Source organism: Humulus lupulus, chromosome 1, assembly GCF_963169125.1.
Source record: "Humulus lupulus chromosome 1, drHumLupu1.1, whole genome shotgun sequence".
Classification (NCBI taxonomy): domain Eukaryota; kingdom Viridiplantae; phylum Streptophyta; class Magnoliopsida; order Rosales; family Cannabaceae; genus Humulus; species Humulus lupulus.
In genome coordinates, this window is record NC_084793.1 from 97193681 (window position 1) to 97265769 (window position 72089).

Below are 72089 nucleotides of genomic sequence, written 5' to 3' on the forward strand. Positions count from 1 at the left end.
TAAACCCCTAACACTTAACCTGAAAACACATAGATAAACGAGTGTAAAACTCACTTAACATTTGCTCGCCCTCGTGCAGAGAAAACAAGACTGAAGACAAACTAAACAAATAAATACAAACACTAAACAAATGAATCAAGATAACCACAATTTTTAAACCTAACAAATTAATGAATGACAAGCATATAAAATCGTCGAAAAATAACTGACAAGTAATCCAGATTTTCAATACAACCACTCCTTCAATTTACCCTAACTCATTGATAATTTTTGTCTACTCAATCATGAACAGTAAATAACACACATTTAAAATAATTTAGACATGTTGAATTCTCACCATTAATCCATCAAATCTCATATTTCCATATGCTTGCTAACTTATTATTCTCCACTAATATAAATCAATGCATGTTCAAGAATCAAAAGGTCTTTTAAAGCTTGTATTGAAAGGCTTGGGTAACGGTGGATAAGATGGTCATTTAGCTCATATATATTGTAAGCATATAATCCCAACAAAACCACTCTTGATATTCACATCATAGTCCAATACAACCCAAAATTTCTCTTTATTTTCCAAGATTGAGAAAAATTGGCACTAGATATTTCTTTTTTATTTATTTAACTACACTTCCCTAAACTTATGTTTTTCAATGCGAGCAAACATAAGAAGTGTAGTTTATTTTTTATTTTATTTTTTTTTTTAATTTTTCTTTTATTTTTCTATTGTCACAACCAAATCACAAAATAACACCCATTACAAATCAATCCCCATTTATATATATATATATATGTATGCTTATGGTATAGATCAAGGGAATGGAAAATAATAAAGTGTTCAATTAGGCTCAAAATAAGTGTTTAACAATAAAAGATATTCTTTTAGGCTTGAAAAGGGTAACTAGGGATAAATTAATCAAGGTTGTCTTGAAAGGTTCAAACGTTCTGAATAGCAAGCATTGTCCTAAAAAAAATTGCCTAAATCATTTTCCTAAACAAACATTGTCTATGATTTCGCCTAAAATAGCAAGCAAGCAAGTTCTAGAATTTTTCATACATTCTTTACACATTCAAAATTCAGCAAGTGTACATACATTTAAATGCAAGAATTTACCAATCATGATCAAATATTCAGTTTTAGCGGTTTCATAAAGTAATTCGAAGAAGTGGTCAAACCAAGCACATAGATTTTTTTTTTTTATAAAATCAAATATAATTTTCTCGAATTATATTACAAGTCATTCACTTATTCTCATGGACTAAATCATTGTTATCTTGATTCGACATACTTTGGAGATACTCTAACACACAACACAATTAACAAACAAAACCAAACACTTTATAAGAAAACACCAAACTAAACAGAAACTTGACTCAACTAACATGAAACAAATAACTAAAATAAATCCCTCTTCCCCAAACTTACAAAAAACATTGTCCCCACTGTTTAAATAAAAGCTAAGGAAAAGAAACTTACCAGACTCAACTCACGGTGAAGGATATGCCTCGTCATCCCCCTCAGGTGGAAGATACCCAGAGTTGGGTTGTTGTGGATATGGTGGGAATCCACTAGTGTCAATCCCAAAATGAGCAGCAAAGGCTTGGTTGTAAGCATATAGGTTCTGCGCCACATTAACACTCCATAAGTGGTGCTGCTGGAACTGAGACACCAAAATGTCCATCCTTTGGCTTATGCTCTGAGTTCTTTGCAGTGGATGAGCAGACTGTCTGGAGGTACCTGCACTAGAAACAGCTGAAAAAGTTTTCACATTGTTAATCTTGACCAAATCATAAACTAGAGGGGGCAATTTCTCCTCTAGTTCATTAATGGGGACCCCTGCTTTCAAACATAAACTGGTGATAAGGCTAGGAAAATACAACCCCACATATCTAGTGACACAACACTCATTCAATTTAGAAGCAATAATATTGCCTACATTTATGGATTTCCCTTGTAGGACAACATAGAGCATTACCGCCTTACTAGGGGTGACAATGGTAAAAGCTTCAGTGGGTGTCAAATTTGAACAGATAAAATACAGCCACACTCTTTTCTCCCTCATCAACAAATTGAAGGGAAACCCAACTCTGTGAGTGCCATTAAAGGTCCATTCAGATCCAGGCAGGGTTAAAGCTTGCATGATAGTGTCCCAAGTGCTCTCCTCACATAGTTGGTCCTGTAATTCCCTATACTCATCAGTTTCTAGGGTAGGCAATTTGAAAATTTTGTTGATATCACTTCTGTGAAATTTCACAGTTTTTCCCCTAATAGTGGCTTCCCATGTATAGTCATGGTGAAAAGCATTAGCATAAAATTCTCGAACTACGGGGATGATAGTAGCAATTGGAGGAGCACAGAAAACCTCCCACTTATGGGCTCTAATCACAGACTTATACTCTTCAAGGACAATAAACTCATCTTTTCAATTGGTTGCAAACCCTCTCTCCCTAATAAGGCTACGTTCCTTATCTTGAATGTACCTAGAATTGGCCATTGGGTTGGCAAACCTAGGCACATCCTCAAAATTTAGGTCTTCTTCATTCTCTATGGGTGGGGTTGGTGGTTGTTGTTTTTTCATTTTTCCAGTTTTAGTTCTTTTTCTACTAGCAGACATTATTACACAATAACCAAAACTACACAAAATAATACACACATCATCACCAATTCACTAAAGAGCACCAATTTCAAAAATTATAATCAATGTTCAATTTATAATTTTCCACAATCAAAAGAAGCACAAGAACAATCATCAATACCTTCAAATTTAAAAATCCCCAAATTTGTGGCTTAGAAATGGAAAATGGAAAAATTCTCCAAATAAATTGATCACCCAATGAAATTGGACATAAAAATAAGCATCTAGACTTCCCAATTTCACCAATGTCACTTCAATTTCACAAAATCATCAAAAAAAAAATATTATCCAAAACTAGGTCAAAATTTCCCAATTTCAAAATCAAGCAAACTCAGCACAAATGCAAATCCACCAACGTTCAATACAATTGGTTCAATGATAGCATAAAAATCCAGAAATAACATATCTCAGTGAAACACCACACACAAATTTCTGATTCAGTAGCTTATCATGAAAAATTTCTCAACAACACAATGTAGAACTTAAGAAGAAAATGATAAAGGAGACTTACAGTGGTGGATGATGATGGAGAGAAAGTTGGCAAAGATTAAAAGAGAAATATACTTACAAAACCTTGGAGTAATAGGGCCTCTTGAAAAAAAAAATTGAAGAGAGAAGGAGAATGAGAGAATATGAAATTAGGTGATGAAGAGAAGAGGAATGTGAGAAAATGAGGGTGATAAGAAAGAGAGTATGATAAAATGAATTTTTTAATTAATTAAATAAATATATTTTTTTAGAGAAAATAACGCGATCCTACGACCGCAAGAACCTCGCCAATTTGTCTAGCCCACTGGAGCTGCGACCGCAGAAAGTGGTTCCTGCGATCGCAGTAATGTCCTGGAAATGCCCAACTCTTCTAGAGTTGTGACCGGAGAATCCTTTTCCTATGACCGTAGGAACCTGGCCAATTTGTCTATCCCACTAGAGCTGCGGCTGCAGAAAGTGGTTCCTGCGGCCGCAGAAATGTCCTAGAAATGCCCAACTGTTCAGGAGCTGCGGCCGCATAATCCTTCTCCTACGGTCGCAGAAAGTGGCCTGAAAAAATATTTTCCCCCAAATTTTGTCCTTTTGTCAGTCTTTCCATCATGTTTCCACACTTAAGCCCTTCGACACTAGAAAACACAGATAAACGAGTCTCAAAAATAAATCACTGGTTCACTTCAATTAAGATAGGAGATTCTCATTTTCTTTGTTTGGATAATAACCAAAATCTCATTATTACTAACTACATAAAGCAAGAGGCCTGTATGCAGATTAGTTATTTTAAGTGAGTATATCATGCAAAAATTATGTCATTTTTTACCTTAACTTTGTACATAATTGAAGACCCTTCCATTACGGCACATCTAGAGTTGGTTCAACTATACCAACTTAATAACTATGATTAATACTACAATGATAAATGCATTAAAATGTGATCTTTTGATCTACCAGTGCATTTAATTAATATATTTTATTACTCAATTGTACATTAGTTTAACGTGATAAGTATACAAACTTTGTGTTTTCATTTAAATGTCGTCGTATGTTTACAGAGCTTGGTATTACCTTAATTAATTTCTTCTATTTCATGGACAAATCTTGTAAGTCAGAATTTACACTTTAGGCACTTGGTAGGCCTTTCGTTTATGTTATTAAATTAGTTCTACCTTAAACAAACGTTATAGGTGCACCTGAACTATATACTTTTCACACTAGCTAATGACTTGTATATCAGGACTATTAGGTTAATATGTAAGTATGGTAAAAAAAATCTTTGAAAACCCATCCACAAAAAAAGGAGAATGCATCTACCAATAAGAATTGTTGCCTAGTGATACAAAGTCATGGTTTTATTTTAAAATTTTAATTATGATAACTTATTATGTTTTACTCACGTGCGTTCCAACTATTGTGTAGAGTCCCAAACTTTACTTAGCTAGTTAAATAGTAGTAGTGGTAGCTAGTAGTAGTTATAGTATGATAGTTACTATGGTTTTTGGTTCAAGTTGGGACTTAGTTCAACACTCGTAGCAACACTTATCAATTTTATAAGTTTAACCTATAGTTTAAGAATATTAATTATAACATAAGGTTTGATTAATATAATTGATTATAAAGATGTCATTTATTATACTATAAGGTATAGATAGAATTAATAAGATCGTGACACTTGTCGTGTACAGGTTTATTTAAGGATTTAATTATAGTTTAAATAAAAGAAAGTTCTAGAAACTCTATAATCTTCCAAGACCATTAAGAGCATAACACTTTTCACAAACTTCTTTATTTGAGGATTTAAGCATTTTAAGTGGATGATTCAAAAATAGAAGTTTCTAGAAGCTCTAGACCCTTCCAGAACTTGCTGGAATCACGTATTACTCAGTCAAACCTGATTAATCAATTCAAATTATGCTGAAAAAGTGCAATTACATGTTTAATATATTCATGTATGTTGATATATCGCATCATAGGGGTCGATATATCGCCTATGGAAGATACGAAAAACACGTCAACTTTGCACGAACGATCCAACCAGCCTCGGGAATACTAGGAGAGGCGATATATCGCCTATAGAGGGCGATATATCGGCCCCACCTATGTATTTTTTAAAGTTCGGTTTTTTCAATTTTAAAAGTAGCCTTAACCTCTTGACTTGCCTCTGAACGTTTTTGACCGAGTCTTAAGCACCTGTTGAACGTATATTCAAATATTTTTCAATTAATATTCATTATTTTATTCAAGCTAAAAGGAGATAGTTTCACTCCTTGAAGTATATAAATAGGTCCTAGTACCCAGCCATTTTTCTCATTCTTCAAGTTGTGTTCAGAGCCTTCAAGCTGCTAGGGTTACTATAGAGTGATAAACATTTGGGTTGGGATAAAAGTTTTATCATCCTAAGCTTCATAAACACTTGGGAAGTGAGATATAGAGTGTGTTTTCAATATCAAGGTGTAGATCGGTTCTAGTACATCCAAAGGTATTCCTATTCTTAAGTTCATTTATGTATGGTTCTTTAGTTTCCTTTAGTTTTCTTTACTCAAATCCTAACTCGTTTTTTTCGATTCTTGGTTAGGTATTTAAGTTCTTTGAACTTAAGGTTTCTTTTCGCTAAGTTTCTTCTTGGTGGTTTAGTTCTCTTCTTTATCATCTCTTATCTTTAGAAATACTCACCATCTTTATTGTTGGTTTTAGGAGTGTTCTAAATCTCATCCTTGTTCACAAATATCTCGGTGTTGGTAAGGAAAATAGGATAGATTTTGTATGCTTTTATGTGTTTATGTTATGATATATGTATGATATGTTTTTAGTTTTTAAGTATATGATTTGTTTAGATAACAAGCATATAATTTGTTTAGATAACAAACATATAACTTGTTTAGATAACAAGTCCCAATAATATATTCCTTGGGCATATGATTGTTTAGATAACGAGCCCCATAATTTTATATGACTTGTTTAGATAACTAAGCCCCGTAAATTTATGGGCATATGATTGCCTAGCTAGCAAGCCCCAAGAAGTATGATGGCCATTACAATACATGTTTTTATAGTCTTATGTTATGTTTTATGTTGTATGTGCTAGTAGATTTTCCTTGCTGGGCATTAGGCTCATTCCTTTATTTTGATGTATGCAGGAAAATATTTATGGCGGCGGAAGGATTCATGGTAGCTTGGCTTGTGCATTAACGATGAAGGGATTCGATGGACGTCGCTATTTTTATTTAGTCTCTTTAAATTATGTTTTTATGTATTTTCCGCATTTAGCTTTGTAAACAATTTCCTTTAGTTTAAAGTTATGTTTTATTTTAAAACAATGGGATCACATACCGCTCATTTATGTATTTCAATATTTAATTTGGAGTTTTTAATAAAGTTATGAATATTCCTTATGTAAATTTTCTCGAAAATAGTGGCTATGTCTAGTAGTTTTAATGGTCTAAGGTCTTAGAAATAGTTGGGTCATTACAGTTGGCATCCGTGCCACAGTTCATTCGCATGATTATGTTTATATGTATAGCTAACATTTTAGCCTTATGTTTTCAGTTAAGAATGAATGGAGCATTAACTTATGAGGATGTTCGAGCCATTAAGGCCTTGAAAATTATTAGAGAGCCATGAAATACCATAGGAATGCTAGAAAGAATCACTCGAAGATTACTCTTACTCCACAGGGAGATAAGCCACCTCCAAGCAACTAAGCAAATTATGATGAGAGCTATGGAGCAATATGTTTTAGAGATTAGACTTTTTAAAGATTATCCTACTATAATTGCAGCCTTAGAAGATATATGGGAGACTATAGATGATGAAGATGAATTACTGGTAGCTATGAGATATTATTTTCTCATACTTAGGTTCACTTCTAAAATGGAATTCCAATTCACAAACGAGCAAAAACATAGAATCTTTACGAATCTTCGTCAAGGGCATTTTGAGGCTCAAGAGAATGATGACTATGAGGAGATAGATGATGACATGTTAGATGAAGGATCAAATGTAGAAGATCTCGATTTTTAGAATAGATTACTTTCTTTATTTATTTTATTTATTATTTTTGCTTTTATGATTGTACTTAGTGAAAACTTTTTTTCCAAATAAATATCATTGTTATTTTGATGACATGTATGAGTTTGATTTTTTCTTTTGCAATCATAATAAATAATAAATCTAATAAATAATGACCATGTTCGGTGAGGGTGGATACAAATCAATGAATCGGGTTCTATATTGAGAGTTAGGGGGCCATAGTAGTGGGAACGATTTTACTGATCCCTGCCCTCCCTCAATATGGTTAACTTTGAAACAACGACGAGTTTCGAGCCTGAGAATTAAGTCATATAGGATGACTAGAAATAGACTTAGAAAATAATAAAGATTGCTTATTTTTCTAAGTATAGAAACACACCCTAATTAAAAGAAGGCTTATATTTTTTTTTTCATAAGAAATCATAATTAATAGGTCTGAGTTATGTTTGCTTAGATTAAGTTTTGCCTTAGAGCCTATTAGGGTAAGTTCTAACATGTTTTTCTTAACTATTAGAACTATGCTGAAGATGTCGCTCAGAAGGTCTGCTCACACCAATGCCAACGCCTCCAACGTCGCTCCTGAGAGCAATGAAGCCCTTCTAGTTCGCAGAAGTGGAGCGTGTGCTACTGCCAACCGAAATGCACCGCCACCACTGCCGTTTAACAACACTGCACAAATCGCCAGACTACGATAGAAAGTTGAGGAATTACTGCAGGAACAGCGACAATAGGCTCAGCCTCAGACTCAGCCTCTCCCTCTGCCTCCACCGCAACCACACCCTCAGAAAATAGCTCCACCACCCCCAACAAGTTGGTCCATATGGGGGATGGCCAATGGCGAACTATGCGCCATACCCAGCTCAGCACATGGAGCCAACCTACGAGTGGTTTCATAAGCAACATGCTCCGAACATTGAAGGGACAACAGACCCCTTCGAGGCGAAAGAATGGCTCAGAAATGTGGAGTCGATCCTAACGCACATGAATCTTGGCAACGCAAACCGCATATCCTGTGTTTCATCTCTGCTTAAGAAGGATGCTAGAATATGGTGGGACTTAGTTCAGCAGACTCACGATGTCGCCACCATGACATGGACCAGATTTGTGGAGGTGTTCCACAAAAAGTACTACAATTTGGCAGTCATCGCTTCAAGGGTCGAGGAGTTCGCTAGTCTGAAGCAAGGTATCAGTAGCAGAATATGCTCGGTAGTTCGACCGATTAACCAAGTTTGGACCAGAAATGGTTTCAACTGACTTTCTGAGGGTGACCAAGTTTGTTAGAGGACATCGACCAAAGATTGAGCTAGGGGTTAAGCTAGCGAACCTGGGAAATACTACCTATGTCGATGTTCTAGAAACAGCAATAGAAGTAGAAAGGCTTCAGGTGAATGTTAGTAAGGAGGAAGCTAGTAAGCCTGAATCTAAGCAGCAAAGTCAACCTTAGAATGGTCGGAACAACAACCACAACAACAACAACAATCAGTCCAGCAACAATAATGGTCAGAAAAGAAAGCATCCTAACAACAAGCAGTCCGACAACGATAAAAGGGCACGAACGAACAATGGAGGTAATAGGTCGGGTTATGTAGAATACCCGAAATGTGATAAGTTCCAAAAGAAACATCCTGGAGAGTGTCATGCAAACACCAAGGGATGCTTCAACTGTGGTCAGGAAGGTCACCAAAAGAGGCAGTGTCCCCAGCTCAAGCTAGAGGGAAAAAGGGAAGATGAGAAGGTTCCTGCCAGGGTATTTTCCTAAACCCAAGGAGAAGCTGACGCTAGCAATAAAGTGCTCACAGGTTAGATTCCTATCCTCAATAATGTATGTTCAGTGTTATTTGATTCGGGAGCCACTCACTCGTATATCTCATTTGGAATGATAGAGAAATTAGGCAATCCTTGTGAAAGATTTAGAACTAGGTTTGTAACTGAGTTGCATTTGGGCGAAGTAGTCCTATCATCACAGATAGTACGAGGCGTATCGATCAAGATTGAGGATGCAGAACTAGAAGGAGACATGATAGAACTGGAGATCAAAGACTTCGACGTGATACTAGGCATGGACTGGCTAACAAGGCATGGCGCAACCATCGACTGCAAACGCATGAAAGTGACGTTCGAGACTCCTAACGGCCAGAGAATGTGCTTTATGGGACAAGTTTCAGGACTACACACACTGCTTATATCATCTCTCAAAGCCCAGAGGATGATAGAAAAAGTATGTCACGCATTTTTAGCCAGTGTCACGTATGTGGAAAAGGAAACACCACTAAAAGTTGGAGACATTCACATTGTAAAGGAATTTCTAGAAGTATTTCCTGACGACTTACCAGGGTTGCTGCTGACTCGGGAAATTGACTTCACAATCGAATTAGTACCGAGCACCGAGCCTATCTCCAAGGCACCTTACCGGATGGCACCTATCGAACTCAAGGAGTTAAAGACACAGCTACAAGAACTCTTAGACTTGGGTGTCATTAAACCAAGCCATTCGCCATGTGGAGCACCGGTTCTATTTTTGAAGAAAAAGGATGAAATCAAGCGGATGTGCATAGATTACCGCGAACTAAATAAGGTGACGATTAAGAATAGGTACTCGCTACCCCGGATTGATGACTTGTTTGATCAACTTCGAGGTACGACCGTGTTTTCGAAGATTGATTTACGGTCCAGGTATCATCAGCTCAAGGTACGGGAAGAGGATATTCCTGAGACAACTTTTAGAACTCGATATGGGAATTACGAGTTTCTAGTTATGTCTTTCAGTCTTACCAACGCTCCAGCCGCATTTATGGATTTAATGAATAAGGTCTTTAAGGACTACTTAGATAAATTCATTGTAGTGTTCATCGACAATATCTTGGTGTACTCAAAGGACAAAGTTAAGCACGAGGAACATTTAAGGTTGATCTTGTTACGACTAAAGGAGCATCAACTTTACACCAAGTTCAAGAAGTGCAAACTTTGGCTTTCGCAAGTTGCGTTCCTCGGGCACATTGTATCCAAGGACGGAGTTGGAGTAGACCCATCTAAGGTAGAGGCTGTGAAGGATTAGCCAAGACCAAAGAACGCGTCAGAGGTAAGAAGCTTTATGGGATTAGTAGGTTATTATCGGAGGTTTGTTGAGGGCTTTTCTAAGATAGCCACTCCACTCACCAATCTGACCCGGAAATAGCAAAGGTTCAACTGGGCTTATAAGTGTGAAGAGAGTTTCCAGTTGCTAAAGGATAAGCTATGCTCAGCACCAGTACTTTGTGTATCGACACCCAATGACAAGTTTGTAGTCTACTGTGATGCGTCGAAGCAAGGGTTGGGTTGTGTGATGATGCAAAATGACAAGGTGATAGCCAACGCCTCAAGGCAGCTGAAGGAGTACAAGCAACGCTATCCAACACACGATATGGAGTTGGCAACGATGGTCTTTGCGTTGAAAATCTAATGCCATTATCTTTATGGAGAATGGTGTGAGATTTATACGGACCACAAAAGGTTAAAGTATTTCTTCATCCAGAAGGAGCTAAACATGAGGCAGCACATGTGGTTAGAATTAGTGAAGCATTAAGACTGCGAAATCCTATACCACCCTGGAAAGGCAAACGTAGTTGCTGATGCGCTAAGTAAGAAGAGTTATGGAAGTCTAGTAGCACTAGCCGGAATAGAAAAGCCGCTACAGTAGGAGTTGATCAGTGCCGGAATAGAAGTAGTCATCGGTAAGCTGGCTAACTTTTCTATCCAGTCAATTCTATTAGAAGAAATAGAAATTGGGCAAGGGCATGATGACACATTAGTAGTACATAAGGATGCAGTTAAAGAAGGCATGGCCACAGATTTCTCAATATCATGACAAGGGTTATTGAGATATAAGGATCGGGTATGCGTGCCAAATGATCAAAGGATTAAGATGAACATTTTAGAATAAGCGCACAATACCCCATACTCAGTTCACCCAAGGTCGACCAAGATGACTGACGACGTTAAGGCAATATATTGTTGGCCAGGAATGAAGAAAGATATAGCGGAATGTGTGTCTAAATGTTTAGTATGCCAGCAAGTGAAAGCAGAACACCAACGGCCTGCAGGCTTATTGCAACCACATAGCATTCCAGAATGGAAATGGGATGATATAGCCATGGATTTCGTGATGGGTTTGCCACGAACAAGTAAGCAGCATGATTTGGCTTGGGTAGTAATAGATAGACTAACCATGTCAGCTCATTTTCTGCCTGTTAAGACTTCATACACAACAGATCAATACGCAGACATTTATGTTCAAGAAATAGTACGCCCGCATGGAATCCCTAAGACAATAGTATCCGATAGAGGATCAGTGTTTACATCGAGATTTTGGGGAAGTTTCCAACAAGCCATGGGTACCAAGTTAAGTCTTAGTATGGAATTTCATCCTCAGACAGACGGTCAGTCTGAGCGTACCACACAGATTTGAGAAGATATGTTGCGTGCTTGTGTACTTGATTTCGGAGGATCATGGAGTAAGTATTTGCCACTAATAGAATTCTCCTACAACAATAGCTACCAGTCAATGATCAGGATGGCACCCTACGAGCTACTTTATGGAAGAAGGTGTCGATCGTGGTTACATTGGGACAAGGTAGGAGAAAGGAAACTTCTTGGTCCCGAAGCTGTTAGAAAAAGCTCAGGAAGCAGTAGCGCTGATTAGAAAACGTATGCTCACTGCTCAAAATTGTTAGAAAAGTTATGCAGATGCCAAGCGGCGTGATGTGGAATTCAAAGTCGGAGATTAAGTCTTCTTAAAGATATCTCCTATGAAAGGTGCGAAGCAGTTTGGGAAGAAACGCAAGCTCAGTCCCCAGCTTATAAGTCCTTATGAGATATTGGACAAAGTGGGAATAGTTGCATATAGATTAGCCTTACCTCCAACTCTAGCAGATAGCCACAATGTGTTCCACATCTTGATGCTACGAAAGTATGTGTCAGACCCATCTCACGTCCTCAAGTATGATACGATAGCACTCCATAAAGACTTGAGTTACGAGGAACGACCGGTTAGCATCCTAGATAAAGGGATGAAGGAATTACGGTCTAAGAGTTTTTCGATAGTCAAAGTCCTATGGAGTAATAGTTCTGAACGGGAGGCAACGTGGGAGTTGAGGGAAGACATGTTAGCACGGTATCCAGAATTTTTTGGTAAGTAAATATCAAGGACGAAATTATTTTTAGTTGGGGAGAATTGTAGAGTCCCAGAACTTTACTTAGCTAGTTAGATAGTAGTAGTAGTAGCTAGTAGTAGTTATAGTATGATAGTTACTATGGTTTTTGGTTCAAGCCGGGTCTTAGTTGAACACTCGTAGCAACACTTATAGATTTTTTAAGTTTAACCTATAGTTTAAGAATATTAATTATAACATAAGGTTTGATTAATATAGATGATTATAAAGATGTCATTTATTATACAATAAGGTTTAGATAGAATTAATAAGATCATGACACTTGTCGTGTGCTTGTTTATTTAAGGATTTAATTATAGTTTAAATAAAAGAAAGTTCTAGAAACTCTAGAATCTTCCAAGACCATTAAGAGCATGACACTTGTCACAAACTTGTTTATTTGAGGATTTAAGCATTTTAAGTGGATAATTAAAAAATAGAAGTTTCTAGAAGCTCTAGACCCTTCCAGAACTTTCTCGAATCACGTATTACTCAGTCAAACCTGATTAATCAATTCAAATTATGCTGAAAAAGTGCATTTGCGTGTTTAATATATTCATAGAGGCCGATATATCTCCTACGGAAGATACAAAAGATACGTCGACTTTGCACGAACGATCGAACCAGCCTCGGGAATACTGGGAGAGGCGATATATCGGCCCCACCTACGTATTTTTGAAAGTTCAGATTGTCAATTTTAAAAGTAGCCTTAACCTCTTGACTTGCCTCTGGACGTTTTTGACTGAGTCTTAAGCACCTGTTGAACGAATATTCTAATATTTTTCAATTAATATTCATTATTTTATTCAAGCTAAAAGAATGTAGTTTCACTCCTTGAACTCTATAAATAGGACCTAGTACCCAACCATTTTTCTCATTCTTCAAGCTGTGTTCAGAGCCTTCAAGCTACTAGGGTTACTATAGAGTGATAAACACTTGGGTTGGGATAAAAGCTTTATCATCCTATGCTTTATAAACACTTGGGAAGTGAGATATAGAGTGTGTTTTTAATATCAAGGTGTAGATCGGTTCTAGTACATCCAAAGATATTCCTATTCTTAAGTTCATTTATGTATGGTTCTTTAGTTTCCTTTAGTATTCTTTACTCAAATCCTAACTCATTGTTTTCGATTCTTGGTTAGGTAATTAAGTTCTTTGAACTTAAGGTTTCTTTTTGGTAACTTTCTTCTTGGTGGTTTAGTTCTCTTTTAAATCATCCCTTATCTTTAGAAATACTCACCATCTTTATTGTTGGTTTTAGGAGTGTTCCAAATCCCGTCCTTGTTCACAAATATCCCGGTGTTGGTAAGGAATATAGGATAGATTTTGTATGCTTTTATGTGTTTATGTTATGATATATGTATGATATGTTTTTAGTTTTTAAGTATATGATTTGTTTAGATAACAAGCATATAATTTGTTTAGATAACAAACATATAACTTGTTTAGATAACAAGTCCCAATAATATATTCCTTGGGCATACGACTGTTTAGATAACGAGCCCCATAAATTTATATGACTTGTTTAGATAAATAAGCCCCATAAATTTATGGGCATATGATTGCCTAGCTTGCATGCCCCAAGAAGTATGATGGCCATTATCATACATGTTTTTATAGTCATATGTTTTGTAGTCTTATGTTATGTTTTATGTTGTATGTGCTAGTAGATTTTCCCTACTGGGCATTAGGCTCATTCCTTTATTTTTATGTATGCAGGAAAATAGTTATGGCGGCGGAAGGATTCATGGTAGCTTGGCTTGTGTATTAAGGATGAAGGGATTCGATGGACTGCGTGATGATTCTAGGACGATGTTATTTTTATTTAGTCTCTTTAAATTATGTTTTTATGTATTTTCCGCATTTAGCTTTTTAAACAATTTCATTTAGTTTAAAGTTATGTTTTATTTTAAAATAATGGGATCCCATACCGCTCATTTATGTATTTCAATATTTAATTTAGAGGTTTTAATAATGTTATGAATATTCTTTATGTATGTTTTCTCAAAAATAGTGGCTATGTCAAGTAGTTTTAATGGTCCAAGGTCTTAGAAATAGTTAGGTCATTACATATTGCTTTTGCATCAATTACTAAAATTAGCTTATAACAACAAATAGGATCCCAATAATCATAGGAGACGATCATTATCAATACTAACTTTTCCATATTATTCTACATTCACTTAATCATTAGTGTTATCCCCATTTCCTGCATGGACTCAGGACCTTCGTCCAGGCCCATTGTCAGGGGCTGTTAAGCATGCGGGCCCGGCCCAAGGCCTCTTGGTACGGAAATGTCTGAGAGGAGGGGTATGGACCGGGGGTGCATGTCTGGGCCCATTAGGGGGGTCTGGCATGGTCCTCCGGGTTCCGTCCTCTGGGACGGTCATCCAGGAGACGTGCAGATCATTCGAACCCCCACGACATACGTGTCCTGGTCCCGGACCCTGGTACGGTCCGGGCCTGCGGTAAATGAAGAGGGACAAAGGTAAACAGACCCGGATCACATCGTCCCCCGTTGGAGGGGCCAAGCGTCTAGGAACCTGAAGCCGCCCCACTCCGCATGGGCATTGTCCCCACTTTTCACCTGCAGAAAAGGCCACCTCGGGATTGCACGCCGTTGTTTTAGGTCTGCGCTACCAAGTACTCTGACTGGTCTTGTCTCCTGAATCTGCCTCGTAACTCGAAGTGTCCAGACCAAAAGCGTCATTTTGTCGGGCGAGATATAGCTCTTGAGCCAATGTATTGGGCCTTAGCTGATCTGGAATTCATGTATGTTGTATCTTTTGTATTGGGCTTCCACTAGAAAGGCAAAGAATACCCGTGTCTCTGATGGGCCCGGGTCTACATCCAGCGCTTTACTAAAGAAGCCTCCAAGACGAAAGTGGACGACGGACAGCGCCAGGTGGCACTGCAGTCCGGTATCCGGGCCGGGTCCCCCCTTTGGGATGACATGCAGCATAGCAAGGCTGCTACCCTGGAAGAGTTCATCAGGAGGGCCCAAGGATTCATCAACTGGGAGGAAGCTCAGATCCAGGCTTTCGGGTGGCCTCCGGCCCCGCAACCCGTCCCTCAGTCATTCCCGGGATATGGGGGACAGTTCCCGGCGCAGTCCTACGCGCCCCCCATTGCCCCGAGATCGGCTGTCGCGCCTGGGGTTAGCCACACCCCTACGGTGTACAGCCCTGGCACTTCAGGGTACGCCCCGGCCCAATCCACCCACTTCTCTGGTTATGGCGTCGCGCCGACGGGACAAAGCATGGCCCCTTTCATGGCCCAGCAGTCACAAACAGGAGTAACTGAGGCGAGCGTGAACCCCTCCCGGGGGAAGCGATCGGGCAAAGGCCAGGACCGGCCCAAGCCGTTCACGAAGGGGAAAAGAGGCTACGATCCCCAATATTTAGAATACACCAACCTGGTGGACACCAGGGAGAACATCTATCTGGCAACAGAAAGGGCGGTTCACTACCGGAAGCCTAGCCCCATGTTCAAAGGGGGGAGGAATCCGAGAGACACCAGCAAAAGGTGCACCTATCACAAGGATGTGGGGCACACCACCGATGAATGCCGGCAGCTCAAGGATGAGATTGAAAATCTCATCAAGCTGGGGCACCTCCACCAGTGGGTAAGGATGCCCTTGGGAGTCTTGGGCCTGTCAGCAAGCCCCGGACAACCCGCAGTCCCGGGAATGACTCTGGCATACCCCCCAGGGAGGATATGCGCAGGGACCCCCAGCGCAGGCCCCTCAGGGGGCCCTCGTCGCGCAGGTTCCCGGCCCCAGAATGCCTTACCCCTCCGGGGCAGCACCCCCTCAAGTTGACAGACATGTGGCAACCATCTCAGGCGAACCTCACCTAGGAGGGCCATCCAGAAATGACCAAAAGCGCTACCTAAGCGAGCTGGACCACGACTAGGAGGTGTGCGCCCTTGTCCAGGCTCCGGCTCAGCGCCCTAAGTTGATAAACCTCCCCATCACCTTCACAGAGGACGACGCCCGCAATGTCCACTTTCCGCACCACAACCCGCTGGTCATAGATGCTCAAATTGCCAACAAGTTGGTGTTCCGCATGTTTGTGGACGACGGAAGCTCCGTCAACCTGTTGTTCAAGCCCGCTTTCACTGCCATTGGCTTGACGGAAGCGGATCTGGCATCGTGCCCGACCCAGATTTACGGCTTCAACGGAGATGCACTTCTCCCCATGGGAAAGATCCAGCTGCCGGTTACGCTGGGGAGTGAATTGCAGCACTTGTTCAAGTTCTGCACCTTTGTAGTGGTGGACTGCCCCACCGCTTACAACGTCATCTTTGGCCGGCCCGCATTGGTCGAGTTCGGGGCCATCACCTCCATCCGCCATCTTTGCATGAAGTTTCCATGCGACAGCAGAGGGGTAGGGACCATCCGGGGAGACCAGAAGAGCACCCAGAAGTGCTACCATGTGTCAGCCCGACCCATATACATGATCCGGGAAGAGCCCGTTGAGGACTACGTCGAACCAATTCCCCCTGCCTGCTGAGAGGGTGGTCCAGGAAGAAGATGACCTGGACCCGCAGATAGGGGACGACCGCATCCTGGAACCAATGGACGAGATAGAAGAGGTGTGCATCAACAAAACTGATCCGACCCGGATCATCCAAGTCAAAAAAAGTCTGCCGGCATACATTCGGGCCACCATCATCGCACAAGTTAAGGGAAACCAGGATATCTTGGCCTGGTCCCACTCAGACATGACTGGGATCGACCGCAATATCATTTGCCACGCGTTAAGTATTGACCCAAACGCGACCCCGGTCCGCCAGAAACGCAGGCCTTTGGGGATGGAGAGGGCCGAGGCCCTTAAGCTAGAGGTTGAGAAGCTGTCTGCCATCAACTTCATACGCGAGGCTGTGTACCCCGTGTGGCTGGCCAATCCCATCTTGGTGCCGAAACCGAACGGGACGTGGAGAACATGCATCGACTTCACGGACCTCAACAAAGCCTGTCCGAAGGACTGTTTCCAGCTCCCCCGGATCGACCAAATGTGGATGCTACGTCCGGGTACGAGATCTTGAGCTTCATGGACGCTTACTCTGGCTACAATCAGATCTCTATGCACGTGGCAGATCAGGAGCACACCAGTTTCCCAACCGACAAGGGAATCTACTGCTACATAGTCATGCCTTTCGGACTGAAGAATGCCAGAGCAACTTACCAAAGGCTCGTCAATCGAATGTTTCGGGCCCAGTTAGGGCGAAACATGGAGGTATACATCAATGATATGCTGGTCAAGTCCAAGACGTCCCAGAACCATTCGGATGACCTGGCGGAGGCTTTCGCAGTCATCCGGAAGTACGGGATGAAGCTGAATCCCAAAAAGTACACTTTTGTCGTGGCCTCCGAGAAGTTCCTGGGCTTCATAGTGAGTTTCTGGGGAATAGTAGCCAATCCAGATAAGATCAAGGCACTGATTGACATGGCCTCTCCCTGGAAGCACAAGGATGTACAAAGCCTGACGGGGCGAATAGCCGCCTTGAGCCGCTTCGTTTCCAAAGCCACGGACAAGTGCGTCCCATTCTTCAACGTCCTTCGGGGAAGCCAGCGCTTCGAATGGTCGCCTGAATGCGAAGAGGCCTTTCGAAAGCTGAAAGAACACTTGGCCCAAGCCCCAATCCTGGCAAAACCGGTAGAAGGGGAGCCCCTATATCTGTACCTGGCCGTGACTGAGCACACGATCAGCGCCGCGTTGGTGCGAGAGGAAGAAAGGACACAGCTCCCGGTATACTATGTAAGCAAGTGGTTGCTGGATGCTGAGCCTCGGTACCCATTGATCGAAAAGCTGACTTTCTGCCTGCTGATGGCATCCCGAAAGCTTCGACCTTACTTTCAGGCCCACGCCATAAAGGTCCTAACCAACCATCCCCTGCGGCAGGTGTTCCAAAAGCCCGAGTCATCGGGAAGACTCCTGAAGTGGGCCATGGAGCTGAGCCAGTTTGATATATCCTACGTCCCTAGGGTGTCCATCAAGGGACAGGCCCTGGCCGATTTCATCGTTGAATGTTCTGGGATGCCTCCGGAAGACAATATTCCCGAAGCCCCTGCGGCGCCCGTGTGGAAAGTCTTCGTGGACGGAGCCTCGAATGAGAACGGGGCCAGGGCCGGGATCATCTTGGTATCACCGCAGGGGCACCAATTACAAAATCCCTCCGTTTCCAGTTCAAGGCGTCAAATAACGAAGCAGAGCATGAAGCTATCCTGGCCGGCCTGCGCTTAGCCCGGGAGGTAGGGGCAGCGAACCTGTAAATTTACAACGATTCCCAACTAGTTGTCAGACAAATCTCGGGAGAATATCATACTAAAGGAGAGAGAATGGAGGCCTACGTGACTCAAACGAGGGAAATGCTACAGGCATTCACAGCACATTCCATCCGCCAGATCCCTCGGGAGCAAAATGTCTTCGCAGATACACTAGAGAAACTGGCCACCGACGCCGAGGCTGAGCTGGCCGGACTGGTCCCCGTCAACCATCTCCCCATCCCGAGCATCAGGGCCCCCGCAGTCCACACCATCGATCACTCCATTTCCTGGATGGGACCGCTCATCTGCTACCTGTCTACCGAGGAAGTTCCAAACGACCGGGCCGCAGCCAGGAAACTCCAGTACCAAGTCCACCGATACGTCATGATGGATGGAAAACTCTATCACCGGGGTTTATGCATGCCTTACCTCAGGTGTGTGTCCGGGACTGAGCTGAGCGCCATCATGCATGAAGTGCATGAAGGTTTTTGCGGAGATCACACTGTTGGGCCCAGCCTGTCCAAGAAGATCTTGCGCCAAGGATACTTCTGGCCAACCATGAAGAAAGATTGTATTGACTACGTCCGCAAGTGTGAACAGTGCCAGAGGTACGCGAAGGTTGGACATGGTGTTCCCCACCTGGTCTAGCAGGTCAGCCGCTAGGGGGGCCGTGTCCTGTCCGAGTTTAGGGCGGAAGCCCGCTTCGGCGGCTGGCCGATCCACGATCGGCTGAGGAGCGCTAAACTCGACAGGACGCTCCGCGAATTCAACCTGACGACGGATCATCAGGGCTCTGTAAGTTTTGTCCCTCCAGCCGCGACCATTCTCCCAGGTCCGGTTAATCAGCCGGGACTGCTCATCCTGCAAGGCGGACTCCCCTTCCTCGAGAAGAGTTGGGCGTATGGGGAGAACGGGCAGTGCAAGGATTTCCTTCGCGGCCAGCCGACTCTCACCATGTGACTCTTCAGCCGAGCTAACTCACCTTGTCCGGGGTCTCTTCCCGGTGTTTCCCTCTACGGTGCCAGCGTCCGGGCCCCTCTTCCCCGAGCTCTGGCTGACCGCTGCGCCGACCTCCAAGTCAATAACGGGGGGCTGGGCGGGGCCGGAGATTGCAGCAGGCTCCACGGCCTGGAGGGAGACCGCGGCCAAGACTCCCTCACCGGGACAGAGCTCCGTCCCGGACAGCTCCTTGGTAAGGTTGGGCTCCGAGCCCGTCGTCTCGTTTTTCTTCTTGGTCGCCCTGTCCTTAAGGAGCCGCCTCATTTCGCTGGCAGGGGTTGACATATCGTAATCCCCTGAAAAAGTACAGAAAAGGGAGTCAGGACGATAAACTAAACAGAAACAAAAACACGCAAATCAAAGTTAGAAATGACCCGGGACGAACCCTCATCTATGCCCCGGGCGTGACTCAGTTCCTCTAAAGCAAATGAATGGACCCGATCCTTTATATCGTCCGGGTTCAGGAATCCCCCGTACTGGAGGAACCCGGATAAGAACATGAGGACCTCTGAGCCTACGGGGACGGGGATTGAAGGTCTCATCTCTCCATCGGCCCCAAACGCGGGGCCCGAGGGTACTAGCCTATCCTTAGCTAAGTCCCCGACTCAGGGAGCATAAGTTAAGATTAAAGGGGAGTTACCTCGCCCCGATACGCTAGCCCCAAGAGTCCCAATGTTTGGTAGGGCATCTTCGAAAAATTCCTCCAGCTCCTCTGAGGTGGCCTCCTCTGTCGGGGCCTGGTCCTTCTTGCGCCGGGCCGCGTCGGCTCGTGCCACTCTTTCCACACTAGCAATGTGGTCTAGGGCCAACTGATCCCGGACGTCGACGTTCTTCTCGTAGGGGATGCCCCGAAGGTTCGGGATAACAATGGTTTGGGTGGCCGCGAGTATCCCGACCAGTCGGAGATTGTCGTTCATGATGTAGCCACCCATCTCCAGATCCTCCGCGCTCAACTCGGAGTAAAACCTCCTCCTTTCCATAATGAACTCGGTAAGGGGAGTTTGAGCGAAAGGCCCTGCCACCCGGAAGATATGATAAGAGACGACTAAAAAGGATAAGGAATAAAAGAGAGGACCAGGAAAATACTTACCCACTCGCTGGAAGTCCAGTAGCAGTGTGGGGTTCTTGTCCACGAGGAACCCGGACGTCAGGAACCAGTAATGCCTAACGTCTGGGGGATGCCTCCAGGAGCCGGTAGGAGCGGGATAGCCACTCCGCGACTTCAGTCTATAAAAGTCATCCAGGGTCTTGTCCTTGACGTTGACCTGCGGCTCCAGCTTGAAGAAGTACAAGATCTCCGCAGGGGTGGGCTCCACGACCTCCTTCGCGATGCAAAACACCCTCCATCCAGCAAGTAGCCGGTACGCTTGGGGCAGAAGCTGGAACGGTGCGATTCCCACGTACATCAAGAACCGCATGAAATAGTTGTGAAGCGGGAACGTGGCTCCCGCGCTAATGTGACCAGCGCTCCAGGCTTTGAATCCTTCCACGGACGTATGCGCCCGCTCCTCGATCCTGGCCATGCGGTTGTGAAAAAGTCCAGGAGTTGATTCAATGCCCAGACGCTGCTCCAGGAGCAACATCATCCAGTAATTCCGTAACAGGTTGGGCGTCACGTCCATTTCCCACCTGTTGCCCTTGAGCGTCTGGGATCCAGAAACGACAACAGGGGCCCAATTGACCTCTTCTTCAGAATGGAGCGTAACACCCGTTGCCATAGCTGACGATCTGGGAACAAAGAAAGAAAGCCAAGCAGTCAGTACCTAAACCCAAGAAAGTCGGTCAAGGTACGGGGGGTCTCCTAAGGACTGCTTGGAGCCCCTTCGGATCAGGTCCCGGACGCCGAAGAGCCACGGGACCCTGATCGGGAAAGAAGGAAACTACTAAGACCCGCCCTTTGTCCGGGAAGCATCTGGACACAGAGCAACCCGAACCGGGCAGCCTTCCTAACAACTCCTAAATATAAAGCTTAAACGCACGTATTAAAAGAACATCATAAGTTCAGAAAGTCGTCAAGAGGGTCAGGGGGACTTATTGTGAGTTGTTGGCCGTAGAAGGTGGTGGTTGTCCGACTGTAAGGATGGCAGAACTTTGTTCTTGACATGGTGTAGCCGGTTTAGCAGTTCGTCGACAGGACAGGCCCAAGACGCGTCTTCAGGTAGAAGGGCAGAAGTTGGGGTTCTGGGGAACAGGCGGCAGCGCAAAGTCAGCAGATGGTGGTATAGGCCGTCGGCGATGTCGAACATGCAAGGCTCGAGCAAAGCTTATCGGTTCTTAAACTGGTTCGAAGGTGTAAAAGTGCCAAATTGGCTTTCGTAAGGTATTTATAATGGCCCCAAGTTCTGGCCTCCGATCCAACGGACGGGTGTCTCCTCATCGGACGGTCAGGAGTCGCGCAGGGACATTTATGAGTCCTCTCAGGTTGGACCCTCTCCATCTCAGATCTAACGGCCCAGGAGGGGCAGATGCCAAAGGCCGCTCCATCCTACGGTCCACCTCATCCCAGGGACATTAATGATGGACCCCCGTGCGGATAGGACGCTTCGTGACGTGCGCTGACACACTAGCCTAGGCCTAGTGACCCTTGGGAGGGCTAGGCGACCTTTCAAGACCTGTGCAGCAATCGCCTGGTGACACGTGTACCCTTCCCACGAAGCGGGACAAAGGTAAACGTCCCCGGATATTGGTAAACGGTCCGGGACAAGCATACGGCTAGTACCACGGCCCGCTGTCACGGACCCGCGATCCCGGGCAGGAACTGGGGAGGCAACCATGCGAGCGTCCTGGGAACGATGCAAACCTCCTCCTGCCAGGCCTAGGCGAAGGCTTGGGGGTAAATGTTATCCCCATTTCCTGCATGGACTCGGGACCTTCGTCCAGGCCCATTGTTAGGGGTTGTTAAGCATGCGGGCCCGGCCCAAGGCCTCTTGGTACGGAAATGTCCGAGATGAGGGGTATGGGCCGGGGGTGCATGTCTGGGCCCATTAGGGGGGCCCAACATGGTCCTCCGGGACGGTCATCCGGGAGACGTGCAGATCGTTCGAACCCCCACGACATACATGTCCTGGTCCCGAACCCTAGTACGGTCTGGGCCTACGGTAAATGAAGAGGGACAAAGGTAAACAAACCCAGATCACATCGTCCCCCGTTTGAGGGGACAAGCGTCCAGGAACCTGAAGCCGCCCCACTCCGCGTGGGCGTTGTCCCCACTTTTCACCTGCAGAAAAGGCCACCTTGGGATTGCATGCCGTTGTTTCAGGTCTGCGCTGCCAAGTACTCTTACTGGTCTTGTCTCCTGAATCTGCCTCGTAACTCGAAGTGTCCAAACCAAAAGCGTCGTTTTCTCAGGCGAGATATAGCTCTTGAGCCAATGTATTGGGCTTAGCTGATCTGGAATTCATGTATGTTGTATCTTTTGTATTGGGCTTCCACTAGAAAGGCCAAGAATACCCGTATCTCTGATGGGCCTGGGTCATACCCGGCCCAAAACCAGTGTTCCCATAAGCCTATAAATATAGGCTATAGAACACTGTAAAAGGTATCTCTCTTCAACTAAGATACAGTAACTCTGTCAAAATATAGAGAAAAACTCCATTGTAAAAGGTTTTTTTCAAGCTCTAATACTACAGACTCGTGGACTAAGGCTAGTTAATGCCCCAACCACGTAAAAACCCCGTGTTAATCTTCTACTGTCATTACAATTACCCTTAAATAATATTTATTAATATAGTTACCAAAAATCTCGGTTAACAATTAGTTACCAAGACCATTATATTAATGTTCATTATATTAAAGGATAGACTGTTTACATGGATGAAGAACAGAAGCATCAAAAACATCATAGTTCCACTTACAAGACCATAACTTCTTACCACTAGTTTATTTTTTTACATTTATACGACACCTAACTGGGACTGCACTATTTCCATCCGACATACCACCATCCAACCTACCACCATCCAACAATAGCACGTTAGTTGTGGAGTATTGTTAAAAAACTGTCTTGGAACAAGTCGATCCTCAGTACGTGGAACGTTTCCCTACCGAATATTGTTAACGCCCCCCATCTCATGCATTATATCCGGGAAGGATGACTCGACTACCTTCCCCTGGTCAGCTATGGCATCATTGTAGTATGTTGAGGCCTGAACGTTATGAAGATTGAAGTGGGAGGACCTCTCCTACAACTTATTATCCAAAGCATAAATCTTTGTCCTCAAACTGAGGTTAATTTTTTCCAGGTTACAGTAGACAGTCCTCTCGAATGTCAGTTCCAAATCCTTTTCTTGGAGCTGCTGCATTAGGTCCTTCACATTTTTCACAAGATCATCCGGAGCCATTTTAAAGTCCATCTGTTCGAACTCATCTGGATCCGGCAAGCCCCAATGCAGTCGTTGTTCCTCTGGGAACACCTCCCTGTTGCATGAATCGATGGAGGAGTCCGACTCCATACAGTGTGATGAGGATAAGCTAAACAACAATTGGGAAATGTGGATTCGGTGATACTGCTCCCACCTTCTTTTGTGTGTTTTCTTTAGCGGTTTATTAGAAGATAATGTAGGTAGTGATACTTAAATGTAAATATAGTATATTAGTGGTACTGATGGGTGGTCTATGGATTTTTTTTTTTACACGTGTTTCAACCACACATGGGCCAGAATAACAAATATAAAAATGTATTAGCTTAATAATAAGTACACTCATGTACAGAAAACCATCGTACTATTAATGAACAGTGCATGAGAGCAGTTGAACATGTTTTTATATCCATACTTATATCTTTAACAATCTATAATATATGATTAATTATAAAGTGAGACAAAGATATTTTGGTTAAGTTAGTATGTAAGACTTTAGTTTGGAAATTTAATTTGTCTTTTTGTGGCTAATATTACCATAATTACAGTTAATTATAGGACCTGGATGATGTCCCGCCCGATACGAAGGCGGGACTTGTGCCATTCCATCATTCAAGCTGTGTATTTTTATATGTTTCAATCGTGTGGCTAAGGAAGTGCTTAAGAAATATAAAGGATATCTTACATTTGACTGACTATTGAGAGGCTATATATATAGGGGTAGCGAACCTCCTGTAGGTTTTGGAAAAAATCTGACAAATTAAAATACCTAAAATAAAGTTCGAAAAGCTTGTTGTACATGTACTTTTATTTATTATTATGGAAATTTTTAATATTATAGACGTTTACATTGTACAAACATTTTATACCTCTTATCCATAGATAAGAAAACATCTACAACTATTAATTTGCATTCTCATATGATAATACATGGAGGTAATGCTTAATAGAAATACTTCTACAAAAATAAAATAAAATACTACATATAAAGATTACCTTAGTTGATACTAAAGGTCGCATATTAAACATATTATTCAAATTACATTACGTAGTTTCTGCGGATACTCCCCGACCTTCATAGAGGTCATCATTTTCATCAGGATCACAACCTATACAACCACCTACTAATTCTTATAGGCTTGCCGGGTAGGTGAATTTTTGTGCTACTGGGGAAGAGTTGTGGCTGAGGCCACCTTATATAAGTTTATTTTTTTAGATGTTAAACAAATGTGGGAAAGTAAATCTACTTGAATAACCTGCATAATTTTTAGTCACCACTATAGTTCGATTGGTGTGACCGTATAAAGAAGATGTTAGGATTGAAATAAAAATTTGTAACATAGTTGGAAATCTTACTTTACCAATTTGAAAATGGGTTAAGCTGGAAACATTTTGTTTAAGAAATTCTTCAAGTGTCCACGTCTCCTTCATCTCTTATTTAGAATCCATTTACATATGGAAGTGATGTGTAAAGATGGGGCTATAAGGTACACTCCAACTTTTCTCTAATTTTCATGTGGACATTGAACATATATCAGTCGGACAATATTGTAGAAAATCAGAGTAATTTATAGAATAAAGAAGGGTGAGTGGGATGGGGGATGGACGGTGTCCTCTGTGGGTCCCAGTAATTTGTATGCTATATAGTGAAGGCAAACTCTATTAATATCATGGGAATTGAATGGTCAATGAAAGGCTAATACATTAATAAAAAATATGAACACATTATTACAATAATTATGTGCGTCTGAACTGCCCAATGTCTGAAACATTGAATAAGGTCTTCGCGGTACCTGTGCACTGCCGAAAGCTGCCCTGCAGAGAGGCGTGCAGCAAGCCAGGCTGGGAAAGTGGGCCGGACTTGGACAAACGAGTGGACAAGACATGAAATTAGTAAACTGAAATTATTAGTATGCCCAGTTGTTAACATATAGGAAATCACATGTGAGCAGTGCCATAACAGACAAATAATATAGAAACTAAATCTCTGTTGGAAGTGACCACTCAAGCTTTATTTTACTCTTTCATTGGAAGTGACCACTAAGATAAATTTGGGGTAAAACGTAACTATTATTTTTTTTTCATATGATGAAAAATAAATTAAAGCATTAACTGTATGTTGTATTATTGTGAATAACTTTCTTATAGATACTAGTAATAAAAAAAAAACAAATTAGAGAGAAGGGAAGGTGGAAACACATAACTCAGACATATTCCACCACTGAAGAAAAAAAAATTAATAGAACAAAAACACCATTAAACTAGTAATAAAATTTTAAATGATGTGGGGGATTACTATTGGGTAGACATGATTTGGGATTGGAAAATTAGGCAGGTGATCATGATGCTACTGGAACTGACTTATTTTTACATTAAAGGTTCAGACGTTGGCATCTGGAAATGGTTTAATACACTTGAAAATTATGATCTTCTTTGGGATACATTGGGCAGTATTCACATAATAGGCCATAATGACTACAGGAGTAATTAAACAAAATTAAATATTTTCCTTAATCTCTTTTTTTTATCCCACACTCTAACCCAAACATTACCAAAGGCACAACTCATTCGTGTTTGTCTTCCTCAGACCGGAAAAAGAAAACCAAAAAACTTCAATATTTTTGTAACAATCTTGCATGGGGTCGGTCCAAGTCCTCTGTGAATCAATGTGGAGTTAATCGGCGAAAAGAGGGCCCTTGAAAATCGCTCCTAGGGACTCCATCACAGGTTATATGCCTCCCACCTTATTTATAAAATTGTAATGTAGTTAACCTTTGCAGGCACCATATACTCTTCAAGATTATTAAAAACGTTGATATACATAATAATTTTTAACCTCATTACCAAATTTTTTGTGGAATTGATTGAACATTACAATGCATGATTTCTCTTTAAAAAATCAAATGCTTTAGAGTTGTTGAACGTTTCACATTAACCAAAGGGAGACATAAAATTTAAAAATTGGTAAAGGTTATACGAGTTACAATATGTTAACATATGACTGAAGTTAGTTGAAAAGAAATGATGGATCCTGCTAATTATAGTGTGGCTGAATCTACAGTTAAAAACAAGAATTTTATTAATAGGTTATGTCTGCCGTTAACAAAGAGAAAAAATAAGTTGTATGTAGATTCAAATTGGGGTGTAGAAATTGTATTCAATTATAAATTCATGAATAGCTTGGATTTCTCATATGTCAGGTAAATGTTCAGAAAATAGTTGCAGTTATTTTTAATGTCAGGAGTGAAACTTAATGTAACTCAACTTCTATAGGTACAGAATGAAAATAGGAAAATATTAAACAACATCTTCTAACTACTTTATTGGAACAACAGGTAATTAATTCTTTTATAATCAACAACAATAAGGGAAATATATATTATAAGATTATTAAAAAATATATATGTAATCAATAAAGGTGATATGATTTTTTTATATTGATATCTATGTGAAATTATACCTTGTCAGATAAACTCATACTAGGAGTTGATTTATTTATACACTCATTAACACTAAAATCCTTTATTTTGGTTATATTTAACAGGGCGGAAAGTGAAGTGGTTCTTTATAATGGAGAAGAGAATGTGGATGGGGAATTGCAGTTCAGTGAAATGGAAGAAATAAAACAACTATATGCAGAAAATAATTTTGAACCGCGAACGTTTCTGTAGAGTCCCAGAACTTTACTTAGTTTAAATAAAAGAAAGTTCTAGAAACTCTAGAATCTTCCAAGACCATTAAGAGCATGACACTTGTCACAATCTTGTTTATTTGAGAATTTAAGCATTTTAAGTGGATAATTCAAAAATAGAAGTTTCTAGAAGCTCTAGATCCTTCCAGAACTTGCTGGAATCGTGTATTACTCACTCAAACCTGATTAATCAATTCAAATTATGTTGAAAAAGTGCAATTACATGTTTAATATATTCACGTATGTCGATATATCGCAGCACAGGGGTCGATATATCGCCTACGAAAGATACGAAAAATACGTCGACTTTGCGCGAATGATCGAACCAGCCTCAGGAATACTGGGAGAGGTGATATATCGCCTATAGGGGGCGATATATCGGTCCCACCTATGTATTTTTTAAAGTTCAGTTTTTCAATTTTAAAAATAGCCTTAACCTCTTGACTTGCCTCTGAACATTTTTGATCGAGTCTTAAGCACCTGTTGAACGAATATTCAAATATTTTTCAATTAATATTCATTATTTTATTCAAGCTAAAAGGAGGTAGTTTCACTCCTTGAACTCTATAAATAGGACCTAGTACCCAGCCATTTTTCTCATTCTTCAAGCTGTGTTCAGAGCCTCCAAGCAGCTAGGGTTACTATAGAGTGATAAACACTTAGGTTGGGATAAAAGTCATCTTAAGCTTCATAAACACTTGGGAAGTAAGATATAGTGTGTTTTCAATATCGAGGTGTAGTTCAATTCTAGTACATCCAAAGGTATTCCTATTCTTAAGTTCATTTCTGTATGGTTCTTTAGTTTCCTTTAGTTTTCTTTACTCAAATCCCAACTCGTTGTTTTTTATTCTTGGTTAGGTATATAAGTTCTTTGAACTTAAGGTTTCTTGTCGGTAAGTTTCTTCTTGGTGGTTTAGTTCTCTTCTTTTCATCTCTTTTCTTTAGAAATACTCACTATTCTTATTGTTGATTTTAGGAGTGTTCCAAATCCCGTCCTTGTTCTCAATTATCCCGGTGTTGGTAAGGAAAATAGGATAGATTTGGTATGCTTTTATGTTTTGATATGTTTATGCTATGATATATGTATGATATGTTTTTAGTTTTTAAGTATATGTTTTGTTTAGATAACAAGCATATAATTTGTTTAGATAGCAAACATATAACTTGTTTAGATAACAAGTCCCAATAATATATTCCTTGGGCATATGATTGTTTAGATAACGAGCCCCATAAATTTATATGACTTGTTTAGATAACTAATCCCCGTAAATTTATGGGCATATGATTGCCTAGCTAACAAGCCCCAAGAAGTATGATGGCCATTATAATACATGTTTTTATAGTCTTATGTTATGTTTTATGTTTTATGTTTTATGTTGTATGTGCTAGTAGATTTTCCTTGCAGGGCATTAGGTTGTGTAACGCCCTTGATAGCCAAGACCGCTACACTGTGTACTTTTAAATGTGCAAGACTTGCTAATCAATTCATTAATTTGAAAACGTTTCATTAAACATGTATGTGCTAGGGTTAAAAAGGTTTTGGTCATAAAAGACTCCTTTAATATAATTAGACTGTTATATACATGGGATCCCAAAAGTAACAGAGTTAAAAGAGGGTTTACAGACTTCCAAAAGTACATAAACAACTCTTAGCCATACTAAGGAAAAATGGACAATCTTTAGGTCTCGCGTCCCTGCCTAAACCTCAACCGTGGCGACTGAGCAACCGGCCATGTACATTCCACCTGCTGAGCTCTCCAATCAAGGCTGATTCAACTTGCCCTTGCCTTTACCTGCACAACGTAGCACCCGTGAGCCAAGGCCCAGCAAGAAAACATGTGCAACACAAACAGGAATAACAGATATCATACTCACTAATCACGAACTCTCATCAAATAATCCACATTAATTAATCAGCACAAATTCAGAATCATGGATGCAATCAAACACTTATAACATTTATATCACATAATAATTAGGGTCGAAAACTTAGGCCACACCCTCTTTTTAACCCACTGACTCCGGCTGCTTAAACCGAGCTCAGTGCATATTAAGCTGTCCTCGGCTACTAGTGGCCGAGCCGCGCCTTGTGCGCTAGTGTAACCCTTGGCACCCTTAGGTCGTTGGTCCACTAAATAGCTTGCATGGCGTAATACCATCTTTTCAAGCATTCATATTAGGGAACCCTTAGTCCCTTCACATATATACTCAACCAGGTGCAATTTTCTTACCTTTAATCTTTACGGTTTTAGATTACGAGCAACGCTCCTCAAGCACGATTCGTTCCCGATCCTAAGCGTTTATCACCTAGTCATAACCAAAGCATAAAGTCCCATTAATATTCAAATAAGGGTTTCCGGTTACAAAACTAGCTTCTGGGAATCCGAATTCCACCAAGAACGGTGGTGAAATCGATCCTGAGCATTCTAGACCACATTCCCATGCCTAAAATCCCCAAAAGTTCACGTTCACAACCAAGTGCTGCGGCCCTTGAAGCTTAGTCACGGCCCTAGCCTTAAAACAGAACCAAGGCTACACTGGGCAAAGACACGCGCCGCGGCGCCCACCCTTGGTCGAGCCTCCTTGGCTTTTCTTCAACCTAGGGTTGCAATGCTCTAGAACAGAGTCGCGGCCCTTCCCTTCGTGCCCAGAAAACCCACCATTTCAAAGCTCAAAATCTCAGCCAAAACCACCCCTAAGCTCCATACTTCAACACCCAACATTACCAAAACTCATAGACCAACTTAAGCCACACAACTCAACAGAAAATTCAACTCAAAACTCATAGAAATCCCACTCTTAATCACTGAAACTTTAAGACCACAACCACTCAAACTAACCAGTCAAAAACCCAAACTCAAACTACTAATTCATAAATTTATGCTTACCTTGCTAATGGAATCCTTCCTCTAACCAAAAACCCAACTGATTCCCAATGTTTCCCAGCTCAAGTTCCACCCTAAACATCAATTGGAAAATTACCTCAATAACCAACTGAAAACTCAAGGTTAAACTTCAGAAAACACAGGTTTTAAATCCCTACCTTAACCTTGATTTGATTCCCCTGAATAAATCTTGAACTAAGCCTCAGAAATCCAGCTCAATTCTCATAAATTCCCAGCTTGTTTCCCTTAAGATTTCAGTGTTCCTTTTTCCTTGTTTTTCCTTGAGAAAGAGAGAAAAATAGAAGGGCTGAGAAAGAGTCGGTCTAATATTTCTTTCTACGGGTTTCCTCAAGTTTGTCTTACTCATTAACTTAATCCTAAGGCTCGGGGTGCCGGAAACGTCCCCGAGGGCAAAACGGTAAAATCCCCCAATATTCCTACCTAGACTTCCTAACCTCAAATATATCTCCATATATTTATTTTCACAACCCGATAGTCTAATTAGCTACCCAATACCTAAAATCTCCCTGACTTATCCAAAGTCAATTATTAAATCTCGTTGTGACTTTTCCCGCTAACTAGCTCTAGGATCGCCTTGAGTCGTGCTCTGGTGATCTACCCACATAATAATGTGGTTCTCATATATATCACATATGTATATCACATTATCATCAATATAATCATACAAGCATTATTAATCATATAATCATGCATTTAAGCCAATATATTCATGCAAACCATATTTAATCCAATTATGCCTTCCCGGCACACTAATAAATGCCCTTAAGCCTCATTAGCAAATTTGGGTCGTTACAAGCTCACTCCTTTACTTTTATGTATGCAGGAAAATAGTTATGGCGGCGGAAGGATTCATGGTAGTTTGGCTTGTGTATTAAGGATAAAGGGATTCGATGGACTACATGACGATTCGAGGATGATGTTTTTTTAGTCTCTTTAAATTATGTTTTTATGTATTTTCCGCATTTAGCTTTGTAAACAACTTCATTTAATTTAAATTCATGTTTTATTTTAAAGAATGGGATCCCATACCGCTCATTTATGTATTTCAATATTTACTTTGGATTTTTAATAAAGTTGTGAATATTTCTTATCTATGTTTTCTCAAAAATAATGGTCCAAGGTCTTAGAATTAGTTGGGTCATTACAGTTGGTATCAGAGAAACGGTTCATTCGCATGAAGTTCTCCTTGATACACATGCTCAAGCTCTTAATCTAACCGCCAATGTAAGTGTTTATGTTATAGTTATTATGTTTATATGTATAGCTAACGTTTTAGCCTTATGTTTTCAGTTAAGAATGTATGGAGCATTAACTTATGGGGATATCCGAGCCATTAAGGCCTTAAAAATAATTAGAGAGCCAAGAAATATCGTAGGAGTGCTAGAAAGAATCACTCGGATACTACTCTTGTTCCACAGGGAGATAGGTCACCTCCAAGCAACTAAGCAAATCATGATAAGAGCTACGGAGGAATATGTTTTAGCGATTACACCGTTTAAAGATTATCCTACTATAATTGCAGCCTTAGAAGATATATGGGAGACTATAGATGATGAAGATGAATTATCGGTAGTTATGAGAAATTATTTTCTCATACTTAAGTTCACCTCTAAGATGGAACTCCAATTCACAAATGAGCAAAAATATAGAATCTTTACGAATCTTCCTCGAGGGAATTATGAGGCTCAAGATAATGATGACTATGAGGAGATAGATGATGATATGTTAAATGAAGGATCAGATGTAGAAGATCCCGATTTTTAGAATAGAGTAGTTTGTTTCTTTATTTTATTTATTATTTTTGCTTTTATGATTGTATGTAGTGAAAATTATTTTTCCAAATAAATATCATTGTTATTTTGATGACATGTATGGGTTTGATGTTTCTTCTGCAATCATAATAAATGATAAATTTAATAAATAATGACCAAGTTCGGTGAGGGTGGATACAAATCATTGGACCGGGTTCCATATTGAGAGTTAGGGGGCCATAGTAGTGGGAACGATTTTACTGATCCCAACCCTCCCTCAATATGGTTAACTTTGGAACAACGACAAGTTTCGTGCCTGAGAATTTATTCATATAGGATGATTAGAAACAGACTTAGAAAATAATAAAGATGGGTTATTTTTCTATGTATAAAAACACACTCTAATGATAAAGAAGGCTTATATAATTTTTCATAAGAAATCATAATTAATAGGTCTAAGTTATTTTTGCTTAGATTAAGTTTTGCCTTAGAGCCTATTAGGGTAAGTTCTAACATGTTTTTCTCAGCTATTAAAACTCCACTGAAGATGTCGCTCAGAAGGTCTACTCGCACCAATAACACTGCTTCTGAGAGCAATGAAGACCCTCTAGTTCAAAGAAGGGGAGTGTGTGCAACTGCCAACCGAAATGCACCGCCGCCGGTTGACAACACTGCAAAAATCGCCAAACTACAACAGCAAGTTGAGGAATTACTGCAGCAACAGTGACAACAGACTCAGCCTCCGCCTCTGCTGCAACCACAGCCTCAGCAAATTGCTTCAACACCCCAACAAGCTGGTCCATATGGGGGATGGCAAATGGCAAATTATGCGCCTTACCCAGCTCAGCACATGGAGCCAACCTACGAGCGGTTTTGTAAGCAACACTCTCTAAACTTTGAAGGGACAATAGACCCCTTCGAGGCAGAAGAATGGCTTAGAAATGTGGAGCTGATCCTAGCGCACATGAATCTCGAGAACGCGAACCGCATATCCTGCGTCTTGTCTCTGCTTAAAAGAGATCCTAGAATATGGTGGGACTAGTTCAGCAGACTCACGATGTCACCACCATGACTTGGACTAGATTTGTGGATCTGTTCCACAAAAAGTACTACAATTCGGCAGTCATCACCACAAGGGTCAAGGAGTTCGCTGGTCTGAAACAAGGGAACTTATCAATAGCATAATATGGTTGGCAGTATGACCGATTAGCCAAGTTTGCACCAGAAATGGTTCCAACTGACTTTCTGAGGCTGACTAAGTTTGTTAGAGGATTTCGACCAAAGATTGAGCTAGGGGTTAAGCAAGCAAACCCGGGAAATACTACCTATGCCGATGTTCTAGAAACGGCAATAGAAGTAGAAAGGCCTTAGGCGAATGTTAGTAAAGAGGAGGCTAGTAAGCTTGAGCCTAAACAGCAGAGTCAACCTCAGAATGGTCAAAACAACAACCACAACAACAACAACAACCAGTCCAACAACAATAATGGTCATAAAAGAAAGCATCCTGACAACAAGCAGTCTGACAATGATAAAAGGGCACGGATGAACAATGGAGGTAATAGGTCAGGTTATGTAGAATACCTGCAATGTGCTAAGTGCCAAAAGAAACATCCTGGTGGGTGTCATGCAAACACCAAGGGATGCTTCAACTATGGTCAGGAAGGTCACCAAAAGAGGCAGTGTCCCCAGCTCAAGCCAGAAGGAAAAAGGGAAGACAAGATGGTTCCTTCCATGGTATTTTCCTTAACCCAAGGAGAAGCTGATGCTAGCAATAAAGTGGTCACAGGTCAGATTCCTATCCTCAATAATGTATGTTCAGTATTATTATATTTGAGAGCCACTCACTCATATATCTCGTTAGGAATGATAGAGAAATTAGGCAAACCTTGTGAAAGATTTAGAACTAGGTTTGTAACTGGGTTGCCTTCGAGTGAAGTAGTCCTATCATCACGGATAGCACGAGGCGTAACAATCAAGATTGAGGATGCAGAACTAAAAGGAGACCTGATAGAACTGGAGATCAAAGACTTCAACATGATACTAGGAATGGACTGGCTAGCAATGCATGGCGCAACCATCGACTGCAAACGCAAGAAAGTGACGTTCGAGACTCCTGACGGCCAGAGACTGTGCTTTATGGCACAAGTTGCAGGACTATGCACACCATTTATATCATCTCTCAAAGCCCAGAGGATGATAGAAAAAGGATGTCACGCATTTTTAGCCAGTGTCACGGATGTGGTAAAGGAAACACCACTAAAGGTTGGAGACGTTCACATTGTAAAGGAATTTCCAGAAGTATTTCCTGATGACTTACCAGGGTTGCCGCCGACTTGGGAAATTGACTTCACAATTGAACTAGTACCGAGCACCCAGCCTATCTCCAAGGCACCTTACCGGATGGCACCTATCAAACTCAAGGAGTTAAAGACACAGCTACAAGAACTCTTAGACTTGGGTATCATTAAACCAAGCCATTCGCCATGTGGAGCACCGGTTCTATTTTTGAAGAAAAAGGACGGAAGCAAGCGAATGTGCATAGGGTCTTACCAATGCTCCAGCCTCGTTTATGGATTTAATGAATAGGGTCTTTAAGGACTACTTAGATAAATTCATCGTAGTGTTCATCGACAATATCTTGGTGTACTCAAAGGACAAAGTTAAGCACGAGGAACATTTAAGGTTGATCTTGTTACGACTAAAGGAGCATCAACTTTACGCCAAGTTTAAGAAGTATGAATTTTGGCTTTCGCAAGTCGCGTTCCTCGGCCAAATTGTATCCAAGGACGGAGTTGCAGTAGACGCATCTAAGGTAGAGGCTGTGAAGGATTGGCCAAGACCAAAGAACGCATCATAGGTAAGAAGCTTTCGTGGATTAGCAGGTTATTATCGGAGGTTTATAGATGGATTTTCTAAGATAGCCTCTCCACTCACCAACCTGACTCGAAAACAGCAAAGGTTCAACTGGACTAATAAGTGTGAAGAGAGTTTCTAGTTGCTTAAGGAGAAGCTATGCTTAGCACCAATACTTTGTGTACCGACACCCAATGACAAGTTTGTAGTCTACTGTGATGCGTAGAAGCAAGGGATGGGTTGAGTGCTTATCCAGAATGACAAGGTGATAGCCTACGCCTCAAGGAAGCTAAAGGAGTACGAGCAACGCTATCCAACACACGATATGGATTTGGTAGCGGTGATCTTTGCATTGAAAATTTGGTGCCATTATCTTTACGGATAACAATGTGAGATTTATACGGACCACAAAAGCTTAAATTATTTCTTCACTCAGAAGGAGCTCAACATGAGGCAGCGCAGGTGGTTAGAACTAGTGAAGGATTATGACTGCGAAATCCTATACCACCCTAGAAAGGAAAACGTAGTTGCTGATGCGCTAAGTAGGAAGAGTTATGGAAGTCTAGCAGCACTATCCGAAATAGAAAAGCCGCTACAGTAGGAGCTGATTAGTGCCAGAATAGAAGTAGTCATTGGTATGCTGGTTAACTTGTCTATCCAGTCAAGTCTATTTGAAGAAATGCAGATTGGGCAGGGCATGATGACACATTAGTAGTAAATATGGATGTAGTTAAAGAAGGCAAGGCCACAGATTTCTCAATATCAGATATAAGGATCGGATATGTGTGCCGAATGATCAAGGGATTAAGATGAAGATTTTAGAAGAAGCACACAATACCCCATTGGTGGCCAGGAATGAAGAAAGATATAGGGGAATTTGTGTCTAAATGTTTAGTATGCCAGCAAGTAAAAGCATAACATCAGCGGCCTACAGGCTATTGCAACCACTTAGCATTCCAAAATTGAAATGGGATGATATAGACATGGATTTTGTGACGGGTTTTCCACGAACAAGTAAGTAGCATGATTCGGCTTGGGTAGAAATAGATTGACTAACCAAGTCAGCTCATTTTCTGCCTGTTAAGACTTCATACATAGCATATCAATACGCAGACATTTATGTTCAAGAAATAATACGACTGCATGGAATCAATAAGACAATAGTATCTCATAGAGGATCTGTGTTTACATCGAGATTTTGGGGAAGTTTACAGCAAGCCATGGGTACCAAGTTAAGTCTTAGTACGGCATTTCATCCTCAGACAGACGGTCAGTCCGAGCGTGCCATACAAATTTTAGAAGATATGTTGCGCGCCTGTGTACTTGATTTCGGAGGATCATGAATTAATTATTTGCCGCTGATAGAATTCTCCTACAACAATAGCTACCAATCAACAATCGGGATGGCACCCTACAAGCTACTTTATATAAGAAGGTGTCGATTGTCGTTACATTGGGACGAGGTAGGAGGAAGGCAACTTCTTGGTCCCGAAGTTGTTAGAAAATCTCAAGAAGCAGTAGCGCTGATTAGAAAACGTATGCTCGCTGCTCAAAGCCGTCAGAAAAGTTGTGCAGATGCCAAGCGACGTGATGTGGAATTCAAAGTCGGAGATCAAGTCTTCCTAACGATATCTCCTATGAAAGGTGTGAAGCGGTTTGGGAAAAAAGGCAAGCTTAGTCCCCTATTTATAGGTCCTTTTGAGATATTGGACAAAGTGGGAGCAGTTGCATATAGATTAGCCCTACCGCCAGCTCTAGCAGATAGCCACAATGTGTTCCACTTCTCGATACTACGAAAATATGTGTCAGATCCATCTCTAGTCCTCAAGTATGATACAATAGCACTCCAGAAAGACTTGAGTTACGAGGAATGACCGGTTAGCATCCTAGATAAAGGGATGAAGGATTTATGGTGTAAGAGTTTTCCGATAGTCAAAGTCCATATGGAGTAATAGTTCTAAACAGGAGGCAACGTGGGAGTTGGAGGAATACATGCTAGCATGGTATCCGGAATTTTTTGGTAAGTAAATTTCGAGGACGAAATTCTTTTTAGTAGGGGAGAATTGTAGAGTCCCATAACTTTACTTAGCTAGTTAGATAGTAATAGTAATAGTAGTAGCTAGTAATAGTTATAGTATGATAGTTAGTGTGGTTTTTGCTTCAAGTCGGGACTTAGTTGAACACTCGTTACAACACTTATAGATTTTATAAGTTTAACTTATTGTTTAAGAATATTAATTATAACATAAGGTTTGATTAATATAGTTGATTATAAAGATGTCATTTATTGTACTATAAGGTTTAGATAGAATTAATAAGATCATGACACTTGTCGTGTGCATGTTTATTTCATGATTTAATTATAGTTTAAATAAAAGAAAGTTCTAGAAACCTTCCAAGACCATTAAGAGCATGACACTTGTCACAATCTTGTTTATTTGAGAATTTAAGCATTTTAAGTGGATAATTCAAAAATAGAAGTTTCTAGAAGCTCTAGATCCTTCCAACACTTGCTGGAATCACGTATTACTCAGTCAAACCGGATTAATCAATTCAAATTATGCTGAAAAAGTGCAATTACGTGTTTAATATATTCACGTATGTCGATATATCGCAGCATAGGGGCTAATATATCGCCTATAGGGGGCAATATATTGGCCCGACCTAAGTCTTTTTTAAAGTTCTGTTTTTCAATTTTAAAAATAGCCTTAACCTCTTGACTTGCCTCTGAACATTTTTGACCGAGTCTTTAGCACCTGTTGAATGAATATTCAAATATTTTTCAATTAATATTCATTATTTTATTCAAGCTAAAAGGAGGTAGTTTCACTCCTTGAAATCTATAAACAGGACCTAGTACCCAACCATTTTTCTCATTCTTCAAGCTGTGTTCAGAGCCTTCAAGTTGCTAGGGTTACTATAGAGTGATAAACACTTGGGTTGGGATAAGAGATTTATCATCTTAAGCTTTATAAACATTTGGGAAGTAAGACATAGTGTGTTTTCAATATTGAGGTGTAGTTCAGTTCTATACAACCAAAGTTATTCCTATTCTTAAGTTCATTTCTGTATGGTTCTTTAGTTTCCTTTAGTTTGCTTTACTCAAATCCTAACTCGTTGTTTTTTATTCTTGGTTAGGTATTTAAGTTCCTTGAACTTAAGGTTTCTTTTCGGTAAGTTTCTTCTTGGTGGTTTAGTTCTCTTCTTTTCATCTCTTTTCTTTAGAAATACTCACCATTTTTATTGTTGGTTTTAGGAGTGTTCCAAATCCCGTCCTTGTTCTCAATTATCCCGGTGTTGGTAAGGAAAATTGGATAGATTTTGTATGCTTTTATGTTTTGATATTTTTATGCTATGATATATGTATGATATGTTTTTAGTTTTTAAGTATATGTTTGTTTAGATAACAAGCATATAATTTGTTTAGATAACAAACATATAACTTGTTTAGATAACAAGTCCCAGTAATATATTCCTTGGGCATTTGGTTGTTTAGATAACGAGTCCCATAAATTTATATGACTTGTTTAGATAACTAATCCCCGTAAATTTATGGGCATATGATTGCCTTGCTAGCAAGCTCCAAGAAGTATGATGGCCATTATAATACATGTTTTTATAGTCATATGTTTTGTAGTCTTATGTTATGTTTTATGTTGTATGTGCTAGTAGATTTTCCATGCTGGGCATTAGGCTCACTCCTTTATTTTTATGTATGCAGGAAAATAGTTATGGCGGCGGAAGGATTCATGGTAGTTTGGCTTGTGTATTAAGGATGAAGGGATTTAATGGACTCCGTGACGATTCGAGGACGACATTTTTTTTAGTCTCTTTAAATTATGTTTTCATGTATTTTTCGCATTTAGCTTTGTAAACAACTTCATTTAATTTAAAGCCATGTTTTATTTTAAAACAATGGGATCCCATACCGCTCATTTATGTATTTCAATATTTACTTCGGAGTTTTAATAAAGTTGTGAATATTTCTTATCTATGTTTTCTCAAAAATAGTCGCTATGTCTAGTTGTTTTAATGATCCAAGGTCTTAGAATTTGTTGGGTCATTACAGTTTCCAGGACTGGATTTGGCAGAACTTGAGGACCCAATTGTGTTGGATGTGGAAAGAGATGGAATTTTTTCAAAGTACAGAATCTTTGAAAACCCACTAGAATTGAGTAAGAACGCCCTAATAGGCCATATTTTTTAGTCCCTGGACCTTGCAGAGGAATTTATATATGCATATGGAAGAGTGATTGGATTTAGCATTTGAAAGGGTCACATGAGGAAGAATAGCGCTGGACAGATTTGCAAGCGAGAGTGAGTGTGCTCTAGGGAAGGGTCAAGGTCAGAGGCAGATTTAAATAGGCAAGATAAAAAATAAAAAAAATAAAAAAAAAGGGAACCGAAGAAAATTAACAGAGTCTGTTGTAAGGTTGTATTCTGAGTTAATCTGATTAAGTATAGTGGTAAATGGAGTTGCAAGGAGTTCTTAACAGAACACTCACATCCAATCACCATCGATGAGCACAAGCAGTTTCTATGGTCCAATAGGTTTGTGTCACCTGGTGATCTTCAACAAGCGAAGTCAATGAAGGACGCAGGTTTTAGAACATGCCACATAATGTCATACATGGCCAACAAGGTGGGGGGTTATCATAAGTTGTCGTTCACGTTGAAAGACCTGTACAACTGTATGTTTGCTGCAACAAACGTGCAGTTTGCAGGATTGGATGCGGGTTGTACAGTCAGATATCTAAAGCATAAATCATATCACGACCCGGGATTTTATGGAATATTCTCGTACGACAACAAAAGACGACTTTTGAACTTGTTTTGGGCAGACGGGAAGTCAAGATTAGACTATGAGATGTATGGACATGCAATCGCATTTGACTCAACATATAAGACCAATAGTATTGCAAACCATTACTTATATGGGTGGGAGTCAATAACCATTTTAGGACTACCATACTAGGCCTTGCAATTCGCAAATGAGTCTGCAAGTAGCTACATGTGGGCTACACGAGCCTTTTTAGAATGTATGGATAGGGCTCAACCCAAAACTATTGTCACCGATGGCGATGAGGCGATTGCAACTGTAATAAAGGCTTTGATCCCAAATGCAACCCACCGCCTTGTTATTGGCATATGCACAACAAGGCTGTTAAGAAGGTGAAAGACCCAAGTTTCAGCGAAAGCCTAACGAATCTGGTGTTCAAGTATTATGATGTTGACGAGTTTGAGGAGAAATTCAGTGAAGTTATGATAAAGTATGGGTTGCAGGGAAAGAAGTATGGTGCTAAATTGTACAATACAAGACATAAATGGGCAAAGACCTACTTGAGAGGGAACTTTTTCTGTGGTATGTCAACCACCCAACGTAACGAAGGTATTAATGCCATTCTGAAGAAGAAATTGAACTAGAAGTTGAAGCTATATGAATTTGTGAGGGCCCTTGACATGGCCCTTTCATGGGTTAGGCATTGCAAATCAACCGATGATTATGAGTCACTGCACACATCACCACAATTAGGAGTGACGAACTTACCAGTTATGGAGGAAGAACTTTCAAGGATATATACAAGGAATATGTTTTTTAAGGTTAGACGACAAATGTCAAAGGAAGGCAACTACACTGTACTCACAAAAACCATCATGAAGGGTGCAATAATGATGAAACTCCACAAGTTTCTTCGGGGACCAAGCCGGGTAGTCTATGAAACTTTGGCTCATGACTTTTTTGTGTGTGAATGCCAATATTTTCTTACGTTTGGGATACCATGTAGGCATATGTTTGTCGTAATGAAGCACCTGGACATGGGACACATGCCAAAGTCACTTATTGTGATGCAATGGACAATTGAAGCTCGATCGAGAGAAGGTTCAATATGGAATGATAGTTGTATTCATATTGATAAAACCACGCTCCAAAAGCTAGGTTTGGACAAAGAAGTAATCGAATGAATGAGGTTGCCTTCCTTGCGAGTAGGACCGACTATGCACATTGAATGGCTACACTCGAAATTGATCGAATTTGTGCAACATTGAAATAAGCTTTAGTGATTGGTGGAGATAGTTGCACGTCCAACCTCCCTATGCATAGGGCTTCCCAGTTCATTGTGCAAGACCCAGAATTCACCAAATCTAAGGGGACTGGGAAAATATCAGGAACAAGAAATAGTGTCGAAAGGAAATGTAGTTTATGCAAGAAGGCTAGTCACAACAAGTTAACATGCCCTAAAAGACTTAAGGGAAAGGAACAGTGTGTCTATTTCGAAGATTCCGAAAATGAAGAAGATGAAGAATATGCAAATCATGAAGGCAGTCATCAATGGCCAGAAAACAAAACATTCAATTTTGAAGAAGATGAAGTGGGAGGCAGTCAAGGAAGAGAGTTTGAGTCGAACACACAAATGGGTGACCATATTGCGTGGTAGATGAAGAACCATATGACTACGATTCAAATCGGTGGAGTAATGGGATTTCTCAAGGTTAGATTGACACCATATTACGAAAAAATTTGTATTGTTGTTAATATTGAACACTATGTTATAAATGTGTAGCATAACTCATATGCAGAATACATGGTCAGTATTTCTGCAGATATGGAGGTTTGTCACGGTCTTCTAATGATATGGTGTTAGAGTCTTAGGCTCTTTAATGGTTGCATGTTATTTATATTTTGCAAGTGTACTATGCCGATATTAAATAGCCTTACCTTATATTTGGTAAACATATTTTTATTATTTATTTTCTAAACTCTACAGGAACGGGCATTCCATAGCTCTATGATACAAAGACGGGCAATGTCAGTTTCAGTAGGTTCATATAGCAACGGACATTATTCCATTCCGAATGTCATAAAAAAATTTAAAAATTAAAAATAAAAAAGATGAAACAAAATCTCATAAATTTTAACTGAATGTAATACATCAAAGGGGAAAATCTTATCCAAAAATTACAATAATTATGTTTATGTATACTGAAACCTAGAAAATACACTAATCACATCTGAAATGAAAAAATAAAAATCAAATTGAAGCCAACACCACAGCCACCTAGCCTTTACCGCTAGCCGATTCATGCCTTGTTCATAAAACACAAATTGCTTCAATGTGTCTTCTTCCAAAATTTGACTTTGCTAAAAAAGAAAAGTAGTTCATAAAAGAAGTCCTGAAAAATAAAAATAAAAAAGTAGTTCAAATACAAGACTAGACCATACTAGAACTATCTTTGTTCCCCTTTGCGTATCTCCAATCTTTTCAAAGTAGCCTAAGTAGAATAAAGTCAGATATAACCATGGTTAGTGCACTACTTGATCTACAGAGTGCATGAAGCCTATATACACTTAATATAGTTTACCAAAGAATGGGAAAGACAATAACAGAGTTCTCTCTCACTCAAGTAGATAACAAAGTTCAACCTAAATTATATCCACTGTTCATTGCTAGAGTCAATAACTTAGATTTCCTTACCCATCATCCAATATAGCCATAACGAATATGAATACATGGTTTATCTTATCTAGATCAATCACTACCAAGTTAAGCATATACGGAAAGTAATAAACTAGCAAAACAAAGATATCATTGCAAGATTGCAACATAAAAATATGTCATCAACACATCAGAAGTAAAAAAAAACTTCAGCCACATTTACCATAATAATTAAGCACGAAACGAAGAATAAAGCCAGCAAAAATGTAAACAAAATATAAAACTTATGCAAAACCAGATCTATATTAAATTTATAAGCAAAATATAGAACGCAAACATGTGATAAACTTATCTATTCAACTTCTGAGTGGCTATATTACGGCACATTCATGTATATATATATATATATAATCCTTTTTTTTTTTAGAGCGAACTATTATACATGTTACACATAGAATTATTAAGTTTATATTTTACTTTGGATATAGGGATTGCAAACAACAAATTACTCATGTTTGGGGTTTCCTTCTGTAAAAAATCTGATGTACGTCTGCAACCACTTCAATCTTACTAGCACATCTCTTATTAACATTGAAACCAACATCTTTTCAAGGCAAAAAATACCAGATATCTCCTAGACTCAAACTCCAAAATCTGGACTGCATCAGGGCTTAATAAATCAAAAATCAAAAACACAAAAACAAAAACAAAAACAAAAATAACAAATACAATTTAATGAATTAAAAATAAAAAATCAGATAACACACAAACATATAATCACAAAAATAAAAATAACATATCTTACCTCACCATTGCTACATGCTTGTCGCCATAGATGTCGAAGCCCATAAACCCAACCCCATCGCAGTCGAAGTCGAAGCCCATCAATATTGATAGAGAAAAAGAGTTAGAGAAAGAGAAATAGCGAAGGAGAAGAAGAGAGGCTCACCAGGAAGAAATAATAAATCTAGATCTGGGTTTTGGGGAAAATAAATTAGACCCAGCCACATCCAACCTCACCGATGTCCAGCATCACATCTCTGTGGTCCAACCTTGTCGCTGCGTGCCCATCCTCGCCGCTGCTCCCCCAGTCATCCAGCTCTATCTAGCAAGATGTGTTGAACTAGGGTGGCTGGTAATGAAGAAGAAGAAGAAGACGAAGAAGAAAGAAGAAGGAAAGAAGGGGAAATGAACAGGTAAGAAAGAATGGGAAAAAAACTATATTTAATTTTATTTATGTTTAGTTAATTGGTTTTTCATGTTTTAAGTTTAAAAAAAAATGTTATGAAACAGTTACGGAACAGGCCCATAACATGGTACTAAACAGTTACCGAATAGGCCCATAAAATTTTTAAACAAAAGGTGTGTTTGTAAACTAAAGTCTTTCACCAGTTATTGCAGAAGCCCAATCATAAATGGGCCAAATAAGTTGGCAATGACCTACCTTCTCCATCTTCAGCATTGTGATATCGAGACCCTCTTCGCACAGTCCTCATCAATGCTTGCCATGGTTGGCGGGTGAGGTAGGTACGTCAATTTAATATCTGAAGTATTTTCATCTTCCACTTTTCGTGGTACATTAGACAAAAATTTACTCCCATTTCAAAATAGACTCGGATTTACTGTCCCTTCTCAAGGTTCACAAATCTCCATTGAGAGAGGCACTTCTTCCTATTATTCACACCAGCCTCCTCTTCACCGACCACTAGACCATGTAAGCACTGAATGCATTTGTTAGCACCCGTATGGTTTTATTTAATTTTTATTATAATGTTTCATGAAGTAAAACGTATTTTTAAGATTTTTTTTATTTATGATCATGGTTCTAGATTTTTTTAATGATAACAATTATTGTTTTAAACAATAGCAATTGAATCAAAACCCCTGCTTTGTCTTATTTGTTATTGCATGGCTGAAGAATTTTACGATGTAGGTGTTAAACTTATTATTGTACCCCTGCTTTATTAATTTGTTATGTCGCACTGTGAAAATACCAAACCAAATGAAGCGTTTGTTGTGGCACAAATGAGGAAGTCGTAAGTACCTCCTCAACCAACCAAAGGAAAATAGATTCCTGCATGACAAGAGAAGTCCTCAGCCATGAATTTGCTGTCCGACAAGGCCAACATGGTATTCGGTGGCAAAAAATATCACCCTCTAAGAAATCTTTGACCACAGTGCGATTGAATGAGGATTCCCACATATCACAAAAGGTAAATCCAACTAATTTCACCTTTATTTTTGTGATTGAGGGGGCAATTTAATGTTTATTGTCATTTATTGATACAGTGTTGCATATTTAATGTTTGAAAATCACTAACATTATTCAATTAATCCACTAACAAATGTTATAAACCTAGACAAATTTACTAGACATTACAGGAGCAAGGAATTCTCTACTTGTGTTGAAGTGGTATAATATCCTACCGTCGTCAGTTAGAGAACGAATTAGAGTTGCTAGTATGTATGCCCTAGTTGATGGAATCAATCGGTCTGAGATCGACGTTCCACTCATTCAAGCGCTGGCATCAAAATGGTGGGATACAACACACACATTCATTTTTGAAGATTTCGGGGAGATGACGTTAACTCCAACAGATTTTAGTGCAATTTCTGGCCTACCAGTGTACGGGAAAGTTCTGAAAATGAACAAGAGGGTGCATAGAAACCCCAATTTGTTGAGGACCTTGGTTTGAGAACCTTTGGCACTTTTCAAAAAAAGTACAGTGGAAGTTAGTTGGTTGTACTCTGTTTATAAGAACATGCCTTTGAATATTGGAAAAGATTGTGATAGACTTGCTAGGGTGTTCATATTAGCACTATTAGGATCAACTCTGTTTGCACGTCGTAACAACAAGGTCCACCTATACTACATTCCTTCTTTTGAATGTATTGCAGACATACCTAATTTCAATTGGGGTGGTGCTAGGTTGGCTTTAACATACCAACAAATGGATGACTTGTGTAGACATAATACATACTACATAGGAGGACTCTGGAAAACGTGGGAGGTAAATACAAGTTCAATATTAAATGTTAAGTTAATTTTTAACCTAGTTTTGTTTTGTGTTTTGTATATTGAATTACAACACATAACTAATTCTTTTTTATTTCAACCTGGCAGGTCTGGGGGAGAGAGTACCTCCCATGTCTTCGTGTCACACCCCAATCAATATCGTCAAAAGTCTTCCCATGTAGTCTACTATGGTGTCATTGCCCACCCCCGACAATGGATCCTTATGTTTTGTTGAAGTACTATAGAGGAAAATTAAGTCGCCTGACTTTGGAAGAGGTAACGAATATCTATATATCTTTATCAGGTTAAATGGCGAAGATGGGGACCGTAAACTTCAACTTAATACTGGGAACTAACAAACAAACATACCTATTGTTGATCGGGTTGATTGGTGTCCATGGGGAGAAGATGACATCCACCCTTACTATGTAGCCCAAAGTGATGAAGCCAATACGTGTCATATACTAGTAGTTGGACTAGACGGTGGAGAGTGGTATTTGGCGGAGCGAGTCACTAGGCAATCAACTCATGTCAAGTGTGTGCGTATTCCAAAGCTCCCTCCAAAGTCAATGCTCTACAAGGAGAAGCTAGTCATTATTACGAAGCCGTGGTGTTTGAATGGAAAAAATGCAGAACATTACTTGGAGGAGACAACTGTGAAGAATATGGATAAATATAGAAATCAAGTTTTGAGCACAACCAATAAGATGAAGGTAAAAAAACAAAAAATAGTTGTTTGCACAACCAATAATTGTTTAATTATTACCTCCAGTTGGGCTATTTAACATATTGAAATAGTGATCCAAAGGTTTTCCTACAATCTATTTCTTTCGTAGGAAACAAATACAACAAACACTAGTAACTTCAAAACCAGTTTTGAGAATCCTCTTCCGCAATGTGGTTTGGAGGTATAAGTTTTTACATTGTTTACATTTATATGGTTCAACCTTTTAATGTAAGATATATCTCATTATATATACTGCGCGTCCTAGACAAAAAGAGGAAGACAGGAACAACTCCTAAACAATATGGAGGGCTTTGGTGAAAGACTAATACACCAAATTACAACTAATGCCCAGGCTGTGGAGGAATACAAAGGAATCCTTCAAACTGTCCAAAAGGAAATGGTAGTACATACCATTCTACAACTCTTTATTTGATGAGTTTTCTGATCACTGTCATCCATCAAAGTCAATAGCCATTTTCTAAAAAACTGACCAATTTTTTTTTATGTTAGGAGACAAACTCGAAAGGGGTTGAAGTTGATGATGACGGAGGAGAATCAATGTCAAATAACGTACGCCTTTGACATGTTTCAACACCGAAATTTACAAACCTTTGCTCCCAGAAATAATCCCATCCGCTTATTAGGCCTTTTCTATTTTACATTGCCAAGTGTATAATTTACTAAAGGATGCAGTACTAATACTAAAATTTTCGTTAATAATTACTGTAATAACTTTCATAAACATTCCAATCTTATTTTTTTTTTCTTTATTTATTTTTCTCATTTACATTCGTCTGAACCTCCTATTCGTTTATGTTCATTTTAAATATATATATTTTCTGGTCTCTTAATTTTTTAACGTTAAAGCCCAATGATACAAATTATAACTTCATTGATATTGCATAAAAAAAATCATATTTTATACAAATCTATTATTCCCATTATTTCTGTGTGATAATGGGGATGAATATTCACATCATAGCCCTAATAAGGCTACAACTTATTGCCGAAATAAACACAGACAAGGGTTATTAATAAGCAAATCATTGTAGTACGTTGGTTGCTTAACAAAATAAGATTTAACTTGTTTCCCAACAATTTAGCTCATCTTCCTACTATGGTGTTATTTGTATAAATCATCATATACTTTTGGTGGGAAGACTCTCATATCACCAAGTTACCTAACCAAGCCACCATATCTGCATTACACCTTTTCTATGGCTTATTACTAATGACTTACTTATTTTGTTGAGGCTAGTTATATGAAAACGTAGAAGCAATTATAATCATGTTTTAAAGTACACTAATTGACTAATCACAAGGATGTTCATGGATTCCTAACTCCAGCAAAAGTTAATGCTAATCAATTGATATTCTATCATCCCTCTACAGTCAGTTATAAAGTTTAAATTATTCTAACTGGTGCATATAAACCTCAATTCCAAATCACCCAAAATTAGCAAATTTATTCCTTTTATTTAACTACTCCATCTTCCCATTCCAAAGTAAAAAACCGGCGAAGGTTGATAAACGAGTTTTAGACTCGTTAATCTATGTGTTTTTAGGTAAAGTATTAGGTGTTTTGTTTTGTTTTGTTTTGTTTTGTTTTGTTATATTTTACGCTTCCTTTTGTATGTTTTCAAGTGTAGAAGGGCTTGGGTGACATAGGTGTGGATACTTGGTGGAAAAACCGACAAAATGACAAAAGTTGGTGGAAAACAGTATTTTGGGGCAATTTCTGCGACCGCAGGAAGAAGATGATGCGGCCGCAATTCCAGAGAAGATAGGCATTTCTAGGGTATTCCTGCGACCGCAGGAATAGGATTCTGCGGCCGCAATTCCAGAGAACATGGGCATTTCTACGGTATTCCTACGACCGCAGGAAGAGGATTCTGTGGCCGCAATTCCAGAAAAGATAGGCATTTCTAGGGTATTCCTACGATCGCAATAATGACCTCTTGCGACCGTAGGAGCTGTCTAGAAATGTGAAAATCGCATATTTTTAATGAAGGGTTTTTTGATCATTTCACATTTTGGAGAAACGCTAATCTGGTTTAAATCACGATTTTGGAGAGAAAAAAGAGGTACTTTTTGTAAACATAGACTGGAAGAAGAGCATTGGGATTACTTTGGAGAGGAACTTGGATCGACATAGAGTTCTTTTCTTTTCTATTTATCTTTACTTTATGTTAGTTTCTTTTTTAAGGATTTTTTTAGTGATAAAAATGACCTAATTTTATTTTCTAGGGTTTTCAATGTAACCACTTGGATCTGTGTTAATTTCTATGAGGAATTCATGATTCTTTATTCACTTATATTCTAAATTATTTGATCTGTTCTTAATGCTTGTGAATGCTTTATCATCATTTACATGATAAACTGAGAAGTTGATGAAATTAAAATCCCTAGGGAATGTTAGCTTGGTAGGAATTGGTTGGAATGGAATGGAATAGATTCCTATTCTTTTGTTTTGGTCCATATTTTGCCTAGGAATGCTTTTTCCAAAGAAATTACTTTTTATTGAAATGGAAGAATTATTATTCCATTAAAAAATGGATGGCAAAGTCATTCCTAAATTGATTCATTTTTTTATCTCATTTTTACTCTTATTCTATTTATACTTTTTTTTTCTTTACTCTCTATATCTTCAATGTAGTATATTCCTTATATAATTGTTTATTTTCTCTTTTCTTGAATTTTTATTTTATCTTTAAGATGTTCAATAAATATTGGTTCTCTCAAGTAAAATATATTTCTCTAAAAAAATATATATTTATTTAATATATCTTATATTGGATATATATATACAACATTTATTTATTTTCTAAAATTAAATTGTCCTATTATCTAAAAAGAACTACCATATATATTTTTTCAATATTGAGGCATCTAAAATAAAATTAATTAAAACTAAATAAAATACTTTTTATGAATTTTGTAGTAAAAAAAGTGTTTATTATACATAGAATATAGTATAATATATTCAAAAAATGGTGTATATTATAAAAACTAACATTAAAAAATAATGATAATTTGAAAATTATTTACAAAAGTAAAGTAAGGGTAATTTAGTCAAAATAATATAAAGTTCATTATATTCTATTACTAATTCCAATGTCTCTACCAAACAAAATAATCAAAATTTTCATTCCATGTTTGTTTTGCAACCAAACGCCACCCTAATTCTTTATTTTTTAAGTTCTTACAATTATTTGCTTTCTTTCATAGCACTATTTTATATTAATTGATTTTGTTATTTCAAGGCAATTGTAATATAAAACCTTGGAATTTACGGGGAATACAATCAAAAGAAATGGCTGATGGGGAATATCAATATAATATTGTTCTACAAGACTTCACACATACCGTATATATCCCTACTCCTTTCACTACCATCTCTATTAATGCCGGAAGTCAATATTCTACCTGCAATAAGTTGCCTATCCAACTCGGTCGCCACCTAGGACACAAATAAAACAATTAATACAATTCCCTATACATTGTAGTAAAAAAAGAAAAAGATACTTTAGCAAAATATTTTGAATAAATAACTACATACATTAGTTGGTCTACTTCCAAATCATCTATTTTATCATATGTCCGTCGACTTAGAACTTCAGGCACATATTCTTGTAGAAGCATCTTCATCACATACACACTGCAGTCGTACTGTACGCACTCCTTGCTGTGAGATACAGGTTGCTCAATATGAAAACTCCGGAAACGGAAATCACTCCCTTGCACCTCCTTCAACGTCTTACTGAATACAATGTCCATTGACCCCAACTAAAACAAAAGAAATTGTTCCAAACAAATTTCTACATTCAAAATCAATCTCCCTCATCAAATTCATGCTAAAAAACTATAAATCAAACACTAGTAAACACCTACCATATTCTCAATTATAGCAAGACCAAATGGTGTCGAAGGAATTTTGAGGTTATCATACAATTCAACAAGATTCTTTTCGAACTTCAAAATTGCAAGAAACCAATGTCTCTTTGCAAGCACAGAAGCATATGCCTATGACAACGAAACAACCCATTATGCCAATACCATACATAAAAAATAAAAAATAAACTCAATTTTCAAATTTCAACCTACTCCTAATCAATACCTTCTCACAATCACCAACTTCTCCACACCACTCTTCCTGATTTTTTCCTTCGCTCTTAGTAGAAAAATTGTATGAATGAGGACGCTATAAACAATTTAAATTACTCCAACATTTGTTATTTGGTACTGTTAAAAACATCACACATAATACAACTCACTAGTAACACAACAACATTATATTATATTACTTATTAAAACCAAATAAAAATCACTGATAACACTGTCGGAATCCACCAACACCTTCTCCTCTTACCACGTCCATGAACCTCCTCTACTGATAAAATCTCTACTAAACAATTTACAACCTGAAAAAAATATTGGTCACCAAAATTAATACATTACTAAAAATAATGGAATATAACTAACTAAAAAATAACTTTCACACCATTAAACTTACTCTAGCGCTAACCAGTTGATGTGCATTCAATGTTAGAAAGTCCGCCCTCCTCCCAATCACTTTATCCCTAAGAAATACAATCTCAATGTACAAAATATTTATAAAACAATTATAACTTTCGATAAAAACATTACAAATGAGCATTCAATACCAAAAAACCTATATAAAATTTACTTGGCTGACAAAGTTGGGTCAAGAACATAATTCACAATAATTTTCTCCAGCCATGTAAATCATCCAGATCTCCCCACACCCCACGATTAATTATCCTTGTTGGGAATAAAGAACCTAGAAGCTGTTGTTAAAACATACAAATAATTAACATAACATCCCCTTCACATATGCACAATATCAAAATACTCACTTTACTGCAAAATAACATAATTAATAAAATTCAAAATACCATCAATAGAAACTCAATGGCGCATTAAAGAATCCAATTTCATTGTCTCTCACATCGAACATATCACAATCAAATTCAGAACCACCGTACTGAAGGACCAACTCCATCTCATCTTTGAAGTGCCATCTTATTTCATCCTTTAGACTGCAAAATCTAGTGTTGGATCTTCTCTTCCCGAAGGTCTACATATCCGTGATTCCATCAAGATGCTTACAAAAGACACATATTTCAGCACCCGTATTCACTAAATTACTATCAAATATTTCCTCAGTAGACATACGATTTTCTATACACATACGAGGACTACACTTTTCCAATTGTTCCTCCTGTAATGTTGTCTTAGCCAAATTATTATTCACGACCGCATCTACCAAATCTCCTACCACATCAATATCTCCATCCGCAACGTCTACCTCAACCAAATTCCTTGGCGTAACCATTGTGTAACATTCATCGTTCACCTTTTCTTTTACATCTACCTCATCAACTTTCAAAATATTTAAATGGTATTGATCCTCAGAGTGAAGCTTCAACTTCAAATCACCTGAGTCGATGTTGGCACATGCATTTGACAATATAACATCATCTGAACTATTCAATTGCGTGTCATCCCCTCCGCTTTTCCCATTCAACGAAACTAACCAAATATCCTGTCCTTCAATTTCGAAATTATCAACCAGACCCATATTATGCAACAGCCCCTCATCCTCCACAAAGTTTCTATCAACAAACCCAACTGGATGCAAGTCAACTCCGGCATAATCAACATTAGTAGCACCTTCACCACTCAGCTGAAAATCTAGATCTCCAATCGAAACATTCATAGTATCGGAAGAAATGCTTCCCAATAATTTATCTGCAACATTCACCTACGATTGAGAAAAAAGATTCTTTAAACTCATGTTCCAACTTTCCAACTTCATCATTATCCGCATAGCTTCCTCAACCAATTTTTCTAACATAATCTCATCTTCAACGTTTGTTAACGAATTACGGAGTAACCATAGAAGCAAGTTCATGTTTAAATACTTTTATTCCAGCCCCATGTGAAATCAATGCCAATAATATTTTACTTAACTTCTTTTTATCCGTAATAACCTACCACAGTACCATCAATAAAGAAAATTTTTACTTACCTCCAAATTTATTTCACATCAAACATGGTCCCTTAAAATGAACAAAACACAAACTTAATTTCACAAACCACAACCATTGGGCAAGCAAATAAACTGCTCTGCCTACTTTAAATCTATTTTCTATCCTCTTCACAATCCCTAATTATACACTAAATTATCAATCAGAACCACCGTTATAGTCACAAAACACTAAAACAATTGAAATATTTACGTACCACTACTAACTTTGAAAGTGGGCCATAGCTTTTAAAATAACTAACCATGTATAAAAAAAATATACCGACCAATTCACAAGATGAGAATTATACATTGAATATAAATGGGATAAAAACAACAAATTGGAAGAATTCACTACTTTCATAAATTCTTATCGCAAACGTTCGATATCAGTTGTACCTCATCAGAAATGGGTATCACCTTCACTAAAACTATGAAAATTGAAAAATTAGTATGAAGTCCACCATAGAGTAATGTTAATTACATGTAACAAACACATGTCTATCAACTTTACATATCTTCAAATACATTTTCAATTTAATGAATGCTTTTTCTTTTCAGCTACATAGAAAAACTAAACAGATATAAAATAAATCACATTTTCTATCATCATTTCCTTCCATCACTGCGTTAAGAAATTACCATCCCGAACATTGAAACCCACCAACTTCATAAAGGAAGAAATTAACATCCCTACTACATTCTACATATTAAAAATAAAAGTTGACAGATATATATGGAATGGCTTCAGAGATTAATGGTGTGTAGACTTGAATTGATTGTCCAAGTGGAGTCTATAAAAAGACAAATATATAAAGCCATTGAACTACTGGAAAACTGACACAGTAATAAAGATGACAGAAAATGCTTTTAGATTAAACTACTGGAAAGTCATTGTTCTACAGTTATATGAAGGGTGCACTTAAGAAGATTAATGGTGTGCAAACTTGAATATATTGTCCAAGTGGAGTCTATAAAAAGAAAAAATATAAAGCCATTGAACTACTGAAAACTGACACAATAATAAACATGACAGAAAATGCTTTTAGATTAAATTGTCTTGATATGAATGAAAATGGGAAAGAACAAAGATCTAAAGTTTGACCTCATATTAATAATAATTAAAACCCCAATAGACACATGCTCCCTTAAAATGAACAAAAACACAAACTTAATTTCACAAACATTGAACCATTGGGCAAATAAACACAAGTTAATTGAGTCTAAATAATGAAGAAACCCTTGTTTTATTGTTTTTGCAACACTTTAATTTTATTTTTTCTCCTGGAAAAATAATTGTGAGAAGCAGGCACGGCAATGGTCCTCACTTCTTGGTAAATTACTTTTTAGGGTGGGTTGGGAAGAATGGAGATAGGAGGTCAGCAGAAGCTTTTCTGGTATTTCACATAGAAGCAACACAAGGGGGGGGGGGGGTGTCAAGAGACGAAAAAGTAGATTGTAGATAGCTACCCAACTGAGAGCCACCATAATAGAGCTGCGTTTTGGTGGACACAGATAAACACTGTCATGCATTAGATTAGCCATTAAGGAATTAAAAAGAAAACTCTTTCTGTGGCTATCTTTTCCTTTTTAAGAGCTACACCCTACACTGTTTTTCTGTACCATAAGTTCCACAAAACCTAAGCTAAACTGTAACTAACACACTTGCAAGCAAGAAAACTCAACTCAACTCCACAAAAACCAAGAACAAAACCAACCCATGTAGTAAAGTAAGAAAATTTTGCATGTATAACACAAAAGGTCCATACTTTGTAGTGGAAAAAAATCATAGAGAATATTAAGCTGAAGGAGTAAGAACTGAGAGTTATATAAATCAAAATCACAGCATTTGATTTGCTATAGAGTTTCAAGTCAATCATACCAGATATATGCCAAATGGGATACCTTGGTTTCCACCGTTGTTCTCCCCCGCCGAGGTTGGTTTCCACCTTTTCCCTTTGTCTTCGCCTCCCTCAATGAAACCCAGAAAATTTCCCTCTTCATATTGTCTTCTCTTGTTGAGGAAGATAATGTTATTTGAGAAGGAAGAGAGGGATAAGGCACCACCAATTTTTCTCTGTGATTTTGATTAAAAACTGTAACAAGACACTATTTTCTCTCTCTAACTCTGTATATACATTTGTTGTCATTTTAATTAAAAAAAAACAAAAGTATAAATAATACTGACAAAATTTTAAAAAGGCTGCAAAAAAATTAAAGTATAAATAAATCGGACAAAATTTTAAAAATCCTAGTGTGATTATAAATAATACTGACAAAAGTATTTTTAAAAGGCTGGTGTGATTAAAAAAAAGTATAAATAAATCTAACAAAAATTTAAAAATCCTGCAGTGATTTTCATATAAAAAATAAAAATCGTAGCTGAACGCCCGCACAGCAAAAACTCCTTATATATTTATATAAAATGTATTTTGGTAATTTATAAATCTTATTTAATTTTCAGATAGAATCTTGCGCCTTCGATGAGTTTCAGATGCGATCAAGTGAGTTTTTATTGTTTTATTTTATAACTTTTTTTGTCTAATTTTTTGAAATATTTTTACATGCTTTTTAATTAGACAATAAAGCTAGATTGTATGTTATGTCGTTTTCAATCTATATAATAATAAATTATATTCCCTAAAAAAAATAATTGGCAACTGTCAGATGTGGTGTGTGAATAATGATAAAATTAACAAAATTTAAAAATGTCTTGAATTAAAAAATAGTAAATTCATAAATACATTGAATTGCCGATCTGTAACTTATTTTAATAGGACAGAAAGACTACGATGATGCCAATGAATACATTTCTATTTTAGAAATGTACTAATAATTATGTTAATTTTGTTTTTAAAAAATATATTAAATCTTGATTAAATCATTTTTTGTCAGGTTAATTAAATTATTTTTAAATAAATAGCAAGTAAACAATAAGGATTGGTTATTAGATATTAATTAATATTAATTTTTTAATAAACTATTAAATCAATCACAATCATTCATCCAATAAATAAAATTAATGAAATATTAATTTAATAATTTTGTACAAAATTTTATTATATTGATTATTAAAAATAAAAAAATAAAATGTAATTATTTAATTTTTAAATATTTTTATTTTGTAAAAAAAATTAATTTTATATTTATAAAGTTTTTTTAAATATTTTTATTTTAATAATTTTATATCAACAATTCACACTAATTCAGGCTTTATTCAACTTAATAATATTATTTTTGCATCATGGTAATATCCAAATTAAAATTGACCCAATACAACTTCAAATTTAAATTTACCATATGAGCCATGGCAAACCTATCTCTTCTCCAAATCACATATATCGTGGTTTAAAATTCCCACAGATTCCTATTTTCAACATGTTCTGGCCATATTTCAAATGCTCTTGATTTAAATGGGGCTAAATGATAAAAAAACTATAAAGTACATGCAAGCAAAAGAGGAAAAAGAAGAGTTAATCAACATTAAGAAACATCATTTCCTAGCACACTTCATCAGCAATTTCTTTTGATATAATTTATTTTTCATCAAGCAAGTTGTTGAAAACATAGTACTAGTAGCATGGTGCATAAGTACAACATTGTTTCTAGCGTCATTTACCAATATGCAATTCTACAGCCTAGGATCATTTCTTAAGGTGTGGGAAACAAGTAAACACATCGGCCTTAGGGTGCTTTGCTTCAGCGTGTTCTCGACATTTCACCTCCGTTGTGGTACACACAAATGTCTGCATGCACACCTTGCACTGCAATGTGTTGTTGAAGACACCAAACCAATGCCAACCACCAGCAGTAATTGAACAACAACAAAACAAGTCATCACCTTTATTAATGTGAATGGACTCTAATTCATCAGCACAAATAAGATAATTGTAATATCAAGGGGAAGGGATTAAAGCATGCATGTTCTCAAAACATTAAAGAATGAAGTACCAGTGGCTAAAGACGAGAACTTAGTAACTCGAGAACATTGACATTGAGATACTCAAGTGACTTCGTCTTAGAATGTTTTCATTGTCAAGGAGCATCATATGTGCAAAAATGTAGTTACAGAAGCTGAATTAGCCCCCCCCCCCCCCAAAAAAAAAAATGAAACATCATAGAGCATAGGAGCCACGCAGGTCTTGAAGTCAAGGAAAATTTAAGTAAGGTGAGAAAATTTTGGTAGAGTAATTTTCTATTCCAAAACTGTGTAAACAAAAACATGAAACTACTGTAATATTTCTGAGTGAACAAGTTTCGGCATGGATATGACAAGTTAATTCTGATCAGCGAGTCCCATTCTTGGGAGGAGCTGAAATCAAGGAAGAAACAGTTGAATTAACAGGGGAACCAAACCAATGAGATGGACTTAACTTAGTAAATACACTACAGATAAGAAAATAACTCAAAATACTAGATCATGATACAAGAAAAATTATCTTTTTGCTGGAAAAAAAATCTTGTATCATAATATCAGAAGAAATGATACGAGAAACAAGAAATTATTTTTCAGAATTTACACCGGCTGGATATAGTATTTTTAGGAATATATAACTTCATGTTACAAGTTGGGAAAGATGAGAAGCCTCAGCGAAAGAGTTCAGGCCTAAAATGACAACCATAAACCATTGTTAAACAGCTCCAAGGAGCAGAGAAAAACACATCCTTAAGATAATCAATTCACGCAAATGGATCAATAAAACATAAATTCCAATTCCAGCACCTAATCCAGGCAAAACATTAGAATAGTCAATGGCTCAAGGCCGCTCAGAAAATCAAGATCACATACTCTACATATAATAAATACATGTGTACCAACCTCTATATCCCCAAAAGAAAAAGTGTTCATGACCCAGCAGTTCAATAGTAAAGTAACAAAACAAATCCAATACTCAAATCTTGAAGAAAGAATACCTGTATGTTCATGGCCTTCTTGTTTGCCTCAAGTTGGCTACCTATATAAATCAACCACCATTAAAACCCAAATCGCTAAAGGAAACAGATCTATAAACTCTGATGCTTAAAACTTGACAATAAATGGAAATTGAAAATGAAGAAAAAGAAATTGTTTGGACCAAGAAAAGGAAAGAAGAGAGAAAATACCCTTCGCAGCCTTCTGCTTCTCCAAATTTTCTCACGGGCCATCTTAGCCTTCTGCCCATTGCCTCCGCCCATGGTTGGTCGATGAGTTTACCAGGAAAACGCGTTGTGGTGTGGTTCTTCGGTAGTTTTCCAATGCTAACAGAAAGTACTAGAAGGTCGCAGTAGGCACAGTCACACAGTACCGAGACTCGCAAGGCAACTTCTTAAGTCAAATATTTTGACACAAAAAACAGATTTTTTTTTTCTTGAAATGATATTGAAAATTCTTTACAAATCACACTAATTTGAAATAAGAATTTTTGCCCAGAATTATTACTTATATGTTATCGTGTTTTGGTTTTTTTTTTGAGCTTCCAAAAATTTCTCCTAAATATTGACAGTGTTGTTGTAAAGTGAGAATTCCGTCTAATATAGCTAACGACATGCTGATATGGTTCTTTGCTTGCTGAGTCTCTTGCCTCAAAGCAGTGTCTAACGGAACACATATTCGACATTTGTATCTCAACAAGCCCATTTCTGACACTGAATAATCCCTGAACACTCCAGCCAAAACATCCTCTGTGATTTTGATCGGTTGTGGATCACCCAACTGACCTTCCTTGATTCTCTCCAACAGCGTAGACTGCATAATAATGTTAGCCAACTAGCCCACCGACAACTCTATACCAGCTCTGGTCATATCCTCTGCTAATTCTCTAGATATCAGCCTTCCACTGAAAATATGTCCCCGACCCTTCCAGCTTAAAGCATCTGCTACCACGTTGGCCTTTTCTGAATAATACAAAATCTCACAATCATAATCTTTTACTAACTCCAGCCAACGCCTATGTCTCATGTTCAGGTCTTTCTGTATGAAGAAGTACTTCAGGCTCTTGTGGTCAGTACAAATCTCACATTTCTCCCCATAAAGGTAATGCCTCCATACCTTTAACGCAAAGACCACAGTCGCGAACTCTAAATCATGAGTGGGATACCTCTATTCACACTCCTTCAGTTGATGTGAGACATAAGCAATCACATTCCCTAACTGCATCAAAACACAACCCAAACCCTGATGTGAGGCATCACATTATATCATAAACTTCTCTTGATCTGTGGGAAGACTCAAAACTTGAGTTGTAATCAACCTCTGCTTCAGTTCCTGGAAGTTGTTCTCACATCTCTCTAACCATACAAACTTATTATTATTGCGTGTCAGCTCAGTCAATGAAATAGCAATCTTTGAGAACCCTTCCACGAAACGTCTTTAATAGCCTGCCAATCCAAGGAAACTTCTAACTTCTGAAACATTCTTTGGCATTGACCAATCTCTGACCCCTCAATCTTGGTTGGATCCACTTTAATCCCCTCCTTACTGACAATGTGCCCAAGGAAAGTTACCTGAGATAACCAGAATTCACACTTCTTGAATTTTGCAAACAATCTGTGTTCCCTCAGTCTCTGTAGAACCAACCTCAGATGTTGCTCATGCTCTGACTCTGACTAAGAATAAACCAGAATATCATCAATGAAGACGATCACAAACTGGTCCAAATAATCCTTGAACTCTGTTCATCAAATCCATAAAAGCAACTAGGGCATTAGTCAGTTCAAAGGACATGACTAAGAACTCATAATGTCCATATCTAGTGCGAAAAGCAGTCTTTGGTATATATCCCTCCTTGACCCTCAAATGATGATAACCAGATCGAAGGTCTATCTTTGAGAATACCCTTTTACCTTGCAACTGATCATCTATCCTTGGCAGAGGATACTTGTTCTTGATTATTAACTTATTCAATTCTCTGTAATCAATACACATCCTCAGAGAACCATCTTTCTTCTTCACAAACAGAACTGGTGCACCCCATGGTGAGAAACTAGGTCTGATAAAACTTAAGTCCAACAGCTCTTTCAGCCGTACTTTCAGTTCTTTTATCTCTGTTGGGGCCATTCTATAAGGTGCTCTAGACACTGGCTCCGTCCTTGGTGCCAGTTCTATCACAAATTCAATCTCTCTGTGTGGTGGCAACCCTGGTAAATCTTCTAGAAACACATCCAGAAACTCACAGACTAATCTGGTCTCCTCTGGTCCCACTGGCATGGCCTGAGTGGTATCCACCACACTGGCTAAGAATCCTATGCAACCTCCTTGTAATAGATCTCTAGCCCTCAGAACAGATATCTTAGGTATACGAGGTCCATGCACAGTGCCAACAAATACAAAAGGTTCCTCACCTTCAGGCTCAAAGGTTACCATTTTCCTTCTGCAATCTATGGTTGCCCCATACTTCACTAACCAATCCATACCCAGAATCATGCCAAAGTCAGTCATAACCAACTCTATCAAATCAACTGATAACTCTCTGGCCTCTATAGTCACTGGCAGTGATCTGACCCATCTCCTGGATACTACTAACTCCCCAGTGGGTAATAAGGTCCCGAACCCCACAACATAATAATCACATGGTCTACACAGTGTATCAATAATTATACTAGCAACAAAAGAATGTGTAGCACCAGAATCAATCAAAACAGTATAAGGGGTTCCAGCACTAAAAATCTGACCTGTAATTACTGAGGGTGAAGCCTCAGCTTCTACCTGAGTCAATGCAAACACTCGAGCTGGGGCTGAGTTGTCCGCCTTCCTAGGTTCTTCTTTTCTTGCTTTTGAGCAATCTTTCTTGAAATGTCCCACTGCCCCACATAAGAAGCAAGCCTTTGCCCTACACTCCCCCATATGGTTCCTCTTGCACCCAGGGCACTCAGGATAAGTCCTCCAGGCCTCACTGCCACCCTGGCGGCCAATTGAAATACCACGTGGTCTCCTGTCAAGACCTGGAGCTAGGAAGGCATCAGGAGCCTTCCTCTTCTGATCACTGGGGCCTCCGCTCCTACCTGATCCTACAAATGGAGGTCATGTCCTCCTCAACTCTCTTCTGGCTGCATTGTCCCGCCAAATCTTGTTAACAGCGCTCTTAACTGTGAGTGCCTTCTCAACCACTTGTGCATAATTAGTAACTTCAGCCACAATGGTGATACGAACATCTTGGGCTATTCTAGGTTGTAGTCTCAAGAGAAACCTCTCCCTCCTGGTCCCATAAGTGGGCACCAGCTCCATGGAAAACTTTGCCACTCTGTCAAACTTCAGAGCATATTTGGTCACTGACAGACTCCCCTGAAGTAATCTACTGAAATCTTCAACCTTTGAAACCCTGATGGTATCATTATAATACTTTTCATTAAATTGAGTCTGAAACTCTTCCCAACTCAGGGCATTGACATTTCTAGTCTGGGATATCACTTCCCACCAAATTCGAGCATCCTCTCGAAACATATATGTGGCACAAGCCACCCTCTCATTACCAGACATCCTCATGAAGTCAAGGATGGTGGTAACAATGTTCATCCATTGCCCAACCTTAGCTGGATTTGCACTGTCCTCAAAAACTAGAGGATGCTATTTTCTGAACCTTTCATAAAGAGGTTCCCATTTACTTCCAGCCTATGGTTGCTGCTCAACTGATGGCACCGCTACAAGTAGTGCCTCTGGTATAATGTTCCCTACAGGAACCTGTTGTTGTCTAAGGAGGCAGATTTCTTTTTCCTGCCTCATAAATCTGACCTGTAAATCAGCAAACAATTGCTTCCAGTCATTAAGAGCTGGCTGAGGGATCTGACTTTAGTCATTTTCTTGACCCTGTCTGTCATTCTGGCCCTGAACTTCCTGGCCAGTTGATGAATCTATCTGCCTTGGAAGCATATTATCAACATAAACCTTGCTGCAATAGTCAATGCGGCCAGTTAGGTAGTGATAACTAAACCTCTTGCCACCTCACAGTCCAAGATCAATGATATATTCATCCATGTTCCACAATCATACAGATAAACATATTAATTCATGATCATAACATTTAGCATTTAGCATTTAGCGATTAACGATTGACAATTAACAATGCAAATAAGCATGTTCTAGCAATATCAATACTAATAAGCACGCTCTTGCTTATCATGCAGCAGTCAAGGCCTAGCCTTATTAATGTACCTCATGTAGGCAGGTAAAACATTTATATTCTATTTAAGCAGTTAAACACATAACCACATAAATAGTTACCAAACCATGAGTCGAGCTTGTCTTCAGTTACGAGTGTACATGCCCAGCCAGTCTATGGGAACCCTAAACCTTGGCACGCTATGATACCAAGTTGTAACGCCCCGATTACTCCAGGACTGCTACTGTGGACTTTTAATAGTGCTTTACTCGCTAAAAAAATCATTTAGTTATAAACATGCATCTAGGTGTCATTAATAGGCCAGGGTGAAAAAAAATCTCTGTCAAAAGGAATGGATATATTTTATTTAAAACATTAAACTGTACATGGGCCCATAAACGTGTATACAATGTTATTTACAATTCAAAATGGTCATTATAATATAAAAATTACAACTTTTCGACCTGAGTGACAAAAATAGGGTTAACCCCTAGTTCCTCTGAGAAACACATTGGCTGTGGTGGTCAAGCGGCCGCATATGTACACATCGCCACCTATGCTCTCCACTCATGGTTGGGTGAGCTTTTCTTTTCCTTTACCTGCACCACACAGCACCAGTGAGCCAGGACTTAGCAAGAAAACTTATTACTGCATGTATGTAATATCAATAAATGATTCTGGTAATCATTCTGGGGCTCGCAGCCCTAATCGAATAGTGAGTCACACTTTGGGGCTCCGCACCCTAATCAAATAGGTGACTAATGAGTCACTCTCTGAATAGATGACTAGTAAGTCTATCTCTGGACATATGACTAATAAGTCATTCTCTGAATAGATGACTAATAAGTCTATCTCTGGGGATCCGCTCCCTAAGCCATGTGACGTTCAGTTACCTGAGACTTTTGGCCCTAGCTCTACGTAACTAGCCTTTACACTAGACAAGCGCTTTTAGTTTTCTTCGACCTTAGGGTCGGTCAAGCATTCCGTGCTCATGTTGATTAGTTCTAATCATTTCGACATGTGTTAAACACATTAATGTCGTTCTTGACTCTTAAGCTAATACCATACGACCAGTGCTCAGTATCACTGCTGAACTTGACTGATAAGTCACAGCTTCACGATCAATACTAAACACCATTGTTGTTCCCTGACTAATAAGTCGGTGCCATACACAGATAAGCCAAGCTGCTATGCATTTAGAATGCAATCAATGTCCATATATAGAGCATTAAACATGCCTCATCAATAACCATGCATGTCACATACTGGGTGTATTTTTCTTACCTCTAGTTGGAGCGTGAAATAATAAAAGAACAACCTTTGAGAACGATTGGTCCTTAAGTCCCGTAGTAATCACCTAGTCATCACCAAATATAAAATCCCATCAATAAAAATAAATAATAAAAGGTTCATTGTCTAAACCCTGCTCCCTGGGCCTCGAATCGTACTAAAACGATTAGTAGATTCGATCCCGAGCCTTAAGAAATGAAAACCCGCGCTTAAAACCCTTAAAAACCCATCCTGGCACATAAGGGATGAGCGAGCCGCGACTTGACCTAGTGGGTTGCGGCGCGCCCCCAAGATAGAGAGCCTCTGTCTGGGGTACCAGGGGCGGGCCGCGACTTGGCCTAATGGGTCGCGGCGCGCCTGCTAGACATAGCCCAAGGGAGGCTCTAGAATGGGTTCAAGTCGCGACTTGCATGAATTCAGTCGCGACTTGACCGTGCAAACCCAGCTCCTCTGCCTTTTTCTCAATTCAAACCAACCAAAACCTTCCCCAATTAAATCCCAAAATATCAACCAAACATTACCACAACATATCCATCATTCAACCAACAAAACCTAAGCTTTATAACACTTAAAACCTCATCAAATTCCCAATTACACAATCCAAAATATCAACTATAAACCAACTGAAAAACAGAGTAAAAGCCAGGAACAAAGACATATAATTCTTACCCCAATTATGAATTAACCTTCTGTCAATTGTTGAACACGATTCCTGAGTCTCAAGCTTTAATCTTCCTAATTAGTTTCAAAAGTTCAACCCGGGAGAGAGAGAGAGAGAGATAATCGAGAGAGAGTGTGAAAGAAGGAACTTTGTTTTCAGCTGAAGACCCTTCTATAGTCGGCCACCGTTAAGTCTATCTAATGGCTAAAAGACTAAAATGTCCCTAGGGTCATATTAATCCTTCAAAGCTAGCAAGGGAAAAACAGACATTTCCTACTTATCCCGCTAATCATAATTAACAACCTCCAATTCCCCTTATTCCCAATATTCTCAAATAATAATTAAATCATATCCCATTACCCATTCATTCTCGCTAATGTACTAAGCATCAAATTATCCCCAGACTTACCCCGAGCCTGGAAATTAATCTTATTATGACAAAACCGCTAATCTTGCGTTGTAGGATTGTCTCATGCAGAATAGCTCGAACATATCCACATAATAATGTGGTCTCATCCATAAATCACAAACATGCACATAATATACAGATATGCTCTTAAAAGATCAAAATTATGAAAATTCCCTTCTAATAAGAAGTGGGCCCACAGGCATGCAATTATCATCATATCATCATATAATCATGCATTTAATCACATAATTGCATATTAAATCAATTATGGCCCTCTAATCCAGGCATTAGGCCACATTAGGGAATTTTGGACATTATAGTCTGCCTCCGAGTTATTCCCTTCATTTTTCTTCCTCTTTGAAGGATTATCTCCTGAGGGTCATGACGTTGAGGGCGTAGCCGAGGTGGAGGCTAAGTTGACATTCGTTGTTGTAGTTGTAATGGGCTTAGGAGTCAGTTTTAATACTGACCTCGTCTCTTCTACATTGACGAATCTCTGAGCCTGGTTATTGTCCTCACGGGTTTCCTTTGCATATCATCCCAAAGGGGACTCCCTGGCTATAATCCAGCTCGTACTGCCATGAGATGACCATTGTCATCAGCACACCTCTATACCATGACCATTGTTCAGGTAGCTTTTTAATGACTCTCCTGGTTGCTGTCTAGCATTAGTCAAGGTCGAGGCTTCTCTACCATGGCCTTGAATTGCTTCTTGAATTCCTTAGCCAGATGCTCCCAAGACGTGATCGAGTGCCTTCGGAACTTTTTGAACTAGTTTTTTGTTGGTCCCGTGAGTGTGGCTAGAAAGAGCATGCACCTAAGCTCGTATCCAACATTGCTAGCACACATTATTGTGTTAAACGTACTCAAATGGCTATATGGGTTTGAGGTTCCATCAAAGGGTGCCACGTGGGGTATCTTGAATCCATAAGGAAATGGCGTGCTTGATATGTGTGGAGCAAAAGGCTCGAGCTCCTCATCAAAGTCGTCAGCCTTGTCCTTATTTCTTTCTTCTTGAAGGAGCTTAATGCTCTTTCAAGTTGGTTGATTTTTTCTTGGACCAAGTCCACCGGAGGTTGAGCTTGTATTTGGCGTAGCTGGTTATTGTTTGTGAAAACTCTAGCTCCCTGCTCCAATATAGGGTTATACCGATTCCCGTGTACTAGCTGCATGGGCTCTTTTCATCTATTTAAATGTGTTCATAAATCCGGGTTTGACGGGTTAGCCTGCCCCCGATTTTGATTCAAGTGATCTCGAAGATCAGGATAATCATTCTCATAATTCCTAGTATTCTTGGGCTCAGTGTTGTATACATTCACTAATCGACTGAGGTCCAGAATTCCACTGAGGAAGCTAACATTCCTCTCTGGTTGTTATTACGTGGATCGATTGTTGCGAGGTAGTTTTTCCGCTTGCCCCCTCGCCCCAGTCGTTTGTGACCACGACATATGACTTCCCGTTGGTTGGGATGCCCTATGTCCTCAGTGAGCCTCTCGTTTACCCCCTTGTCCGAGTTGAGCCCTATGATTTCTATCTCGGCTCCCTTATTCAGTTCCCATTGGGCGCTGGCTGGGGTGCCTCTCGAACTAGAGAGGGGTGTCTTATTGGCGAGGGAGGATGCCTTATTAGTGATGACGGTGGCCTTTTGTTATTGGGTCTGGAAGGTCCATAATTGGCTTGGACAGGCTCCAGGTTATTCCTGATAGGTTCGAGGTTATCATTCCGAGCTACGGAATGAGCTTGGTTATTCCTCATTCCAGCAGTTACACTTACCGTAGAGTTGTCCCTAGCAGCGTTTTAAGTATTTCCCCCAGGACGATTGTTGCCAGTATTTTTCCTGGGCCTCGGTTGGGCTTGTTGAGCCCTTTGCTCAGCCATTCTGGCGGGCGTACTCCTTCGGGGCCATCCTCTAGTCCTTTGAGGCAGTTCCTGTACTTCAGCGACTTTCCTAGCCAACTCATCATTTTGACGTGTAGCTTTGACAAGTTGTTTGTGCAATCTGCGATTCTCCAATTCAACGATTGGAATGTATCTTTTAGGATTATAATACAGATCCTCGTCGGGTCTGGGGGTTTAAGCAGGTTTCCCCATATAGGCCGATGATGCACCTCCCTCATCAGGGCTTTGATCTACTATGGGTTGCTTCCCAGGCCTCTATGGGTAGTTCTCAATCTGAGGAGTTCGCTCCTTAGGGATTTGTGGTAATGGTCGCCCACTAGCTCTAGGATTATTCACGGCGACCATTGATGGTATGCATGAGGTTTTTTATTAAACAATACACCAATTTGCTTAATGCTCTTAATGAAAGCACCAAATTGTTGATGTCGTTTTTTGTCAACTTAAATATGAAGTGCATTAAACAAAAATATAGAAAAAGTAGAACAATTCAGAGATTTTTTATGTGGTTCAACAGTTAAAATCTGTCTAGTCCATGAGTCACTATTATTCTCACTACTCTATCAAAGCTTTGAAGGAAAGCAATTTGGTAGAGTATTCTCTAGTACAATTTTTGTGTGTCTCCAAATGAATTATCCCAGGCTATAATAGCCTGGTTATGAGAATATATTCCTCCAATTCCGGAAAGTTACAATCAATCAAATAAATTTGAAATAAATAAAATAAATGCGATAATTACATAATATCCCATGAAAATGGGGATTTAATATATGATAGTAACGAATCCCTATGAAATAGGGATTTCCTAAGAGTCTTTCTACGTGCCAAACACATCACTGAGCTCAATCTTTGTGCTGGCGCACTTTCGAGATTGGCCTGGCTTCGAGCTCATTGTTCCAGTTATATCCTCCTTCTCATCCAATGATTTTGTCGAACTCGTCCCTCAGAAGGTTGGTGTCTTCAAGCCTGCAACTCAGGCTTGAACAATGCGACTCATGCTTGAGTGCTAATAACAGATCTGGAACCACTTGACAATTTGTATAAGGGTACTGCTAACATTTTTGAGCTCACTCTTTTCGAGCCTATATTTCGAGGCTATTTATTTATTCTCAAAATTTGTGTGTAACAACTAGCTATAGTTTGATTAAAATAGTTACACCATTAAAATTGTGTTTTTGACCATATTCAACACCCTACTATTTTATACTTCAATATCCAAAATAAATATTTTCTTGAATATTAATTCTAGAAACCTCTTTATTTCTAAATTCTCCTTTATGTTTTAAATTTATTCCTTCTTCAATCAAATAAAAACAATAACTTTAGACATCAAGCATGTCTAGATTTATCCATTCTATACACATATAACCAAAGTGATTTTAGAATGTGGAATTCTAAGTCACCTATTTAATAGGAAGACCAAATTAATCAACCATTATGAAAATAAATTGATTAACTTTGGAGCATCACCCCCACAATTCTCACATAAAGTGAAAATATCACTTTTAAATAGAAATCTATTTATTTCTATTAAGTCTTTTATCCTCCAAGATAAATCTAGACTTATTATTCCCAAAGTTCATCACGAGTCATTTAAGCCACATGATAAACTCTCAATAGATCAAGATAAAAAAATTCCTCAATGTTTATTTTGATTTATTTACTTGCTATAGGAAGACACACTTCTTTTAAAGTAACTTTCACTTAGTTGCTTTCTTTTATATATTTCACAAGATGAGATAAGTAAACACAAATACCATGTGAAAATTAATCACCAGTTTTCACTTTTAGTTGTCTAAATAATCTCAACACCACTTAAACAACTTTTGTGCATTTTCTAAGAATCTCTTTGAGATTCTTTTGAAAATACCACTTTGATATCCATTGATTTTCTCATCAAAATCAATTTGAATATGTCAATTTTTTAAACACTTTAAATCAAAGAAAATAAACCATCATTGATTTTAAACACTTTAATTTCTTATGCATTATTTTAAAATTATCTCCTCATTGAGATTAATTTAAACATATCACCATCTTTAACCAAGATGAATAAAATTATCTTCAATATATTCACCATTGGTGTAAATAATCAAAATTTCTTCTTCAATTTTGTAATGTCTCCTCATTGAAACAATGAATGTTTAAGAATTATTGTCTCTACATAATTATCAAATATTTTCACTTTTTGACCACACTTTAGACTCCAAGTCTTATGGGTCAACATGTCATCCCATAATTTTTTAATCCACCTTGATCAATTTTTCTCGCAATAGCAAAATACAATCATTAAAAGATGTAACCCCCTTAGGTTCATATTTTCTTATCTCATAAAATGAGATGCTCAATACTTAAATGAGAAAATTTAAATTCTCAAATGATTTTTTTTATTTACCAAATAAATGGTAACTTATCACAACATAATAGGATAAACACATTCCTATTACTTTATTTGTCATACAACACACTACATTAATATCACAACTCACATATATACATATGGTAAAAACCCAAGATGTTGAAATATCTTCTAATCACTATATTTGCAAAAGCAAGGAAGATTAGAAAACAATGAACCTCATTTATAAAAAAAAATTGTACTCATTTCTATCACTATATGAAACCCATTAGATCTTCTAAGAAAAACAAAGAAGAACATTATCTTATCTTACCTTCTTTTCACAAGATTAATATGGTTTCTCCTTCCATTAAAACAAGAGAGAATAAGTTTTTGATTGTTAGAGATAATAAAATTGTCTCAATGGAAATAAGAAAAAACTATTACAACTCTAAGCAAAATAATACAAATAGCAAGGTGATTGATTAAATAAGATTACAACTCAATAAAAAATTTACAAGTAAATGTAGAAATATGTAGATGAAGAGAATAATAGAAAATACAACTCTAGACAATAGATACAAATAAACTAGAAGTAGTAGAAGAAATATGTAGAAGAAATTACAACTCTAAAACAAAAAAAATACAATAAAATATGTAAATAGAAAATAAATAGAAGAAACAAAAGAAGTAGAACAAACAATGTAAGAAAAAGAACAAAAAAGAAATCACTCTATCACTCACACAACCAAAGTGAAGAGCATTAGGGATCACCAACTTGAACAAGGTTTACAACCTTTGTCCAAAATCTTATTTCCTCCTATATCAAGCACTAAGGGATTCTCTCCATATTGGAAATAGCTATCTAGATTAATCAAGCATTTTGGTGTATTTCTAGCCAAGTTCTCTAGTGGATAGAAATAAAGTTGTCTTACAAGTGAGCAATAGACTCCTACTTATAGAGTTTTGGGACACACTTTGAATTTGAAATTTCATCAACCCTTATGGTTGTTACTAATGTTTAATTAGATGTTTATGGAATTGAAAAATAGTTTTGAGAGTTACATGAGGTATTAGAACTGTTCAAGATGGAAAAAAGAAGTTGGAGTTGGCTGTCAGCGTCTCTGGCCGCGACCACTGGCCTCTGTCCCCCAGGACGCGGCTAGGGATAATCAGTGGCCGCAGCCACAACTCCAATTTCAGCAAAACTCAACTTTTGCATTTCCAAATGGTTCTATCCTCTTCCACATGACTTTGTAACCTCCAAACATATTATGGAGTTTAAAATCATGTCTCCAACAGCCATATCACTAATGACTTTGATCAATTTAAATAAAAAATGTGTAACATAAAATCTACACATTATTGGGTGATATTTGGGAGTTACAAATTTGTAACTGATTTTGTAACTCCAAAGTATGTTACATTTGAGTACACACATGAGTCTAATTTTGTAACTCACAATTATATGTTACAAAGTGTGACAAATCACATTTGTGTGACAAAACACATTTTGTCAAATTATTTAATCTAACATTATATTATTTAAACTAATATAACAAAATCTTAGAACGTACTCAAAATACAAATATAAAAAATCACAAACAAACCAAAAGGAAAATTTGACCAATGCCCACATAAATTCTAATTTTTAATTTTTCTTTTTAAAACATAAATGGTTTCTAAAAATTAATTAAGATGACGATATTGTCATCTTCTGTCTCCGAGTATGACACACCACCATAAACCTCTTGATTTTTAGTTTTTAACTAGCCGAACTGTACTTCTTCTTGGTCATAAGAAGGGGTTGACATTAACACTAGGGAGGAAGCAATCTTATCTCTCATTATCTTATTGTTTGGTGATGGAGGAGTAGATGCACTACTCGATGGAAATGGGGCGGGGATCAGGCAAGGAATGCCTCCCTTGTCTCCTTTCTCCCCACTAGCCTAATTCTTGGCAAGGATGGTGATCAGGAATCTCCATCCACCATCCGAGTTTGAAACTTCAACAGGACCCTTTTATGTACAAACAAAATATATTAAATTGAATTATTTAAAATAAAAGCTAAAACAACATAATAGATATATATCTCTTGTATATAAAAAGTGTGGAGAAAACAGAAATTCTTATTTTTAACAGTTTATTTTGTTAACTAAATATTCTAAATATTTAACATAATATATATTTAAAACTAACTAAAATAGATATTTATTAATTATATTAATATAAATTCAAATATTATTATTATAATGATATTTAATATAAAACTACATATATAATAATTATATTAATATAAATTCAAATTCAAATTTTATAAAATATCATTATTATAATAATATATAATACAAAACTAGCTAATATTCTAAATATTTAACATAATATACCTTTAAAACTAACTGAAAATAGATATTTATTAATTATATTGTTATCCAAAAAATTAGCATTGATGACGTGGCAAGTGATTCCTGGATACGTGGCTGACACCTGGAAGAGCTCTGCTAGGGTATCGACCAGAGGACGCACTAGAAGCAGTAAGCAGCCCAGTCTTACCTGCGACCAGTCTGGTCGATAGTTCCGCATGCAATGTCATATTACTGTAAAGATCTTTGTAGATCCCGAATTTAACTCACACAATCTCCTGAATATCCGATTATTTAGGAGAGAATATTGGCAACTAAATCATGTAATCCCCCTTGAGCCTATAAATAGGAAAAAATAGCTCAAGGAAGGGACTTTTGGCTTTTGAATTATTTGAGATTAGAGTAATTCTCCTTGGAATATTGTATTGTTCTTCAGAGGTTAGTGAAACTCATTGAACCCTTGTTCTTTGATCACTCCTTTGATTCTTATATCAATAACAGTCTAAGTGGACGTAGGTTATTACCAGATCCTGGGGCCGAACCACTATAAAAATATCGTGTTCTTATTACTTTTCGTCATTTGATTCTTCTCAATACATTCATTCACATCAAGCATATTCTGACTCCGTGTTAGTTGACCAAAATCTGGGTCAATATTCTGGTGCTTTCATTGAGAGCTTGATTTATCATTGTTGAGAAAATCAATGGCGAAAACTGGAAGGAAAGCTGGACAGGCGGCCGCTGCTGCGCCATCAAACCCACCTCCTCCTCCCCCTGCGAGCGTGGCAGAGGATGAGCCACATCTTGACTTTGAGGAGGAAGAGATGGATGATGCAACGCTGAAGAGTACCCTGGGGGCGTTGCAGGAGGAGCTAGTTAGTCTAAAAGCCAGTCAAGAGACTGTTGCCGAAGTTGTGGCGCGGCAGCAGCAGGAGATTGAACGGCAGCGTGCGGAATTAAGCGAAAGGCAGGCAGAGATGGACCGCTACCAGAGCGAAGCCATGGCAGCCCTTGAGGCGGCCTTGCAACTGGCAAGGAATCAGGCCGCATCTGTTTCGCAGCCTGACCAACCTGTCAATGGGCCACCCCAGAGGGGTCCTAATCCCAGCCCACCAATCCAGCCTTCGAGTCCGCAAAGGCCTGAGCAGCCTCAGGTGCCCCATGACGATGTCCCACTGGACCCTGAGGCACAGCCACCATCCCAAGCTGGTCGCGGCTATCCCCCGCAACAGAGGCAGAATAGAGCCGAGCATCAGCCTCGTAGTCCTAGACGCCGTAGGGGCGATGAGCCAAACCTACCAAACAGAGGCCAGTATCCCCCTGGTAACAGGAGGGACTCAGAGTTAGGCTCTGCAGTCCGGGGTCCCCCACGGCATGATAATGCACGGGGACACCACGACCAACGCAGGCCGCCCTCTAACGTTCGGAACGTTTCAGCCAGGGACGGAAATCGAGGGAACAGTCAATCCCACCATAGCCAATCAAGGTTCAGAGATGGCCATGGGTTTAATGAGACCGACTCAGGCAAGGGAAACGCTGGCCGAAGGAATGAAGAAAGAGGTAAAGGCAGGAGCCAGGTACCTCAAGATGACCAACCCGATAGACGGGATGCTGGGGGGCAGCCCAGGCAAAATAATATCTTCAACCGGCTCGGGGGTAGCGAGCAGCGG

At 38.7% G+C, this 72089-nt stretch overlaps 1 protein-coding gene, 1 long non-coding RNA gene and 1 pseudogene across 3 annotated transcripts; all 3 read right to left on the reverse strand.

Annotated features, from left to right (window-relative positions):
* Positions 1–42044: 42044 nt before the first annotated feature.
* Positions 42045–43887, reverse strand: LOC133796208 (uncharacterized). Its single transcript, XR_009875420.1, has 2 exons — positions 43402–43887; positions 42045–42333 (listed from the first exon to the last, which is right to left on the reverse strand). It is a non-coding gene; the product is annotated as an uncharacterized LOC133796208 (long non-coding RNA).
* Positions 43888–49597: 5710 nt separating this feature from the next.
* LOC133814748 (uncharacterized) lies at positions 49598–52634 on the reverse strand. 2 transcript variants are annotated; one of them, XR_009884801.1, is made up of 4 exons: positions 50853–52634; positions 50231–50760; positions 49899–50125; positions 49598–49799 (listed from the first exon to the last, which is right to left on the reverse strand). XR_009884801.1 is itself a non-coding variant. In XM_062247672.1 (2 exons), the coding sequence occupies exon 1, from the start codon at positions 52077–52079 to the stop codon at positions 51438–51440; it is 642 nt and encodes a 213-aa protein (XP_062103656.1). In that variant the 5' UTR covers positions 52080–52634; the 3' UTR covers positions 49598–50760; positions 50853–51437. The 2 variants fall into 2 exon arrangements, 1 of the variants encoding a protein (XP_062103656.1); XM_062247672.1 differs by having other exon boundaries at positions 49598–50760.
* Positions 52635–55897: 3263 nt separating this feature from the next.
* On the reverse strand, positions 55898–57774 carry LOC133796212 (uncharacterized protein At2g23090-like; annotated as a pseudogene).
* Positions 57775–72089: the final 14315 nt, after the last annotated feature.

Coding starts and splice junctions, on each gene's coding strand:
- LOC133814748 (XM_062247672.1), bottom strand. CDS start 52,079: ATGAATGTTTCGATTGGAGATCTAGATTTTCAGCTGAGTGGTGAAGGT.